Here is a 71,318-nt window from a genome sequence, read left to right as displayed (position 1 = left end):
ACTGGGGGCCTGGCTTGCAACCCAGGTGTGCCCTGACTGGGAATCAAACCAGCGACCCTTTGGTTCACACACCAGTGCTCAACACGCTGAGCCACATCAGCCTGGGCCCTTCTTACCCATTTTTTTAAAAAGATTTTATTTATTTGTCTTTAGAGAGGAAGGAAAGGAGAGAAGGAGAGAAATATCAATGTATGGTTGCTTCTCGTGAGTCCCCTGCTGGGAACTGGCCTGCAACCCAGGCATGTGGCCTGACTGGGAATCGAACCTGTGATCGTGTGGTTCACAGGCCCACACTCAATCCACTGAGCTACACCAGCCAGGGCCCGTCTTACCCAGCTCGACAACTTTTTTTTTTAATGTGAAGAGGTTCAAGCTGCAATAATCCATTCTTTTTTTTAAGATTGAAGGGAAGGAGATGGAGAGAAACATCAATGTATGTTTGCCTTTCGTGGGTCCCCTGCTGGGAGTTGGCCTGCAGGGAACCGGCCTGCAAACCAGGCATGTGCCCTGACTGGGAATCGAACCTCGATCCTCTGGTTCGCAGGCCCACACTTAATCCACTGAACTACACCAGCCAGGGCTCAGCTCGACAACTTTTTATCTTGTAAAACCGACACTCTGTACCCATTAGTCACTCTCCATTGTCTCTGAGCGCTGCCCCCCTCCCCCCCATCGGTGGCATTCTACCTTCCGTCTCTGAATCTGACTACTCTAAGTACCTCCTCTCAGTAGAGTCATTCTGTATTTGTCTTTTGGTGACTGGCTTGTTTCACTCAGCATAACATTCTCAAGGTTCATCCATGTTGTAACATGTGTCAGAATTTCTCTCCCTTTTAAAGCTGAATAATATTTCTAAGTCATTTGAAGACGTATTTGTCAAGGCCAGAGGAGAAACTGTGTGTTTTTTAGCAGCCTACTACTTTGATTTTTGACTTTTAAATATTTACATACCTAATGCATAGGCCTGATTTCTGTTCTTGCCCCAGATGGCGAATGCTAGGGGCAAGCCTGATGGGCACATAAATAAAACGTTGATAAACAATACAAATAAAATAAAAGAGAAAGCCCTTTTTCTTGTCTCACCATTTAGCGAGTAGATTTGGAAAAGCGTGCTTTACTTCAATTGCACTTCTTCTTTCCCTGTTTTGAAGAGAGGCACAAGGATGACGACAGGGTGTTCGCTGCGGACTGAGGTCTGGTCCTGGCGGGGGCTGGTCCAGCTTCCTCTGCCGGCAAGGACTTCCCTTCAAGCTCTCACCTTGCTGAGGATGGCGCTGAAAAAAAGGGCCTCTGATCAGAGAAAATCATGAAGCAAACGGCAGAAAGAGTATTTACTCCTCAGGAAAAGGTGAACATTGTGGAGTTGGCTCCCAGTTGACAGAAGTCTGGAGTTCTTGGCTAGGTCTTCAGGGCCGTGCCTTCTGGGACTCCACGAATCCCGGTGCGGGGAGCAGGACACACCTGGTGACAGCATTCAGAGTGACAACAACAGTCCCTTGTCAGTGTGTTCGGCACAGAACAATTTGAAAACAAAACATCCAAATGTATCATCTCATGTGATTTTGTTCAAAGGGGCTGAAATGTATGTGTAATTATGTCCATTTTATAGATGAGGAAACTGTGACTCAGAGGGTGGGTGTTTTGGCCAAGGACCGTGCCCGTGTTGGGTGACAGGGTGGGAGCTGTGTGCACCTCGCTCCCCCTTTGCCCGGTTCTCCCCTGGCTCTGTGTCCTGGTCCTGGCTGCCCACCAGCACCGTGCACGGGGTCTCTCTTCCTGGGGGACAAAGCCTTTGGTGGAGTTGGCGTCTTGTCCTGCGTTTTATAGGTGGGAATCTTCAGCAGGAGAGCAGACTGATGCCTGTCAGTCTGCTCTGGAGAGAGCAGGGGAGCTGCCTTCCGAAACAGCCCCGGGGGACCTGGCAGCGGTCAGGCTGTGACTATAAAGAACAAACAAACTCTCTCTGCTTCCTTGAGCAAACCGCAGGTGTGCAGCGTCAGGGGGCCCTGGGCAGGCCTGGCACAGTCAACGAGGGATGGGGCTGACCTTCCCTGAGCCGGGGCGTGTGCTGGGGGTTGGTCCCCCGTCCAGGTGCTGAAAGGATGTCAGGAGGAGCATCCGGCAGGCACCACATGGGGTCTCCGTGACCCGATGTCTGGCTCACTCACTCTCAACTACTACAGATAAATATGTAAAAACCAACAAATTGAAGGTGTATTAGAGCGTCAAAGGGGCAGAAACAGCGCGTAGAATGGCGTTGCCAGAGGCTGAGGAGTGGGGAGATAGAGAGAGGTGAGTCAAAGGGCCCAAACTTCCAGATACACTATGAAGGACGGGTGAGAATCTAACGTAAAACGTGATGACTGCCGTTGATAACGCTGCTGCAAAATTTAAATGGCTGAGAGAGCAGAACTTAAATATTCTCACCAAAAAAGAGGTGCATGTGTGAGGTGATGGGTGTGTTAATTAACTAGATGGTGGGAACCCTTTCATAATGTGTGCATGTATCAAATCGTCACAACGTATGTCTTAAATACCGCCCAATTCTGTTTGCCAATTGCACCTCAGTAAAGCTGGAAAAACGTGTCTGAAGTTAAAACAGACATTTCTTCATCCCGTTCGTTGCCCCTGGATTTTCATCCTTCAGAAGCCCCCATGGTTACGTTACACAAGCGATTCTCCGCCTTTACTTCTGCTCTCAGCACTCGCCTTGAGGGAGCTCGTCAGCGTGCACGACTTTGAATATCGCTTACAGTTTGATGTCTTTCAAATCTCTGTCTCTGGAATTCCAGAAACGGTAACTAGTGCCTACTGGAAACTCCCCAGAGAGATCACTCAGGCAACAAAACATGTGTCCCGTACCAGTTTTTCATCTCTCGCAGTCTGCTCAACTCCCACTTGCAGTACCACGGACTATTTGTGGTCTAATTTTATATAAAGCATTTAAAATGTCCAAAGTCAAGTGCGTTGATATTTTCCTTTTGGCTTCTTTCTGAGTCCAGGTGGCTTCTGGGAGGCGATGCGGGGGAAGCCCGCGGGTCTGGAGATGCTTAGGGCTGCGGTCTCGTCGCCCACACCGAGCAGTCCCGGACGAGTCAGGGAGGCATGTTGGGGGCAGTGATTAGGGATGTCTTACTTTGGGTTCCCCCGAAGGCAGAACCAAAGGCAAGGGCTTGGGTGCCCATCGTTGATTCAGGAGGGGGTCTGAGGAGACAGAGGGAAGGAGCATTAAGTGCGACGCAGAGGAAAGAATGTAAATAAACTGAGTTAATAATGCGGGTGACTGTCGGGGACTGAATGTTTGTGTCTCACCCGAAATCCATGTGCTGAAATCCAGTTCCTGAGGTGGTGGGGTTAGGAAGTGGGGCCTCTGGGAGGTGACCCATTCAGGAGACCCCACCGAGCTCCCTCCCTCTTTCTGCCTCGTGGGGACAATAAGAAGTCGGGAGTCTGCAACCTGGAAGAAGCTCTTACTAGAACCTTACCTTACTCGCTCCCTGATCTCAGACTTCCAACCTCCAGGACTGTGAGAAATAAATTTCTGTTGTTTACAAGTCATCCAGTCTATGGTATTTTTGTTCCAGCGGCCGGAACAGACTGAGACAATTGCCATGGGCAATGGGAGCTTAATCNTGAGGAGACAGAGGGAAGGAGCATTAAGTGCGACGCAGAGGAAAGAATGTAAATAAACTGAGTTAATAATGCGGGTGACTGTCGGGGACTGAATGTTTGTGTCTCACCCGAAATCCATGTGCTGAAATCCAGTTCCTGAGGTGGTGGGGTTAGGAAGTGGGGCCTCTGGGAGGTGACCCATTCAGGAGACCCCACCGAGCTCCCTCCCTCTTTCTGCCTCGTGGGGACAATAAGAAGTCGGGAGTCTGCAACCTGGAAGAAGCTCTCACTAGAACCTTACCTTACTTGCTCCCTGATCTCAGACTTCCAACCTCCAGGACTGTGAGAAATAAATTTCTGTTGTTTACAAGTCATCCAGTCTACGGTATTTTGTTCCAGCGGCCAGAACAGACTGAGACAATTGCCATGGGCAATGGGAGCTTAATCCTGCAGGACTCTCTCTGAAGAACTACGTGGGAACACCTTGGGACTGTCCCTCCAAGAGATGGTAGGGCTGATTTCAGTCTCTTCTGGGAGTGGGTTACCCAGAGATGTCCCCCCGCGCACCACCCCCAGGCTTCTGTATGTGAAAGCAGAGCAGACATGTCACGGCACACACTCGCCGTGGGAGCCTGGCAATGGTGCATGGCTCTCTACCGCCCCCCCAACCCCGCCCCTCCGCTGTGCCGAGGGGAAGGCGTGGTCTAGCGCGTGCCTACTGCCAGGGGAAGTTCGGCAAAACTGGCTCCGGGCCCCGGGTCCCATTAGTTGTTTGATTTGAATACTGAGTTTCACAACAGGAATCACTGGAAAGACGCTTCTCTTTACAGGCTGGTGGCAATTCAGCACTAATGTGAAGACTCCGTATGTGCCCCCTGCGCAGTACACGTCTGAGTGTGTATCCTTAATTCCCGAGCCTGTGCGTGAAGTTCCAGCATTGGAATCCCAGTCACTCATTCAGCTCGCACCGGACTTCTGTTCGGTGGCAAGTGCCCCTGAGAATGCTCTCCCTCAGCTACTGTCACCCACACAACTCTCAGTGTTGTTGTGGTTGTGGGGGTCTCCAAAAGTGTCTGTGATGGGGGATGAGGGACCTGCAGACCCCAGGCATCAGGGAAGGGTAAAGGAGGAACCAGAAACCCCCCGTTGGTGGGTGAAGAGGTCAAAGGCAGCGTTCCTGCTTCTCTATGGTGAGATGGTGAGACGGCGGGGGTGAGGGGGGGTGAGGCTGGTGCTGTGGAGAGGCGGGGGGCAGGGGTGACCAGGAGCAGAGGGCCTGCTCCTGCCTGGGCCTCCCTGCGCCTCGGTGATATCCTGCCTTGCTGGGTCTGTTTCCCCCCTCTATGAACTGAGGGTGGGTGGGGACGGTGGAGAAAAGTGTTCGCTTGGTCAAGCACCATGTCTCTTCCGGGTGGGAACCGCGGAGAACTGGACCACCGGCCCATCTAGAAAGGAAGCTGGTTTCCGGCGGAGCCCATGTTTATGCAGCAGAAACGCAGGCCCAGTGTGGCTGGGCTGTCTACGAGAAGCAGCTAGTTTGAGTATCATGTCATCTCCTAATTTTTAATGTAAACAATACATTCAGACACTTTAAAAATAATGTAGGGGCCAAATTTAATCATTCCTGGCCCTACCACACTCACCAAAGTTTCTTAAGCACTAGTGTCCAGGAGAACTTTCTGGAGCGAAAGTTACATGGAGGAATCTCTGGGCTCTGTCTACAGAGATCTGCCCAAGGAACGTTCATGATTTTTTCTCTGGTAAGAACTTTGGTCTTAGAGTCTGTTTTGTCTAGTATTCCCGTGGCCACTTCGGCTCTCTTTTGGTTGCTGTTTGCAAGGCATGTATTTGCCCATCTTTTTACTTTCAACATACTTGTGTCTTTGGATCTGACGTGTGTCTCTTGTAGACAGCATAAACTGGCCATTTCTTGTGTAATTTGTTCTGCCAGCCTCTGCCCTTTAATTGGATGATTTAACCCATTTACATGTAATGCAATTACCATTGATATAGGATCTACCTCTGCCGGTTTGCTATTTTCTTCTGTCTTACGTCATTGTTCCTCTATTATTAACTTCGAGTTAAATAGATACTTTTAAGTGTAACTGTATGGTTTCCTTGTTGTTCTTTCCCTGTAACTTTAGAGCCGTTTTCTCAGTGTTTTCCTGGGATCACAATGAGCACCTTCCCTTGCCACAGTCTAGTTGGAACGAATAGCACCTTGATGTGAGCGGCGCGTGGAAACTTCCCTCCTCCATAGCCCCGCCCCCTCTGTCCCTTGTGTAATTACTGTCTGTCCTACAGGTGACATCTTTACACATTACAAACACATCAACATAGTGTTGTAATGAATGTGTTACGCTGCTGACTCTTAAGATGATTTATTTTGAAAGATTTTGGTAAAACACATATAAACTAGAATTTTTGACCATTTTCACTATTATTAAGTGTAGAGTGCAGTGGATGCCCTTAGCGGGAAAGTCGAAGACAGGGGTGAGTCTAAAGCGGAGATGAGAGGGAAAGTGCTGTCAGAGGCCAGAGTCAGCTCCGTGTGTGGTAGTGACTGGGGTAGGTGACAGGTGAGGCCAAGAGAGTTTGAAGTATCCGATACACGTCTATGTCCTACCCTACCCCTCCTCCTCCTTCCATGCTGGATTATTACTTGCAGTTATAACAAGCTCCTCAGGGGGGCTTTTAATGCACTCTCTAGGGTGCTGGTTGGGTCTTGAGCACCCATTGGGATCACCTGGTTTCCTCCCTCTGGCGTTTGCTTATTGCCAAATTCTGGAGACTGGTTCTGGTCTAGGACGCCCTCTGTTGGTTACCCTGAAGATTGCAGCAGGTTGTCTCCAGCCCTCAGCATCCTTGGGTCTTTTCCTTAATTTCCAGGCTGCACCTCTTGGTGTCTACCACTGTGAATCCCCAGAGTGTGGGCCTCTGCTCCGCTCTGGACAAACCCTCGTGGCTGAGCTGAGCCTCAGTCCCGGTCTCTCCCTGGGGCCGCAGACTCAGCCCCGCTTAACCACTTCTGACCAAAGGGAAAATCAAACCTCACATTTTCCAAAGGCCTCCCAGCGACCTCCCGGCCATGAATGGGAGGAGTGTGCCCCCTGGTCCTCTCAAACCCTGGTGGGGTGAGGTGGGGTGGCAGACCTCTCTGACTAAGACGACGCTTTGAGCAGGGACTGGCCCCGGCAATGGTAATTAACGCTGCCCTTCACTGAACCCGTACCCTCTGCCAGGCACTCACTGTTCCTAGTGCTCAACACGATTAACTCTGATCACCCAACTCTGTGATGTGGGCACTATGATCGTCTGCATTGTACAAATGACGAAACCGAGGCACGGAGAGTGGACACAATCCACCCGTCGGACAGTCAGTTGAGAGGCAGAGCCAGGGCCCCCAGGCCGTCTGGTGCACTAAATAGTGTTATTTAATTAGAGGCTAGAGGACAGACACCATAGTGATTTGGATTCACCTTTCCACACCTTTACTGGATTAGTCATGCTCTGACCCTGGCCTTGGAGTCTTACAGCCCTGTCCTCTCTCCCCTTTGTTGCATAGAAGTTAGTGGTTGATGATAGAAGCCCCAATCAGAGGCGATTTTAAAAATAACTAAATAACTAAATAGTACTAGGGACACTGGTTCTGTGTCCGGGACCAATGTCACTGCTTGACACTGCTGATCTCATTTAGCTCTGCAGATGCGAAGTTGGGACTCAGAGAGGAGAGGGAGGAAAATGGAGCCGACTCGGGTTTCCTCCTCTAAACCGGGCGCTGCGGTGCGGGCAGCGTTCGTTCATCGAAGCACGCCCAGCGGACGGCCGTAAAAAGCCGTGTGCCCCGTGATTCTGAGCCGCCATCTTTGAGGACGGGCTTTGAGATCTGCGTTTGCATAGGCGTCCCCTGATTTGCAACATGGTTTGAGGGACCTTACTGGCCTTCGCTCTCCACCTGCTACAGCACAGTTGCCGTGGAGAAAACTCGCCTGAGCACGTGGCTTTCCCTCCTTAGCGGCTCATGGTGCTTTTGCTGCTTTCACGCTGCAGGCGCACCGTGGCCACATTGTGGGTGTGGTCCCGGAGCACCTCAGTAAAGTGAGTATCACAACAAAGTGAGATGAGATCTTTTTGCCAGTGGAGGGTCCTCCCTTCAATTTGTTAAAAACGAAAACAAGCCGCACAACATCTGTGAAGTGCAGTAAAGCAAGGTACAGTAAAATAAGGTGGGCCCATAGTGGCTAAAATTCCAAAACCCTTTATTGTTTATTTAATGAAATGCCCAGAACTAGACAGTCTCTTGACCGGCAGAGCAGTTCAGCAGTGCCATCCAGGACCTTGTTCACAGGTGGCAAACACAAGGCCCATGGGCCGAATCCAGCCCTCCACCTTGTTTTATCCAGCCTGGCACCTTGTTTCTACCCAGTGGCAGCGCCAAACTCCTTTCCCCTAGTTAAGGAGCAGTTACATTTATACAGTCCTACAATTACATTCTGCCCTTTGAAGGCAACCTTGAGGACGATGTGGCCCCCGGTAAAAATGAGTTTGACACCCTTGACCTAGTGCTGTTAAGCCTTCTGCTCTGCTCTCCTTGGCTGTTGGCTTTTCTTCTTCATGTTTGTTGTTTCACAGCCCCAAGAGGGCTGCTGCAGATCCGGGAATCTTGTCCAAAGTTCCCAGACGTTGCTGCAGCCAGAGCATAGTCACATGACTTAGGCTCAGCCAAAGCACATGTTCTCACATGTTTTTTTTTTTTTTGATGTTGCTGTTCATTCAAAATATTTACTGTGAACTTGATCATTTCTAGGCAATGTTCTAGATGGTGAAGCTAGAAAAGTAAAAAACAAAAACAAAAACAGAGAAGATCTTTACCCTTAATAAGCTCATCTTTCAGTGATTCAGATGAACCGTGAACACGCAGAAATGTCAGTGGAAGTCCATTTAGTTTCCAGCAGGCGGCTCTCTTTCGCCGCAAATACAACAGCCCACTATTCCTGTAGCCTAGAGAATCCTCTTCCTTGGTATGTTGGCCATCGTCCCACCATGTCCCACACACTTCAGTGGATTCAACAGGAAGCTTTTATTTTTTTATTTTTATTTAAAAAATATTTTATTTATTTATTTTTTGAGAGAGAGGAAGGGAGGGAGAAAGAGAGGGAGAGAAACATTGACCTGTGAGAGAAACATCGGTTGGTTCTCTCTTGCACTCCCACAAAGGGGAACCTGTCCTGCAACCCAGGCAAGTGCCCTGACAAGGAATTGAACCAGTGACATCTTGGTCCTCAGGTCGGCACTCCATTCACTGAGCCACACCAGCCAGGGCTTGTTTTTGTTTGTTTTTGAAAACCTTGTTAAATTGAATTTATCGGGGTGGCATTGGTTAATAAAATTATGTAGGTTTCAGAAGTACAATTGTATAATAACATTAGGTGTGTATTATATAGTGTCTTCACCATTACCTAGAATTTTAAATTGGGAGCTGGTGGCAAGAAGAAGCAGGGACATGGGGACTCCTTTTGGGGGGACACTGGTGGTGGTTCTGGTGGTCGTAATAGATTCTGATGCCATGTTATCCCTCAGTCAGACAGTGCCGTGACCTCACTCCATTGGTTTTGCAATGCAATTCTCACTGTGATGCCGGCTGCACAGCCACCCTTTGCTCCTGCCCACTTTCCCAGCCTGATCTTCTAAGTTCTCTACTTAGTCTATGAGTTTCCTGATGTCCTTTTAATATTTTTCCTCTCCTTGGTCCAGCCAGAGTCAGTTTCCATTGCTCACAGATCGGCTGACCGCGCTTGGCTCCTTCAGGTCTCAATGGACAGATACCCCCTCTCCTCCGAGAGGCCTGCCCCGGGCACAGGGAAAGTCAGCCTGTGTTCCCCAGGGCAACACCCGAGCCTGTCCTTCATTGCACTTAGCATAACCTGCTGGTATTTTCTTCGTTTGTTTATCTGTCTGGCTCTTCGTTTGTTTATCTGTCTGGCTCCCGTTTACGGTAGAAACTCCGTGAGGCTGTGAGCCACTGTGTTCTTGCTTGTGCTGAGCACAGCCTGACATGTAGCAGGGGTTCAAGATCATTGTGACGGACTGAATAGATGCAGAGATGACTGGTGGATGCATGGATGGTCAAAAAGGCTGGGCTGGGACAGGGCTAACCTGGCAGTCACCGATGGGCAGATAACCCCTTACCTCCCGTCACATTCCTTCCTCCAGCATCACCTGGAGTCTCCGGTCCTGTCCCTTCAAGATGAGCGGGTGCATCATTGACTATGAGAGAGCATCATGAAGAGAAAACCCAATTCTTAAACAGAATCATGACGCTTGTCCCTGCCCTGGGCGGGGTGTCTGCCTCCCCCCAAAACAGGCACCAGCCAAATACAGTGGGGAACAACAATAAAACAATATTCACATAAGAGGCTATAATTGGCTTTAATGCCTGTGTATAATGCCTACTTAGACATCGATAACCCTGAAAATAATAGGGAGAAATTAATGATGGTAGGACATTATTCACCAGGCTGACATGTGTTGGAGCTTGTTCTAGCTGCCATTGTTTTGCAACAAACTACACACACTGCACTCACTGTTTCTGAGTGAGGATTTCCGACAGGGCGTGGTAGGGTGGCTTGCCTCTGCTCCGCAATTTCTGGGGCCTCAGCTTGAAGGCTTGATGTCACTCAGCGTCTGGGGCTGAAGCTACTGAAGCTCATTTGCTCACGTGGTTTGCGGTTGAACCTGGCTGGTGGCAGGAATCTTGGCTGGACTTTTGGCTGCTCCACCTACACAAGACCTTTCCACATGGCCTGGACCTTCTCATAACACAGAGGCTGCGTCCGAGGTGAGTGTCCTGATTGGGCAAGGCAAGCAGAAGCCACGTTGTCTTTTATGATGTATCGGAAGTCACGCAGCATCGCTGCCGTTGCACTGTGTGCATCAAGGTAGAATCAAAGGGCAACCTGTGGAAAGGGAGGAGATTAGATTTCACCTTTGGATTGAGTCTGGGAGAGCACATGGAATCAGAACTACTGCTGTGGTCATTTTTGGAAAATAGAATCAGCCACAGGGCCCCTGCCCTTGTCCTGTTGTGACATCTTGAAATTCACTCTGGCTACTCGGTGTCTGGCTTTTCCCCAGTCCTCGTCCACCTGCCTCTCCAGCCTCCTGCGCCTCAGGTTTAGTAATGCATCTTCCCTTCTCATGTCTCCCCCTGCCAGGGTCCAAGTCCCCTTCCCTAAAATGAGGACGTCTCAACACCCTTCAAAGCCAACTCATCTGAGAAAGTCTCTCTTTCCTTTGAAATTTGCTCCTTCTCTGTGGGACTGGTGTGGATCCCTGAGAACCTGGGACCTCCCTCAGTGGAGATGCTGCCTGGGCTTAGGCCAGGGTCCCAATGCAGTCGTTAGGGAGTCGGACACAGAGAGGTGGCTGGTGGGGGCCGGAATGGGCCTGGAGGGGGAGATAACGACCTCCCACTTTACAGCCCCCCAGGGCTCACCTGGTGGAGGAAGAATCAAGAGCTGTTGTTCGGTGAGAACTGGAATCACCCAATTGCTCAGGCTAGCAGCTGTTGGGGACGTCTGGTAGGTTCCGCTTTGCCCACCCCTTCTCACGGGACCTGTTGCTCCCCTCCTGGTCTGAGTCACCCTCACGTCCATCTGGGTGGTTACCTCCTCACAGGACTCCCTGCCGGAACCAGATATTTCTTTCTTTAATTTTAATTTGATTTTTTTTCTTTTTTACCTTTTGGACCCCTTCACCCATTTCTCCTACTCACCACCCTCTGCCTCTGGCAACCACCAACCTGTTCTCTGTATCTATGACCTTGTTTTTGTTTGTTTGTTTGTTTGTAGATTCTACAGATGAGAGAGAACAGATGACACGGGTCTCTCTCTGTCTCAAGGGCATTAGCACAGTGCCCTTGAGGCCTGTCCATGTCTCCAATAACAAGATTTTATTTTTTTATGGCTGAACAATATTCTATTGTACCCACACAAGGTCTGACATGAATAATGTCCCTTTTTATTACAAAATCTTTTAGTATAAAATCATAAGCATGTAATACTGTATCATAACAACATCACACTCAAGCACGACATATGACATTTTAAGTGAAATGTTCAAATTAAAACTACAAATGATCATACCCATATTATTACCTTACCAACCACGCTCAAGCAGGCATCACTTCTTCTGGATCTTATATACCTATTTATACCCCAATTTCTTATCCATTTATCCACCTGTAGACACTTAGATTGTTTCCATATGTTGGCAACTCTAAATAGTGCTGCAGTGGACACAGGGGTGCGTACATCTATCCCAGTTAGTGTTTTTGTTTTCTTTGGGCGAATGCTCCGAACTGGAATTGTGGGATAATAGGGTGGCTCTGTTTTTAGTGTTTTAAGGAACTTCTTCCATACTGTTAACCATAGTGACCGCTCCAAGTTCCATTCAGAAGGTTTCTTTTAAAACACAAGACAGATCCAGTCACCTCTCTGCTCGGAACCCCCCCGGGTCCCTATCTCATGCAGAATAGGAGCTAATGTTCTTATGGTAGCCCTGTCAGTGACGTGCCCCCCCCCATCACCCTCGTCTTCGTTTTGATTACCCTCCCCTCCCTGCTTCGCTTCCTTTATGCTCCACACGCACACGGGCGACATCCCCCACCCCAGGCCTTGCTCCGTGTTCCTGGGAATCACTCCTTTAGGTCTTCACACGGCTCGCCCTCATTGTTCATGTTAGGTTTCCACCCAAATATCACCTACCGGAGGGCCTGTCCTACCCGGTCCCTCCCCAACACACACCCCACCCTAACCTATATTTGGTCTTTACTTGATTATTCATTTTACCCTCTCCCTTCCCACATCCAGCCCCACAGCCCTGTTTCCCTCTGATGACAGACATCCAGACGGGTTATCTGGTCACAGAAGAGGCTTATTAATTATGTGTGATTCAGCAAGATCTTGGCCACGGAGTCTGATGGCTCGGTCACCCTGAGCAGTCACATCTTCCAGGACCAGGTGAGTTGCATTGCCCATATCAGACACAAAAACACCACAGTCTTTCTGTAGAGTTATCCCCCAGGCCCTCGCAGGCACAGAAGGCTAGGTCTTCAGTCCAAAGCACGGTCCATCAGATTTTACAAAAGCTTGCAATTCCCATGATGAACAGCAGGAGGCACCTGACTCTCATCCCTCAAGGACCCAGAAATATTGGGAAGGGCACACTGGGTGGCCGTGACAACCTGCGTGTTCTCTGGGGAAAAGAGTGCAAAAAAAAACTGGGAAAGGGGAACTGCCTGTTTTTTCAGTTCTCTTACATTCTAGGTACTTAAAGGATTTTTATACTGTGACTCTATTTGTGTAAAATATTTTCATAAATGTGTCTGCATATATTTAGAAGTTTTTACTTTATAAGAGGGAAAGCTAATGTACTTGCACAGTGTCCATTAAATCAGGGTACAAAGTAATACCGCTTTATTTTGTTCCAGATTGAAGCCCCTTGATTACCTCTTGTGCGGCATGCGGAAAAGGCAGGTTTGCTCCGTGACAGTGGGAGCCAGGGTCACCTGCGGCGGTGCGCAGGGTTAGTGGAATCACTATGTTAGCACACCGGTTTTGCTGCACGTCTGCACAGCACAGCAAGTTGCCGCTGTGCAAGAATTCCAAACACGTGGAACTTATTGGGCAACGCCACTGAAAATATTATGTATTATAATGTGGTATCAATAGATCATTTTTGTGCACATTTGCCTGTTCCTACCTGTAGATTGCCATTCACAGACAGATAAACGAGTGATTGTGGAAGGTGCTGTAGGTTATTACCAAGGTGTGTTAAAGCTGGTATGAAAGTAAAAAATGGAGAAAACCCGCTGTAAGCCTCCGTTTCCCCATTGGTACCGGGTGGGTAAAGAATGTCTGTCTTCAAAGGCTGCTCAAAGGAGAAGTGACATAATGGCAGGAGGAGCCCTTACTACTGAGCGGCCTCCGGGACAGGCTGGTGGGGTGCCGCTGCTGGAGGCTGGTGCCTAGGCAGATGCGATCAAGGTTGGGAGAAGGGGTGGCCTAGAGCCAGAAGCAGGGTGGGTGAAGAGGCTGCTTCTGGGAAGAGGGACTCCCGGTTTCCCTGCCGGTGGCACTTCTCAGTGTGGAACGGAGCGAGCCAATCACTAATTACTGCAGGAGAGCAGGCTGGGCAGCGTGCATAAATGCCTCCGGAGGGCTGGGTGCTGGAGCAGACACGACTTCCTTGAGTTTCTGCATCGTTTACTTCCCTGTCTCTTTGCAAACCTGCGAAGGCGCTTATCCCTGGGTACCTTTTCAGAATTTGTGTGGGCAGCACTGCATAACACGGAGGTTAGGGCCTGGAGTCAGTCCGCCTGGGTACCAGGGCTGCCCTTTGCTAGCTCTCCTGTGACCTAATGAACTCTCTTAAGCTTCAGTTCCCTCACCTGAAAAATTAAGATAATTTTCATCCTTTCCTCCAAGGACTGTGGAAAGGATGAATCAACACTTATAAAATGCATAGAATANGACTTCCTTGAGTTTCTGCATCGTTTACTTCCCTGTCTCTTTGCAAACCTGCGAAGGCGCTTATCCCTGGGTACCTTTTCAGAATTTGTGTGGGCAGCACTGCATAACACGGAGGTTAGGGCCTGGAGTCAGTCCGCCTGGGTACCAGGGCTGCCGTTTGCTAGCTCTCCTGTGACCTAATGAACTCTCTTAAGCCTCAGTTCCCTCACCTGAAAAATTAAGATAATTTTCATCCTTTCCTCCAAGGACTGTGGAAAGGATGAATAAACACTTATAAAATGCATAGAATAGACTTCTGGTTTCCAGGATCTAAGAAGCTTGGAAGTTGCCACTCTCTCCTAACAACAAGTAAAAAGCTAAATGAGTTTAGAAATCAACTTCTTAGAATCGTAGGAGAAGTGAGGCCGTAGAGTAAATGCCTGCCCCCCAGATCGGAGAGACTGAGAAGGTGAATACAGAGAATCCCAACTTACAGGAGCAGTGTCCTGTGAGCTGCAACCTCCATGGGGACCAGTGGCAGGACTGGGAGACCTGAACTGTGACTGATACATTGCTGAAGGCTCGGTGTGGACAAATCCGAGAGTTAAAAACTGCATGGGGACCCAGTCATAGAGGGGGGCCCCATATTCTGAGAGTTCCTACACCCAGGAATCCTATCCAGTTTTCACAGTGAAGATCAGAGAAAAATCTGCTCTTGCTTTAGGCAGGGGTAAGGGGTAAGCAGCTATTTAAAGATTTTATTTATTTATTTTTAGAAAGAGGTGAAGGGAGGGAGAAAGGAAGAGAAACATTGATCAGTTGCCTTCTGTACGCGCCCGACTGGGGATGGAACCTGCGACCCAGGTGTGTGCCCTGACCAGGAATCGAACCGATGACCCTTCAGTTTGCAGGACAAAGGTCAACCAACTGAGCCACCCTGGTCGGGGCATTAGCAGCTATTTTAAAATACTCCAGAGCATTCTTTTTCTCTTACCAAGCCCTATCTTCAGAAGAACTGTTTTACTAGAGCTGAACCTGCTGGGCTTTTGTCAGAGCCTTGCTGATGGTAGGGAGGAAAATAGCCAACTGTAGCCCGCACCAGGCCTCCGTGTAGAAGAGGGAAATACACAGCTAATAAGCTGTTATAGCAAGGTTTCAGGGTTCCAGGTTAATAGACAAAGTCCATCATTTTCCAATATACCAGCAACGAACAAGTAGACTTTGAAATAAAAGACATAACTGTTTACGTTAGCACCCATAAAAACGAAATAGGCATAATTCTAAGAAAATATCTACAAGTTGTACTTAAGGAACACTACAAACTCTCATGGAAAAAATCAAAGAGTAAGTATCGGACAGGTACTCCTTGTTCCTCAAGAGGAGCACTCAATATTGCCCAGACGCCAGTTCTTCCCAGCTCGGGGCTACAGAGTCAATGCAATCCCAGCCGAAATCCCACTGGGTTACTCTGTGGACACCAGCCCACTGCTTCTAACGTGTGCGTGGAGGGGCCAAAGACCCGGAATAGCCAGATGTCGGGGGAGAAGAGGAGCGTCATAGGACTGACATGGTGTGACTTCGATCACACAGACACAGAAAGTAGACTAATACATCAGTGGGACAGAGCAGGGGGCCCAGGAACAGATCCACGTAATTGTCGTCAACTGATCTCTGACGAAGGGGTAAAAGCAACCCAGGGGGGCAAAGACGGTGTTTTCAACAAACGTGCTGGAGCAGCTGGACACTCACACGCAAAAAAATATGAATCTAGACATAGACCTTACACCCTTTACAAACATTGACTCAAAATGAATCACAGACGTACTGTATAAGCAAAACTGTAAAAATTCTGGAAGATAACATAAAAGAAAACCTAGATGACCTTGGGCTTGGCAAAGATTTTTTTTAGATACAACACCCAAAGTATAATCTATGCAAGGATTAATAAACTGTATTTTATCAAAATTAAAAATTTCTCATCTACAAAAGACACTCTCAAGAGAATGGACAGGTAGGTCACAGACTAGCAGAAAATATTTTTGCCAGTGACATACCTGATAGAGACCTGTTATCCAAAATATACAAAGAACTCTTAAAGCTCAGCAAGAAGAGCACAGCCTGATTCAAAAACAGGCCAAAGACGTGACCAAGCACCTCAGCAGAGAAAGATATGGTAGGTAGTGAGTGAGCATGTGAAAAGATGCCCCGCATCATAGGTCTCAGAGAGATGAAAATGAAACCAACAACGAGAGTCCATTGCACGTCGATGAGAATGGCCGCGGTCCCGAACACGGACCCCACCGGGGCTGGGGAGGAGGTGCGGCAGCAAGGCAGAATGGTGGGGAGGCAGAACGTACAGCCACACGGGAAGGTAGTTCGGTGGTTTCTTACAAAATGAAAGCTACTCTTACCATACAATCCAGCAGGCACACTCCTTGGTATTTACCCAAAAGAGTCGAAAACTTATGTCCACAGAAAAAAATATGTTCAGGGATATTTATAGCGACTTACTCATGATGGCCCCAAATTGGAAGCATCCAAGATGTCCTCCAGTGGGTGGACGTATAAACAAATTGTGGCCCATTTAGACAACTGAATAGGATTCAGTGCTAAAAAGAAGTGAGTCACCAAACTGTGAAAAGAGACAGAGAAAACTTTTAAAAAACATTTTATTTTTAGAGAGAGGGGAAGGGAGGGAAATAGAGAGGGAGAGAAACATTGATGTATGTGGTTGCTTCTCACACGCTTCCAACTGGGGACCTGCCACAACCCAGGCATGCTCCCTGACTGGGAATCGAACCAGTGACCTTTATGGTTCTCAGGCTGGCACTCAACCCACTGCGCCACCCCAGCCAGGGCAGACAGAGAAAACTTAAATGTATATTACTAAGTGAAAGAAGCTGGGTTGAAAAGACTATGTACTATAAGGTTCCAATCATATGACATTCTGGAAAAGGCAAAACTGTGGAGACAGTAAGAGGACCAGTGGTTGCCTTGTGTTCGAGGAGAGGAGGGTGATGAATAGGCAGAGCACAGAGGATCCTTAGGGCGGTGAAACTAGTCTGTATGATGCTAAAACGGTGGATACATGTCATTATAAAGCTGTCCAAACTCACAGAATGTACAGCTCCAAGAGTGAAGCCTAAGTTAACAGTGGATTTCGGGGATAATGATGTGTCGGCAGAGGCTCATCAGTGGAGTCAAGTCTGCTGTTCTAACAGGGGCCGTTGATAATGGCGGGGGCAGTGCATGTGTCGGGGCAAACACCGTGTGGGGGAATCTGTGTGCCGTCTGCTCTATTCCTCTGTGAACCTAAAAATACGCTAAAAATGAAGTCTATTTAAAAAAAAGTAGGACAAAAATATGAGTAACGTTGATTGCTACTCAGGAATGTTATACAGAATTCAGTGAAAATGATGAATGTGAAAAATTGAGTACAGTATCTGGCACACAGTAGGCACTCGATAAGTTTTTAAACATACTTAGAACAGCGACTAACATATTATAGACTCTCGATGAATGTCAGATATTATATTTTTTCAGTCCTTCCAATTCGTCACTTCATTCATTTCTCATCTACAACCCCATTCATTGTTTTAAACCTTCGTGGATATTTATGAATGCTTAATCTACACCAGACTCTGTGCTAAGCGTAGAGGGTGACCGGCTAAAGGAAACACGGTTCTTGCCTCCAACAAGCACGTAGTCTAAGAGGGGGAAGGCAATAGGCAGGCCCCGCTGGTTTTAAAAGCCAAATGGTCTGAAAAGACATGTGCACCGTGAGGTGAAGCAGAGAGAGAGGAAGGACCACCTGTGCTTGGAATACAGCATGATGGGAAAAGTTGGGGAAAGTTATTTGTAAGAGAGAATATTTGAACTGGGTGCTAAAGAGTAAATGAATGTTTCCATGGGCACAAAGAATAAAAATAGTTAATAATATTCTTTGCTGCATAAGAAACTGCACAGAAATGTAGCGGCAGAACAACAATTAGTCCTACGGCTTTGCAGTTTGGGTCAGGCTCAAAGTAAAGGCCAAGTTATGTTGGTCTTTACTTCAAATCTAGTTTCTTTAATAGATGTGGGGATATTCTGGATACCTGTATTTCTCTAATGAAATTTTGATAGTTTGTGTCATTCAAGAAATACTTCCATGTCATCTAAGTTGTCTAATTTATTGGCACAACGTTGTTCATGATATCCCTTTATTATTCTCTAAATAGCTGTATGGCGCCTCGTTCTTGAAATTGGTATTGGTGACGTGTGTCTTCTTTCTTGACCAGTCTGGCTAGAGATATATCAACGCCACTCTTCTCAAAGGACATAGTTTCTTTCTTCTTTCTTCTTTTTCCAAAGGACATAGTTTCTTTGTTTCATTTAGTTTCCTTTACTTTCATGGCTGTACTATTTTTGTTTTTCTGGTTTTTATTTTATTGACTTATACTCTTTGTTATTTCTTTTCTTCTGCTTATTTTGGGTTTAATTTCCCTTTTTTTTTTTTAGTTTCCTGAGATGTCCTGAATTCATTGACTTTTTTTCTTTGTTCGTAATGCAGGTGTTTTAATGCTGTGAGTTTCCCTTTAAATATTGCTTTAGCTGCGTTCTACAAGTCTTTGTATGTTGTGTTTTCAGTTTAAAATATTTTATAATTCACCTTTTAACTTCTACGACTCATGAGTTATTCAGAAGGTTTTTCTTTAGTTTCTAAATATTTGAGAATTTTCCGATAGATACAGGTTACTGACTTTTCACTTACTTTCATTGCAGCCCAAGAACATTAAGACTAATTGCCCTTCTTGATGGATCAATCTTTTTATTATTATAAAATACTTTTTTCTAGATGTTATTTTCTGTAACAGTTTTCATCTGCTTTGTTTGATGTTTGTATAGCTACTTTCTTCCAATTGCTATTTGCATGGTATATCATTTCCCACCCTTTTACATTTAACCTATTTTTGACTTTATACTTAAAGCAGTGTTTTACAGCAGAATACATTTGGTTTTTGCTTTTTGAAGTCCAATCTGACAGTATTTGCCTTTTCACTGAGATGTTTAGATCATTTACATTTCATTACTGATTATAATGATTAAATAATTATTAATATGTTGGGTTTTAATCTACCATCTTGCTACTTCTTTTTAAATCTGCCTCATCTGTCATTCTTTCCCCTTTCCTTCTGTTCTGCCTTCTCTTTTAGATGAATTGAGTATTCTTTACTATGTGTTAAATGTACTCAAAAAGAGTCAGGAGGCTTTGATTAGAAATGAATGACAAAGATTTATCCAAGGGTCTTGGAGACGGCAAACTGGAAACACACCGAGGCAACACCCAGAGAGTTCTGGAGGAGAAAGCAAAGCTGAGAGTCCTTGCAATGAAGTCTTAGTCCTGCATTCCTAGCCCTTGGTGCAAGGCAGCTCTCAGTGAGATGCAGGCTGTCTGGGTGATGGATGCCACGTGATCCGGAGGCTGGGTGCCAAGTGCACCTGTGTCCTTTATAGAGTAGCCCAGGGTTCTCTTCAGGTTTGGTATCTCTCCAGGCACTGACGTGCAACAAACTGATGGGTCTCTAGGTATCATCCTGGACGGTTCAGATGTTTGAGTCCTGGGCTAATTAAGACAAGAAGAATTGTTTCCTCAGTTTTCAAACTTCATAATGTTCATCATTTAGCAGGTTGGTTAAAATGACTCCATTTTATATTTTTTTAGCATCTTCACTCTTTCCTCACATTGTATCTACTTTGTTGCTTATTAATCATAAATATTTGGATTTTTGTTTTATTTATTTATTTATTTTTATATTTTATTGATTATACAATTACAGTTGTTCTATTCCCCCCTTCATTCCCCTCCACCCACACACTCCCTCCCCCACCATTCTCCCCCGCTTAGTTTATAACCACGTGTCTCAAGTTCTTTAGATTCTTTATTTCCCCTACTATTCTTGCCCTCTCCCCTATCTATTTTCTACCTACTGTCTATGCTATTTTCTGTGCCTTCTCCCCCCTTCTCCTCCTCCCACTCCCCTGTTGCTAACCCTCCATGTGTTCTTCATTTCTATGGTTCCACTCCTGATCTAGCTGTCCTCTTGGTTTGCTTTTGTTTTAGGTGTGGTTGTTAATAACTGTGTGTTTGCTGTCCTTTCACTGTTCATATTTTTCATCTTCTTTTTCTTATATAAGTCCCTTTAGCATTTCATATAATAAGGGCTTGGTGATGATGAACTCCTTGAACTTGACCTTATCTGAGAAGCACTTTATCTGTCCTTCCATTCTAAATGAAAGTTTTGCTGGATAAAGCAATCTTGGCTGTAGGTCTTTGGATTTCATGACTTGGAATACTTCTTTCCAGCCCCTTCTTGCCTGTAAGGTCTCTTTTGAGAAATCCGCTGACAGTCTGATGGGTACTCCTTTGTAGGTGACTGTCCCCTTATCCCTTGATGCTTCTAGGATTCTCTCCTTCATTTTAATCTTGGCTAATGTAATTATGATGTGCCTTGGTGTGTTCCTTCTTGGGTCCAACTTCTTTGGGACTCTCTGAGCTTCCTGGATTTCCTGGAAGTCTATTTCCTTTGCCAGACTGGGGAAGTTCTCCTTTATTATTTGTTCAGATAAGTTTTCCACTCATGGCTATTTCTTTCCCCCTTCTGGTACCCCTATAATCCAGATGTTGGAATGTTTAAAGATGTCCTGGAGGTTCCTAAGCCTCTCCTCATTTTTTTGAATTCTTGTTTCTTTACTATTTTCTGGTTGCATGTTTTGTTCTTCCTTCTGGTCCATTCCATTGATTTGAGTCCCAGTTTCCTTTCCATCACTATTGGTTTCCTGTGCATTTCCCTTCATTTCAATTAGTTTAGCCTTCATATGTTCCTCTAATTTGTGACTATAATCAACCAGTTTTGTGAGCATCCTGATCACCAGTGTTTTGAACTGTGCATCTGAGAGGCTGGCAATCTCTTGGTTGCTTAGAGTTATGGGCTCTGAGGCTTTGAGTTCTTCTTGTGCCATCTTTTGGGTTGTTTGTACCTGTTACGTATCAGGATTGGAGCCCTAGGTGTTCACCAGAGCAGGGCAACTCAGTCGCTGGGTTGTGACTCTGTATGTGGGGGCGGGGTCAAAGAGGAGCTATGGTGGTCCCGTCTGCCTCCTCTTTCCGCTGCCACAGGTGCCACAGCTGCCACCATCACTGGGGCCCGCGCATTTCGTCCCACTGCAGGCGAGTGTGCCACTGCCGTCAGCCCTCCACCACTGGGTTCTCCCGCTGGGGCCTGCGCGGTCCGTCTCACTGTGCGTGAATGTGCAACTGTGGTCAGTCTGCCCTGCACCCTGACTGTGTCCGGGCTGCTTGTGCGCCTAGGTCGGGGGATCTTTCCTGCCTGACCCTGCTCCGCTGCTGGCTCCGCCCCTCTTACCCTCCCGGTTGAACAGTTCGTTTTTGTTGGACTTCCGTATAATTCAATTTTCTGTTCTTTGGCTGTGTCTTTGTTCTCCAAACCTTTGTTGTATTCAAACTTGGTTGTGGGAGAAGGCACAGTGTTTCCACCTATGCCTCCATCTTGGCGGAAGTCCTCTGTTTGTTTTATTTTTTAATGGTTGCTTTAGGTTTATAGCATACATCTTTAACTTATCAATCTGTCTTCAAATGATGTTTGCTCACTTCATGTATGGCTAAGTAATTTATATCATATAGTTCAACTTCCCCCTCCCAGCCATTGTGCTATTATTTTCATATGTTATACTTATAACATCTACAATGTTATAAGCCCCACAACACATTGCTATTACTTTTGTGTTAAATGTAGAGAAGCCACCACTGAGTTAACAATGTCAACACATCTATCTGACACCAACACATTCCTGCTGGCCTAGTGAGTGGTGGGTGTATCCTTTGCAACCCTCAATGGACCATAATCCCCTGATGAGGTAGGGGAACATCTCCTGGACCCTTATAATATGTCACCTCTAGCATGCTGGTTACCAGACAGCGACCAGCCCAGAGTGGGTCTGCCTCGGACCAGCCTGTAGTGTGTGGGTTCTTGACTTTGTATCAGATTCCACAACACCAGCCCAGGTGATTTTGGGGATGCATTTATTCATTTTATTTTATTTATTTATCTTCAGAGGGGCAGGGAAGGAGAGAGGGAGAGAAACATCATTGTATGGTTGCCTCTGGTGTGTCCCCTGCTAGGAACTGGCCTACAACCCAGGCATGTGCCCTGACTGGGAATCGAACCACAATCCTCTGGTTCGCAGGCCCACACTCAATGCACTGAGCTACTCCAGCCAGGGTGGGGATGCATTTATTAAAGCTGGGGACAGTGAAACAACAGAAGGGCTTAGGGTGGAAGCAGCAATAGCAGAGAGCCCAGGCCATGCTCTGCCTTGGCTCCTTAGAAACGTGATAGCAAAGGAGAGAGCCAAGGCGGGGCTGCTGAGAGCTCACTGGCGAGTCAGAGAAGAGAGAGTCTTGGAGACGGGATCAGGGGGTCAGCCCGGGAGTAGCTGCCGTTGCCCACTGCCCCCCTGGCTGCAAGCCTTGTGGGGACCCTTGGAGTCCAGGAGAAAGTAAACAGTTTCTACCTGGGGAGGGGCCAGGGCGTGCTCCAGAGGGAGCTGCACGAGGTCTTTGTCCTGAGGGTTTTATTCTCTGTCTGCAGGTGAGAACCTTAGGGGAAGGTTTCAGCAGGATATGCACCAGCTTTCCAGGTGCATTTAAATATTGCTGATGCATCAAAATGAGCGTATGGGTGGAGGTTGGGATTATTCCTTGGTCTGCTTTCCTGTGTTAACTATATCTTGGGTCCGTCCGGCTCTAATGGAGTTTTTGTTCTTTGTTCCCCTGACTTCTCTGTCCTCGGGTTTAGCTGGCACAACCGGCATTAATGGGGTCTCCATCCTCTATCCCCCCAACCAGCTGGATTTAAACTGTGTATTCTCTGGTTAGAAAGGAGAGGGAAAAACTATTTGCGCTCAAGTGTCCTTGGTTGGGGAAAATAAGGTCTTGGGATTCACTGGCTGTAAGTTGTTCAGAATGTTTGGCCTTGTTTAATTTTCTTGTTTCTGTTTCCCTATTTCACTTGCCCAGGTCTTTTCCCAGCTTCTTCCTAACCTGTNCTGACTTCTCTGTCCTCGGGTTTAGCTGGCACAACCGGCATTAATGGGGTCTCCATCCTCTATCTCCCCAACCAGCTGGATTTAAACTGTGTATTCTCTGGTTAGAAAGGAGAGGGAAAAACTATTTGCGCTCAAGTGTCCTTGGTTGGGGAAAATAAGGTCTTGGGATTCACTGGCTGTAAGTTGTTCAGAATGTTCGGCCTTGTTTAATTTTCTTGTTTCTGTTTCCGTATTTCACTTGCCCGGGTCTTTTCCCGGCTTCTTCCTAACCTGTCACAAAGTGACGCCCACCCATGGCTGACATGAAGATAGACTAGAATGGTCTTGGGACAGCGTTCTGTTGCAAAAGGGTGAGAGCAGAAGCGCCCGAGGCCCCTTGAGCCTTACCTGTGTGTGTGTGTGTGTGACTTAACTTCACTTTTGCTATTCCTGGCTCAAGGGTCCTCCATACTCGTCTGGACTTTCTCCCACCGTGGAGGATAGTGTCTCCCCAGGCCTGCATGGCTCATGTCTTGTTGGGACAGGGTAATGGAGACTGCTGGCTACCCCAACACCTAGTCCCCTTCTTTCTATAGTAATAGAAACCCTGACTCTTAGCTGGGTGAATGTCCACCGAGCTCATGGCCACATTTCCCAAGTTCCCTAGCAGATGTGGCCTAAGTTCTGTACCACTTGAACTTTCAACCGGCAGACTGTTCCCTTAGCGGGAAAGGAGGTGCCCGTCCGTTTCCCTCTTGTCGGATGGACCGTGGGCATTTCGCCTGAGCTGGAACAGCTGCCTGGGACCACCAGGTGGAAGTGCCAGTGGAGGATGACGGGCTCTTCGGGCAGAGGCGCCGGGGCTCCCGAGCTGCCTGTTGCGGCTCTTACACAAGAAGAAGCAAACGACTGGCTTGTTTAGGAGCCTGGCGTGTTGGGGTTCCCTGCCGTGGTGTCTGAGCACACACACTAACCAAAGCTGCCCACGCTGGGGTTCACCTCACAGGGCCCCTTGCGTCTCTCACCATGCTGCAGCCGCCCACTTCCGTTCTACTAGGAATAAAGGTGGTGTTATGGCCTCTGTCTCTGCTTCTTTGTTTTATTGCTAAAATTTCTCAGAACCCCAGAGCGGCAGAGGAGTGTTGTTAGATAGGAGACTCGTGTGCCTGGGGTTGACTAAAAACTCTACATGGCTTTTTAATGTCACCCCTTCGAGTTGCCCTCGGGGGTAGAAGCCCCACGGCAGGGGTCCTGCTGGTGTTGATTTTTAATCCCTTTGGACCCCGTGCTCAGCCCAGCATCTGGCACCAAGTAAGTGCGCAGGAAATGCCTGCCAACGAGGCTGATGCTTGAGAGAATTAAGGTCTCGGGCGAGGCCTCCCATGGGTGGCAGGCAATGAAACCTCGGGATTTCTTGCTTTCTATCAGAAACCCGAGCAGAAGTCTGTCTATTTCACCCTAACTCTCCTCGCTGGGACTGGTGTAGGGAGTCTGAGGAAGCACGGAACACCCTGTCTTCAGGCCAAGTCCAGGGGCAAGGCCCCAAGAACACAGGCAGGCTCAGCTGTGTCCACACACCAGGGCTGGTGGGAGAGCCTTGACCCCAGCAGCGAGGGTAGACACAGCTTGTTGGGCTGGCTGTCCCTGGGGGCATCCTAGAGATGGGAAGCTGGGGCCAGAGCAGCCTGAGACACAGGAGGAGAGAGGGGGCCCCTGGGGCAGCCTGCTCACCTGTTGTTCGGGGAGGCTAGGAGGTATGAGCTCCCCAGGGCCAGTGGGTGACATGAAAGGGAACTGGGCTTCAGCATCATGAAGGCACCATGCCTTCCAGTGCAGTGAGAGGTATCGGGGTGAACTCTGGGGGCTGACACCGAGGGGCATGTTGCCCACGATAGGGAACGTTTGGTGCAGAGAGCCTGCATTTACATACAGGCCTCACAGAGAGCATTGATGGCCATGCTGCATGAGAAATAGACCTTGGTCGTTCTAATTCCCCCTCTCCCTGCTCCAACTCAGAAGGAAGCCAAGGACTGGACACTGCCCCCTCTGCCCACCTGAGTCAGGCCCCAGCAGAGCACAGGGCAGAGACTTTGAGTGGGATGTGAGGTGGGACTGGTCCCTCACATCCAGAAAGTGAGGTCTGATCGCCAGAATGGGATCTGTCGGCACAGCAACAGGAAAGCCACAGGATCCGCTTGGGGCTACTTCAAGGGGCAAAGGCTGAGGAACCATCAGAGTGCGTATGAAGGCAGAGAAGGTTCCAGTTGAGTTCGCCCGGCTGAGGCCACTGGGAGCAGCACGTTCTCTCCCGGCTGCAGGCGGCAGAGTGTGGGGCAAGGAGGGAAGGGCCCACACGAGCAGAGGCCAGGCCGCCAAAGGCACCCGCTCTGCTGAAGGGTTCCAGTGAAGACTCTGAAGTCCCTTCTCACTGTGACACCTGTAAGGGGCCCTGACAGAAGGCGCTCAGCCACACGGAGGGCTCTGCAAGCCTGCGTGACAGGGAGCTCCCTCCCAAGGTGCCCGAATGATGGCCGAATGGACTTCACATGAGAAAGTCAACCATCTCCCCAGTTCTGCATCTGAGCCGCACAGAACAAGCCCACTCCCCGTAAACACTGGGACATGGAGAACGAGTCTTCCCAAGGACACCTCCCCTCCCTCCGTCTCCACCACCTCCGGCGAAGCAGCAGTCTTGTAGAGTCGGTGCTGTGTGATTGTGCTCTTTTTAACTTTATTTTGAGTGTAAGGACGTGACCACCATGACAGATGGCTAACCCTCCCCTTTTCTGTGGCCCAAGGAAGGAGCAGGAATGTCCCAACTGCAGGCTAGGGATCAGCAAACGGTCTGGACCATCTTCTTCCCCGTGCCCATTCAGAGAGTCGCTGGGTCAGGTGCCACGCATCCTGCTGCACTGATGGGCGCGAGGGCTGGGCAGGGCCATGGGGCTCACGAAGCAGGCAGCCACAGGGAGAAACAGCCAGAGAACGTGCAAAAGTGAGCAAGTTTCAGGCCAGAGTGGAGCCAGCCCAGAGTGGGAGTGAGGGACGGGGTGTGCTGGAGGCTGGGCCTCCCTGTCCAGGCAGCTTTGGGGGATGGAGTGGGTTTCCCAGGCTGGACAGGCGAGCCCTGCTTGCTTCGCGGTACCCAGGTTCTTATGGGGCCATCTGGGCTCTTCACTCTGTCACATCGATGGAGAGCATGGCCTTGATTGCAGGGAACTTGTTGCAGGAGAAGTCGGCCAGCAGCTGCTTGGTGCCACTCCGGGTGGGCAGGATCTCAAAACGTACCCGGGACCGCTCCTTGGGGCGCAGGGTCGGCACACTGGTGGGGAAGGGCAAAAGTCAGTGTTGACGGTGAGATTCACAGACGTCAGGCTGGACAGGCTCTGTGGCCTCAAGTCCTGCTTTGGACAAGGTCACTGCTGCTTTAGCTCCCCTGGATGCTGTCTTGGGTCACCAGGCCCCTCCAGCCCTTTGACCCATCAGCAAGGGTGTGGGGGACCCCTGATCTCCCAAATATGCTAAACCCTGAGGACCAGCTCCAAGCTCTGGTGACTGGCACTTCACAGGAGTTCCCAATCAAGTGCAAATGTGTTTGCCTACTGGCAGAATCTCCAGTTTTAAGACTAGAGAAGTTCTGTCTGCCCTGCTCCTGGACATCCCCCTGCCCCCTCCCGCCACCCCACATGGGCCCCTGAGGCCTGGGACTCACTCTATCTTGAGGCTGCCCCGCAGCAGACCGCTCCCCTCCACCATCAGCACGCAGTCCTTCACCGGCTCATCCAGTGGGTTGGAGAACAGCATCCGCACATTCACGGGTCTCCGCACCTGGGCCTGGTCCAGCAACTGCAGGGAGAGAGGTGGGTGGAGTCAGGACTTGGCTGCCAGTCTTACCTGCCACACAGTGAGAGCTGAGTGGGCAACTTGGCGATGGGGAAGATGTTGCTGGGGGGCGAAGGTAGAGAGGACTGTCTGTTTGGTCCTCCAAAGTGTCAGTAACATATCCATGCAGGGGGTTCCTAGGACATTGCTATGACCCCCATGCTACAGACAGGATACCCGGACTCAGGCAGAGAGGGCTTTAACTTCTCTGCCTAGTTCACAGGTCCCCTTTCCAGTTCATCCTGGGAAGGGCAGCCACTTCTTCCCAGGATAGCCTGGTTCCACTGCGGGCCGCTCTGAGGGCTGGGAAAGCTTTCGTTCTGAACTTAATAACAATCCTTTTCTTGAACCTCCGCTCTCTGGCTCTGATTCCCTTCCAGCCTGGAAGCCCTCTCCCTGGGAGGCTGCAGCTTGCTGGGGTCCACTCCTCTACACACACAGCGTGTTGGGCCCTGACCTCAACCCAAGCCATTCCCCTCTGATGACCCAGTCTAGTGATGCCCTTGGAAGTTTCTGGAGCCTAGAATTTCCCTACACATCCTGCTGTCATCTAGACAGGGCTGCAACATCACACTATCTTTGGTCAGGGGCCAGAGAAGCCTAGGTTTCCCGTCCGAAAAACAACCAGGATGATCTGTTCACTCCCAAAGATGGAGGCTTGTGGTCCTGCCAAGAAGCAGACACAACTGGGCTTCAACTTCCTCATCAGATAAGTAAACTAGTCAGTCCTTCCTGCCTTCCTCCCTGGGCTAGGAGGGAGCAGATGAGATCATGGGTGGGAAGAAAGCACTTTGGAAACAGAAAATGAAATTGCATGGCTGGTGGGCAGATTGAATAGCCAGGGCCTCCGTGGTGCCAGAGCCTTCACTAAACTAGGCCCTGCAGGGCCTACCGAGAATTTGTACACAACAGAAACATTCTGGAGACCACGATCCGTACCATAATTTCTCCCATGGAACTCACTTACGAGTATGACATCACACGAGGGATGAAGCGTATTCTATGCCTTCGGTTCACAACAAGACTGCATAAGTGGTGCCACACTTTTCACAATGATACTCAACTTGGGATCTCCATGTATTTGTTTTGCTTCTCTATCGCTGTTTACCACCCTGTCCTACTGAACCAAATCCGTACATGCCCCCAAGGAGAGGACAAGGGCCACCAGAAACCCGTGTCTGATTGTCAGTGGTTCATGGGTCAATGTTGGAACAATATTCAGTTTTCAGGGTCTGATTCTATATATAGTGTGGGGTCCTCAGGGCTAACTGCCAATCAGCATCAGATAAGACAATGGAGTTTTACCCAAATTATTATCATTTCGTACAGGTCACTCTCACGAGGCTAAAAATCTGCACCTTGCTCTGCATGCACTATGCATTGATTCATTCAGCTGAGACAATGCGGCATTGACTCTCTGAAGGCCAAAGTCAAGGAAAGAATGTGTTTGGTAATTCACACAAAGATGGAAATTCACACAAAGATGCCCCAAAGAAGAGCGAGCAGATGCCTCTTAATGAGATTCAGCAAGAAAGTTCTCGGTGGCACATTTCCAGCCCGTGTGCATTCTGCTTTCTCTTCTAAAGATTTTATAGTCTCTTTAAAGACAAAGCAGACTTGCTCTGGAAATCCCAAAGATGGAGCGCAAAAGTGTTGAATAAAAGATAATGTGAGAAGAAAGGCTGAGGGTATTGAGTACGGGAATATACTGGGGAAAAGCCTAACTTCATTTAAACACTGATGGTTTTTACGCAGAGTGTTTCCATAACTGAACTGGCTGCTACCCAGCCTCGTTTCCCAGCAGCCTCAGGAGTAGGAATCAGCATTCTGCTGCCCATCAGGTCTGCAGGGACACTGGGAAGCAGGAGAGGCCTTAACATGCAGGGGACAGGCATAGACTGTCAATGCAAACTCTGCGGGTGGCAAAGAATGTCAGCCAGGAGCCAAGTGTCTCTGTTGCAGTGGACAGGGGTGTTTCTGGCTTACAAATACTGATTATCTTCCTTCAGATATTGTACCAGGGGAGACAGCAATGGGCCCAGGAGGGTAGAAGACTGCCACCAAGCAGCTGCACAAATAAAGGGATAACTTCAACTAGGACAAATGCTGTGAAGTAAATGGACACAGACGCTGATGGTGTTTAAGGGGGAACAGGCCTAATTCAGGAGGGGTGGAATGTCAGGAAAGTCTTCCCCAAGGAAAGGGTACCCTACAAGGGAAGTATTTTATTATTCCCGTGACAGAGTTGGAGCAACGGAGATGCAGAGAGTAAGGGACTTAGTCAGTGCCAGTGCTGATAAACGGTGGGGTCTGGACAGAAGGTTACAGGTCCATTGTCTGAACAACAACAGGTCCTTGCTCTGCTTTTTCCCAACCTGGCTGTCCAGTCACTGGCTCCCCAGGCCCTGAGGTCGAGGACAACTTCCCTTATTCTGAAGCATCAGATTAACTGGGACGGGGAAAGGGCTCGATTGTACGCCAGCTCATGGGAGTGGGAGCCTTGGGTCCCCTGACTCTTCTGAAGTCAGAAATCCCTGCAGCTAGGGTGTGGCTTAGGGAGGGGTGGGACCAGGGCGCCCACAATCATCTAGCTCCTTCAGAAATCTGGGGCTTGGGAGGCCAATGGCATTGGGATAGAAGAGAAAAAGACACTGTCCAGACAAGTAAGGCAGATGATAGACACAGCAGATACCTGATCCATGAGGCTGTTTATGGGACTCACTGGAAGACCCATCGCCTCTGCCTGTCTTTGCCTGCCAGCCTCTATCCTCAGCTTTGTGTTATCTGACTCTGGTGGCCTCCAGCCAGGGCTAGGGGGCAAGTAGGACCCAGGGGCTGGAGGAAGAGGGACAGGCTTAGAGTCAGCACCAGTATTTCCAGACCTGGCTCTGAGGAAGGGACAGAGTGGCCCCAGGCACCCCCCACAGACCTGCTGCAAGCTCCCACAGCCTGGGCTCGTTGGAGTGAGCCTGGGGGCAGAGCCCGCAACCAGAAGCAGAATCAGAGGCAGCCTCATTGTCAACCACTGTGAAGGTGCTGCTGCTGGCTGCAGATGGGTCTGGAGGCCTGGAAAAGGACCCTGGGCTGGTAGCCCCAGGGCCTGAGGTCTAGCCCTGGCTCTAGTAGTTACTGTCTCTTCCCTCCTCCTCTGGGCTTTGATTTAGTGAGATGGCTGAATATGGGAACATGAGATTAGGCTTCTAAGAGTCCACTATTCTGTAGCTCTGAGGTCTACAGAGTAGAGAGATACACAGGAGTTGTGTCCATTTCTGATCTGCTCCACAAATGTGTCTGGGCGCTGGGCTGTGGGCTCGCTTCAGGCAGGACCCACCCCCCTGCACCCCTCTGTGATCTCTGAGTCTGGCCTGGCCTAGAACACAGCAGATGCACAGAGCTGAGTGGATGTGTGAGTAAGCAAAGAGTCCCACCAGCCACTCCTCAGCTGATACCCCAGTGGGTCTAGAATTGGAACCAAAGAAGCCAAGGAGCAATGTGCCCACTCATCTCACCAGTCAGGGAATGAGAATGTTAGTATGGGCGAGATCTCTTTGATGCATCTGGCAGAGGCTGGACCAGGGTTGGGCCCCATCCTCTGCCCTTCCCAGCAGGGAAGGCCCTTCCTTGTGGTCTTTGAGGGGCTGGGGCTCATGGGGCTTGGCTGGCTGGGGAGGCACCCCTTCATCACCCCTTTACCTCCAGGGTCAGGGTGGGGTTGTCCAGGATGACATCCCTCTCCACCAGCAGCTCGGCCTCGTCAGGGGCCTGGCACACGGCCGTGGTCCGGATCATGTTGTCTGCCTTCAGGTGCTTCTCATACTGAGCGTAGGGGATCTTCACAGGGTACTGTATTTCTGGAAGAAGAAGCCAGGGCAGCCGAGTGAGAGGGAGTGGGGCTGGCTTCTGAAACCTTCAGAGCTGATGCCAAGCCGAGTCAGTGTGAGCTGGCCAGGAATATCTGTAGCCCAGGGCTTGATAGAGCCTGTCTTGAGCTACAGGCCCTGGAGGAAATACCCCACCCTATCCTGTGCAGACTCCAGGGACCAGGCAGGGACCAGGGACAGACCAGGACTCTGGCTGGCTGGGCAGAGTCTGAGCTCGGAGGGGCTGAAGCCTCCTCCACGTCCAGAAAATGACAGAGGATGAGTTCCCTTCTAAGGGGCGGGGTGGGGGGAGATCACAAAGATGAACTCATTGTCTAGTGACAACAATGAGGACACCAACACGATAGTAACTGAGGGGGAAGCCAGGGATTGGCAAAACGGGCGCTCCGGATCCTCCCAGGCCACAAGAGTGTGGGATTCTATTGCAACAGCACCTGAACCGCCTCCCCACCTCCGGTCTCTCCTGCTTCCAAGTTATCCACACACATCAGGCAGACGTGGCTTTAAAAGAACTCCCCTGCCTACTTCATGCTGCTCCTCTGCCAGGTCACCTCAAAAACCCTCCACGGCTCCTCACTGAACGATGCTGAGAGCCCCCGACCTGGCCCTGCGTCCCTGAGTCTAACTCACTTCTCCCTTTTCTTGTGGTTCCTTGGAGGAAACAGGCATATCGTCACCCCCTGCCTAAGCAGGGTTCCCTCGGATGGAAGTGCCTCCCTTAGCTTTTCTCCATTTGCCCGGCTCCTCCCCAAGCTCCAGGGCTCTCTCTGGCACCACAGGACACAGGCACCTCCCCGTCCTCTGCACTGCAGGGCACCCCCACCTCTCCCTCACGTGGGCATGCTTGGGGGTTTGGGGAGGCTCTGTCCCCCACCATGTCCTATACCCTCTGAGGTAAGACTGTGAGGAAGGAGCTGCCCCGCCTTTACCACTAAGGGGATTTGCCCAGTCTGCCCCTTGCACCAACTGGTCCAGCCCTCTCAAAACCCCACACTGAGGCACCCTTCCGAGAGATATGCCACTAACAGCATCACCCGGAAGAGCAGGTGACAGCGGCAGGCTTCCAAGACCACTTCACCCCCTTCCCATTTCACTCTGCTGCCTCCTGCAGAAGCATGTACTTTGGGGAACCATTTCCCTCACGTGAATGATTTGGGGCCTACAAAAACAGCCCTTCCCTTGAGCTCTGAAGGTAAACCACAGCCAGGCCACGGCTTCTGGTGTGGGAAGATTTCTGCTAAAATTCTGTGAGAAGTCAGGTTGCTAGGGGAATGCTGCCCTCTGGTAGGTGTAACAAGTCTCAGATTCTCTGCAGACAGAATTCTTTCAAGATGGGCTGTATAATTAATCAGTTTTTATTAGTTCCTTCTGTGAAGTAAATCGCCACCCCACCCTCGTTAATCTGCCTGGGAAGTTCCAACTCTTGAAGACAGCTGGAGGGATTTTTTGAATGTGGGCACACCTGCATTCTAATCCTTCCACAGAGCCAGGCTTTCTCTGCTCCATCTGCTTCCTTTTTGTCTGGGCTCCCCAGGAGCGAGGAGTCACTACCATATGCCCCATGGTGTATGGCAACCCTTCTCACGTCAAACCTGAAAAGTGATTCGTTGTGGGGCGGGGTGGGGGCGGCATGCGGAGGTGTGTGTGGCCACTGTACATCCTAGGAAACGAGGTTAGCATTGGATTTAGCAGCGGGAAACCTAGGCCCAAGACCCTGGCATTGCCACCTACTAGCTACGACAGTTTCTTAAGCGACTCACAATCCCTCCAAGCATCACTTGTGGCCTCCGTAAAACAGGGATGCTGGAATCCATCACCTTTAGAATGTCAGTGAGGTAGTTTGTAAAGAAGTACTCTGTATGCCGTGGGCAGGGGCACGTACCCACCAGGCAGTGATTGTCAGCCCGTTTTCATCTCATGGCACACCTGATCTAATTACAAAAAATTTTGTGGCGCACCAAAAATATACATAGTATTTTTTTGCTGATCTGACCCAAAAAATAGGTATAATTTCGATTCATTCACATCAGACAGCTATTGTCATGTTTGATCCATTTAACATCAGACAGTTAAAATTTGACAATAAGGAAAAAGTGGTCAGTGTCCTTGACTAAATAGTAAGGCACTGCATGTTTTAAGAACTCTTGCTGCGCACCAGTTGTGCCACACTGGTGAAAATTGCTGCTGTAAGGGAGACTGTGGTATGTCCATTAATTGCCCAAGCCTCCCTCCTTCCTCTCCCAGGGTGTAAAAGAATTTGTGTTGGCAACACCCTAACTTGCACTGTTCACCGTGACAGTAATTTCCAAAACCTCAAAATCCAAGGTTTAACCACGTAAGTCGTGGGCTGCTCCTTCCTCAGACAACTGAGTCAGTTCCAGCAGGAACTCTCCAACCCCGACAGAACACTAGTGACCTTGGGTACCCTGCACCTCAACAACCTGTAGAATGAGTTACCTTCTTCAGGGTCCAGCGTCACTGTGATGGAGTCCTTCCACACCTCGTGGACAAGTGTGCCATTGTAGACAATGGTCCAGGCTGTCATGTTCACCGTCACGGTCTTCATGTCTCCCGTCAGATTTTTGAGCATCAGGGCCAGGTTGACTTCTTTGCCCACCGCCAGCATGCCAGTGACCTTGAACACCCCAGAGATGCTGGGCTCCCGTTCCTCTCTTTCGCCCTCGGATGAAGATGTTGGGCCAAACGTGCTGTTGGGTTTCAGTTTCCCCAGTGCCTTGTTAAACACGGCTCTTTCCTGCTCGGAACCTGTGGGGGAGGGGGAGACAGAGTCATCTCAGGAAAGTGGTGGCAACTTGGACAAAGGACAGGGCCTGCCTGGGAAGCTGGCCTGGGACTGATGCTGGCTCCGTTGCTGCACAGAGTTTCTGATCCAAGCAAATGGCCGGCCTCTCCTGGTCTCCTTTGCATCCTCCTGACGCAAAGCTCACAGACCAGCTCGTCTATGGCGCTTTTCCAATCAGCCTGCATTTCCAGGGGGCTGTAGGAAAAGCTCTATCACAATGGTGTGAAATTACTGTATGACCTGGTATTTTGCTTAGGTCCATTAAGTTAGATTTCTTTCTTTTCTTTTTTCTGATAGAAATTCCCTTGTGAGACTTAAAGAACAAATAGATAATTTAAACATAAATAAAAGCTGAGCTGAAAAGGTTAGAATAAGTTCATACATTTTTAAAAAGTTGTGATTTAGAATGGACTTCATTAGATTTCTTTTCAAATCACTAATCCATGTTATTGTGCTTTGTCTCCAAAGGTGCTTTAATGGCTGAAGAGCGGCGCTTTTGTCCCTGCCAGCTGACAAGGACTTCCCGCGGTTGGTGTGGTTCCAGGTCATAACTAGTTCAAGTTGCCGAGAGAGTTCAGGTTTCAAACACACAAAGGACAGGTTTTCAGGCCCTGAGTCAGACTGCGAGTCCTACTCAGTGTGCCGGTGCGGACAGCCCTGGGAGAATGGCCATGCTGCACACTGAAGACCATGGCTGCCGGAGAATAAGAGCTGAGTAACCCATCCCAAGGGTCTCAGCCAGTGTTGAACACTTAGTTCACATCAGGCTCTTGGCCTTGACCTGTAGACAGACCCACCAGCAGTGAGAAGGTGTTGACCTTCCAGGAACACAGAACACGAATAGAGATACACCAAGAATTAGCATGTCTAGCCCTGGCTGGTGTGGCCCAGAGGACTGAGTGCTGGCCTGAGAACCAAAGGGTTGTGGGTTTGATTCCCAGTCAGGGCTCATGCCTGGGTTGCGGGCCGGGTCCCCAGCTGGGGGCACTTGAGAGGCAACCACACATTGATGCTTCTCTCCCTCTCCTTCTCCCTCTCTTCTCCTCTTTCTAAAAATAAATACAATCTTAAAAAAAAAAAGAATTTCCAGGTTTATACCGGCAGACCATATTTTTGGTCCCCACCTTCCCCAACAAACCTGCGAAATTTTTAAGACACTAGATGACTTAGTATAACCACTTTACAACTTACCGAGTTCTTGCCCGTAAGTTATGTGTAACAACAGCAACAACTGGCTGAGACTTCAGAGCCAACTCATCAAAGCCCACCACGTTAGAATTAAGGCCCTAAGAGGGAAAGCAATTGGCCCAAGCATATAGTCTACTTTGGGGATTAGAGACAGAGAGGGGGCCAGTCCTCAGGATGCATAGTCCAGGGTTCCTCTCACTCATCCTGTTGAAAAGGAGGCAGGCGGCCAGATTACCCAAGCTGATAGCTCCTGGTGGGCTGGGTTCCTTCTGCTGCCTTCCCACTGTTTAGCCAAGCTGTAAGTCCACACCCAGGGCTGATGTCTGCACAGGGAACTGAGCCTTCTGTGCCCAGGACCTCGAAGCAGGCATGTTTGTACAATGAGGCTCAAAGCCTAGATACCTATATAGGTCACCTGCTGGGCTTACTCAAGACTAAGCTTCCTGCTAGTGTTTTCTCCTTTGGTATTGCTATTGCACAAATGCTTAGCAAGTCATTTTATGAGCTTTTCTTCCTCGGGGCCCTCAGGGACAAACTGGCATCATGAGGTAAGGAGAACTGGGCAACAACCGGCAGGATGATGAACTCTGCTGTCACAAAGGGGCTGGGGCGTTGCCAGGAATCCTGCAGGTGTTCCCCCAACCTAGCCACAACCTGGTCCTATTCCATTGCTTAGGAGGCTTGACTGGGACAGCCAGAGCACACAAGGTGTGACAGTAAGATAAGGCGCCCCACTGAATTATATACCCATGTAAGTGAGTAGTGTACTTCAAAAGTCATTATCCCAATGAGGCTGAACATGCTTAAGTTGTAAAAATCACCACTATTTATTAAGTCCTCACTCTGTGCCAGGCACTCTACTTGGTGCGTTATGGACACCAGCTCATTTATACGGAAGACAGGCATCCCTACTCTCATTTCACAAGAGAGGAAAGGAGGGATCGAGGACCCTATGAATCCTGCGCAGTTCTAAGCAATAGGGCTGGGATTTAGTTCCTGCCCTAGGTGATGTGTTCTCTGGCCTCTACGCCTGTTTGGACATCGTGACATTGTTGAAAATGCTCGTCCTACACCGCCTTCCCCCGGCCTGTGAGCTCTGTGAGGGCAGGGCCCCCTCTGGTTGGTCTTCGTTGCCTCGCTAGAGCTGAGCACAGAGCAGGCCCTTGGGGAGCTTTCAGTCAGTCCACGTTTATTAACCGAGAGAAGGGCCGTCTGACACCAACAGGGGGAGTGGCCAGCAGAAACAGATGGGGCCAAATTGAGGCCACCAATCTCATTGCTCTAGACTCATGCCTCCAAATGCCCAGAGGGGTCATCCACTTGAACTTGAAGTCAGACCCTGTCTCCTGTGCTCAGTTTTCCTTTTATGAAAGCTGAAGCTATCACAACAGCCAGCGGTTGCAGAGTTTGAAGGTTGACTTTAGGATGTACTAGGGGCACCTTTACGAGAGCACCTTTCTTGACCCTCAGAGCCAACTGTGGGGATCCATCGAAGCAACTACTTCAAAGCATTTTAGGGAGAGAGCAATGTTGGCTCCATTAAGGAGTGACTGTGGCCTGCTAGAGCAAGCATTAATTTGCTCTTGGCTATTTCTAAAAATGAACATCACTTTCAAATGTAGACCTTTTGGCACTACTGAGAATCCCCAAAGAGATAGGCTGTTGACTCTGACTGCAATTTCCAAAATAGAGCAACAAATGGCATTTGAGTTAAAGGGGGCCTCCTAGCAACTAGTCCTCCCAGTGACTTCGAGGGGACAGCATGCCTGTGGATGCTAAGATTTCAGGGACTCGGGCATTTCCACGTTACAGTCCGACCTCCTCTGACTTCTTGGGGGGCCTCTGAAGTGTACATAGCATAGTCCAATGGCCTTGGGTCTTTGTCCTTTTCTTTGTCCAGATCTTATTTCCTGCCTGTGTGTCTTGGAGGTTAGGGGAGTGGGCTGATTGAACGATCACTCCTAAAGCCCCCGGGGGCCTCCCGTGAGGGTCATGGCTCTCCCCAAGCTGTTCAACCACAGTGTTGTCATCCTGTTTGTGCAATTGGCAAAGAGACACGGCTGGAGATGAGCTGGAATGAGAGCTGCCTGTGCCCTGTGGCAAACTTCTGCTGGCGCCAATCTGCCCACGATGCTTCTGTCCCACTAGAAACAGTCTGGGGAACTGGGCGTTAGGTGCCAGGCAGCAGTCCTACCATTCAGGCCAAACTGGCTGAGAAAGTGGGAGGAGCATGTGGCATTTTCTCTCCCCCACCCTAAAAGCTGCCTTCCCGTCACCAAGCCCTGAGGAGCACAGCCCCACCAGCGCCCCTCCTACCTTCTGGGTACTTGTACTTCTCCGTGACATCCATGCGTGAGTAGCTGCCTACCGCCTTGGTGCTGATGTACCGGCCAACGGTGTGAGTGTCTGAGGAATTCTGCTTCGAGCTGTTACGGTAGGCGTCGTAGATCCAGGTGATGCGGTCGGCATTAACCTCCGCAAAGACGAAGGGCATGTCGAAGTCCAGGTGCACATCACCCTCTCGGAGACCGCTAACTGAAGCGGGGCCGCACTGGTACACCCCTAGTGGCCAGGGTGGAGAGGTTGGATGCAAGCCAAAGGCAACAGCCCACCCCAGGGCCCGCTCCTCTGGGGACCATCCAGAACCACCCAACTCCCCTGCCTCCACCCTGCCGAACTCCTTCAGCCCCGACAACCTGCCCCGCTCATTGGGCACTCAGCACAGACCCTCCTAGGCCATCATTTTATTCTGCGATGGCACCCTGGTCAGACTCCACCAACCCTGCATTCTGTGGGTGCATAATTTGTTTTGACCCACTGCCCTTGATCTTGCTGTCTTGCTCTCAGGGTTGCCTCTTTTCTACATCTGTAAATCGTTCTTCCCAAATCTTTGCCTCTCCGTTCCTGGAAGACTTCCCCGAATGCTCAGCCGACAGGGGTCTCTGGCTCCTCTGAGCTCCCAAGCCCTGACCATCGCCTCCCTTCTCCAGCATTCAGCATAGATAGCTCTGGCTGATGATAGATAGACAATAGACATCCTAGGTAGGGAATAGACAGATGAGTGGGTGCATAGGCAGGTAGGTAGATAGGTAGATGGACAAGTAGGTAGGTAGATAATAAACAGATGAATATAAATTAGATATAGATATATAGTTTCATCCATGATATGCCCACGTGGTAAAAAAGCAAGGTGCAGTAGGATAGGAAGGAGAGTATCATCCCATTTGTGGTTACACAAAACAAATGAAAAAGATACATAACTTTGATGTGCTTAGAACAGTCACCTTAAACTGTTTTTTTGTTTTTAAGTCTAGAGGTTTTAAAAAACTTCTAGAAATAGATTTTAGATCTTGGCATATATATGAGCCTGAAATGAAAGTTTCACGGGACAATACTTGCTGTGTCCAGTGCACCCCGTAATTTTTCCTGCCCTTCCTCCTACCCCTTCCCAGGCCACCCTCTTTCACTTCTGACAATGATGGTCACACCCCATGAACTTGATTTTATAGCCACTCATGGGCTGCAGTGAGAAGTTCCACAACAGTGGTCTAGAAACAATCTGGAGGGTCACTGGTCCCTCCCCTGGCCAAGGCCCCCACATCTAGTCACATTCGCTGCTTCCAGTAGAGAGGGGGCATTGGGGGACTTATTTTTCATCATTAGGACCTTTGAGAGTAGCTTGAAAAATTTTTTGACCACATGAATGTATTACTTCTATAATTAACTATTTTTTAAATTTGAAAGAAACAACTGAAAAAGAAGGTAACAGATAAGCTTGTGCTGAGAGGGACAGACGGCCAGAGGCAGAGCAGACAAATCACTGTTGGCAGAGAGACGGCTTCCTTCCCTTGTTGCCTGGTGGGTGCCAGGGCCTCCGCAGCAGCGATGGCAGCGTGTGGGCACAGGGAAGGCACTCAGTTAAATAGCAGGAGGGGGAAGCTACTTTGAAAATATTTTGTTTTAATCCCATTGTGCCTTCCAGAGATGGAGAGGACTGGGGTGACTCCCCTGTGCCACTATCCACTACTGTAAAGAACTGAGAGGCTGTGACTTAGGGCCAAACCAGAGAAGGGGGTCTTCAGTGGGCCAGTAGGGTGTTACCTTGGCTCTTCTCCTGGGGGGTGGAGTCCAGAACCTGCCATCCACTGTAGGAGGAGCCCAGGTCATTCCGCACAAACCAGGCTTCATTCCAGACGTGGAAGTTCCTGCAGATAAAACCAGAGGCTGCACAGCTTGCCCAAGGCCACACAGCAGGTGGATAGCAAAAACCACATCTCTGATCTGACCGTGCAGGGCTCTGATACTCATCAAGTGAGTTCACCCTGTGCCAGCTGTTGTGGTAAACCTTGGCGAGCATTGTCTCACTTAAATTATCATAGCACTGTGAAATGGGTAGTTTTCATGCCTGTCTCATAAAAGTGGAAACTGAGGCTCAGAGAAGTTAAGTAGCTAACAGTGACAGAATCAGTGTGGACCAGGCATGCCTAATTCCAAAACCTGGGTCCTTGACCACAATGTTCTACTGCCTTTCTGAGGAGCAGAACAGACCTAGGTCTGAGCCAGTGAACCAGCAGGTCAGCCCACACAGCTTACTGTGTATCTTTTTAGGTCACACCATTATAGTCTGTGTTGGCTGAGAAAGAGTGGGACTGCAGGGAGAGTGACACATCTGACTAGGAGCCACAGAGCCTTTGGGTTGAGATCTGGATTGAAGAATGACCAGTCCTGAAATGTTCTTCATCAATGGCATTTCAGTTGTTATGTCTCAGTCACTGGTCCCCTCCCTCAGCAGATACACCCAATTCGCTGAAGTCTTGCTCATTCTTGATTCTTCCCTCTTCTCTCCTTTCCCCAGCAATGACATTGGTGTAGGCTTTGGCAGTCCAAGGTTCAACTAAAAGAAAATGTAAGTCTGACATACATCCAAGTTCTTTCTATCCAACTTGAAGAAACACTTTTTTTTAATGCTCACGTGGTGAAGGAGATAGTTTTAAGCGAAGAACCAATGTCAGAAACCATTAAGGAAAAGTGAATTCACTGGACTAAATAAAAATATTAAACTTGCACATACCAAACAAACAAGCAAATAAGCGAGCTCCAGCCCTCGTTCTAGTAGAGAGGAGTAAGTTCATAACAGATAGTCTCCTCTGCCGATAACAATTAACTGAAAAAATTCAAAAGACAACACTCTGAGAATGAACAAAGTAGGAGGACTTTGGGAGGGAGTCAAAACCTGCAGGAAGTGGATAGCATGGGCTGAGTTGCAATTTTGGTGACTTTGCACTAAAGACAGGCCACAGCCGGGGTAAACGCAGGGCAGTAAAAACTTCAACGGACAGCCCACATCTTGCCGACCTGAAGAAACAGAGGCTGCGCTAACCAAGTTCGCTAGAGAGTGTGGAGGAAGTCCTAGAAAGGCAAGAATCAGAGAAAGGGAACCTCTGATTTGTATATAAACTCTGCCCAAGCTTCTAGGTGGCCTTTTAGCCATGGGTGTATGAGGCTGACTACAAGCAGTCCAGCTGAAGACAAAAGTACACGGAGACTTGAGCACACCCCATCACAGGTGAGACAGAGTTTGCAGTTTGAGTCTGCCCCAGGTGGACTGCTAAGACGAAACATCAGAATCCAGGCATACCCAATGTCCCGGGTACAATCCCAACTTACTCAGCACACAAAGAACTAGAAAAACGTGACTTCTCCTCAAGGGAAAAGACAATCAACAGCGACTAAATCTTGTGTAATCCAGATGTTGGAATTATTGGATGAGGACTTCAAAGAAGCTATTATAAATACACTCACTGAAATAAAGGGAAATAGGCTCATAACAAATGAAGAGAGGAATTCTTAGCAGAAAAATAGAAACTACTATTAAAAAGAACCAAATAGAAAATTTTAACTAGAAAAAAATTAACATTGAAATTAAATAATTCCATGGGTGGGTTTATGAGCAGAATAGAGATGACAGAGGAAAGAGACAGTAAACTTAAAGATAGAGCACTAGAAATTATTCAATGTGAAGAAGAGATAGAAAACAATAACAAAATCAGTAAAATGGGGAAAATACATGCAACATACATGGTAGACAAAGATTTACTATAACTGATGTTATAAAGTGCTTGCAAATTAGCCCTGGCTGGTGTGGCTCAGTGGATTGAGTGTCAGCCTGTGACTTGAAGGGTCGCCAGTTTGATTCCCAGTCAAGACACATGCTTGTGTTGTGGGCCAGGTCTCCAGTTGAAAGGCAACCACACATTGATGTTTCTCTCCCTCTCTTTCTCTCTCCTTTCCCCTCTCTCTAAAAAGAAATAAACACAATCTTTTTTAAAAAGTGCTTACAAATCAAGAAGAAAAATACACAAAATAAAAGGTCAAACATGCCAATGATGGCCAAAGAGTAGGCAATTTTCTTACAAAATATCAGTGATCACTGAATATGTGAAATACTTTTAACCTCACTATCATTAAAAGAAAATTAAAATGACACAGCGATACCATTACACCTATTAGACTAATAAGGATGAAAGCATCCTATGATACTCATTTGTTCTGTGGGAAAACCAGCACAGTCGTTCACTGCTGGTGGGAGTTTAAATTGGTCTGACATTTACGGAGGGCAAGTTGGCAGTGAGTATGAAAAACCTTTAAAAATCTGTAGATGCAATGATCCAGTAATTCCACTTCTAAGAATTTCTCCTATTAAAAAACTCTTGTGAGTGCACATAGATGTACACGGAGAGATGTTCACTGAAGCATTGTGGGTAATAGCAGAAATAATGGAGGAAAAGTTCATCAAGAAAGGGAATGGTCAGGTAAACTTTGGCACAGCCATGCAACCGAAATGTCCCAGAGCTGTCCAAAAGAATGAGCAAAATCAATCTAGCACTTACGAGGAAAGATGCCTAAAATACATAATACATATAAGTTTATAAAAATGTATACAAATATGCTGAACTTATTTGGATTTAGAAAACTGTACATTGAAAAATCAGTCAAAGTTAGTCCTCAATAATTCTGTTACCTTAGATAACCACATTTTAAATTATAGTTGGTGTACATATTATGTATATGAACAGACACTGGTACACATTAAACTATGTTTTCCATTATTTATCCATTATTTATTCCATTATTTATTTTGTAATGTTTTAGTTTCTATAACGAGAATTATTTATTACTTTTATAACCACAAAATAAGTGAATATTTAAAAATGTGTATATTATAGAAACACTAATAGCTAATACAGAACGGGTCAACACATAAAGTTATTAAGTATTCTAATTGCCCTATATATATTAACTCACTCAATCTTCACAATGCTCCTAGAGATAGGGATAATTATTACCCTCATTCAACAGTTCTGAAGACTGAGAGATGGAGTAGTTCAGCGGAGACGGGTTTCCCAGAGAGGAAACAGGGAAAGTGGGATTTGAATCCAGGCAGAAGGGCTGCAGGGTCCATGCTTTTACCTACCACACTATGCTGTCTCTCTAAATGTGTGTTTACTCCTTTTTATTGAATTTATTGGGGTGGCACTGGTTAACAAAATTATACAGTTTCAGGCACACTGTTCCACCACACACCATCTGTACACTTATTGTGTGTCACCACCCAAGTCAAGTCTCCATCCATCACCATTTATCGCCCCCATGCGCTCCTCTGCCTCTCTCCACCCTCCCTGCCCCCGTAATCGCCACACGGCTGTCCATGAGTTTTTTCTCCTTTTTCCTCTTTTGTTCAATCCCTTCATGCCCAGTCCTCTAACCTCCATTTTTATTTATTAACATAGAAAGCTATAAAAAATTCTAAAAGATAAAATAGACAGCTCAACTTGATCCTGTTTGGATAATTAAAACTCAACATATACACATCTCATGTGTGTGAATATAAATAGAACACAATGTCTAGAAGGATCTATCTCAAATATTCTTAGGGTTTTTCTTTGGGTAGTTATATTACTAATGACTCTTCTCATTTGTTTATTTTTATTATTGCATTATCAGGAAAAGTTGTTTTCATTTTGCACGTTACAAGAGGCTTCCTGTGTGGACCAGAGGATTCCCTGTGCACAGGGCGTTCCCTACTGTACAGTTTTCAGAAGGAGTTGGAAGTGCTTCTCATCACTTACCACGTGCAGTGTGACCCTTCTACACCTTTCAGGGAAAGGGGAACCAAAAAAGTCAGCTCCAAAACAAGGCACAAAGGAATAAGGCCATAAGAAGTGAACAAACAGATAATTAAAAATAATACCAACTGATGATACGAGTGGGAAGTAGGAATATCCTTATTCATGATCATAATGAAACATAGGTTATAATAATCTTTCTGGAAGGCAACAGCCATAGATGTCAGAAGCCTTTAAAATGCCCATTCTGAGTCTAAGCACAGACGTGCTCAACCCTTACATATAAGGATGTTCATAACAGCGTTATTTACAATAGTCCAGTGCTGGAAACAGCCTAAGGGCCCATGAGTAAATGAGTGGATCAAAAAACTGTGGTACATTTACACAATGGAATTCTACGCAGCAGAAAGAGTGAAAGAACTCCTACCCTTCCCGACAGCATGGGTGGAACTGGAGAGCATTATGCTGAGTGAAATAAACCAGGCGGTAAAAGAGAAATACTATATGATCTCACCTACTAGTGGAACCTAATCAACAAAACAAACAAGTGAGCAAAATATAATCAGAGATGTGGAAATAAAGAACAAACTGACAGTGACCAGAGGGGAGGAGGGGGTGGTTAATGGGGGAAAGAAGGGGAAGGTTCAAGTCAAGTACCCAGGAACAAAGACAGTGTGGGGGACGATTGAGAGTGGAAGGTGAGGGAAGGGCAGGGAAGGATAATGGGGGTGGGAGGTGGGGACAACTATGACTGAACAACAGTAAAAAATTCTAATTTCTTAAATTAAAAAAAGAATTCTCACTACTGTGTTCTTTATAATAGGAAAAGAGGGAAATAAATAGGTAACATAGAGAATGGGAAATAGGTAACAGTAGGGAAGGTGAAATGGTTCAACCATTCAATGGAATATAATACATTTAAATATTATTTTTGAAGATTACTGGCAGAGGGAACATGCTCATAATACAATGTTTAGTCAAAAACACATGAGCCCTGGCTGGTGTAGCTCAGTGGATTGCGTGCGGGCCTGCAAACCAGAGTATTGCTGTTCGATTCCCAGTCAGGGCACATGCCTGGGTTGCCGGCTAGTTCCCAGCAGGGGACGCACAAGAGGCAACCATACATTGATATTTCTCTCCCTCTCTCCTTCCCTTCCCCTCTAAAGATAAATAAATAAAATCTTAAAAAAAAACACCATGTGATTTAAAACTGTGGCCCTGGCCAGGTGGCTCAGCTGGTTGGAGCGTCATCTGGTGCACAGAAATGTTGCACTGGGTTCAATCCCCAGTCAGGGCACATACTTAGGTTGTGGGTTGATCGCCAGTTGGGGCTCATACAGGAGGCAACTGATCAATATTTCTCTCTCAAATCAGTATTTGTCTCTCCCTCCCTCTCTTCCTCTCTCTCTAAGATCAATGAAAGTATCTTTGGGGGAGGATTAAAAAAATAATGATAATAAAGATGGGAAAAAAGGGTGAAGCGTTGGGTTTCCAACTGTGGGGAAAGTAGAATGCGCCTATCCATGCTTTGTCTGTGCCCATGCAGTGTAGACCATGTAATTCTAATCCACAAACAGCACACAGGGAAAAGATTGGGTAGAAAATGATCAAATAGTAAAAGTATATTAAAAATCAGATTACAGAGGGTTTATATATTCTGAAAGTTCCTGTATTTGTGAAAAAAGTCATCACAAAAAAATGATCTCTAGGGAGACTCACACAGCGTCATTTTGAATGGTCCTTTAAGGTCAGTTAGAATTCACCCGGGACGGACGGAGGAAGCAAGAGAGGGGTGAGAAAACAGTAACAGCGCCCAGTTTCACATTCATTTTCTTCCTGGCAGAGAACCCAACAGGAAGGGCGGGTTGGTAGAAGAATCGCTAAGTAGCAGTTTTAGTACTTATTTGCAAGGTGGGAATTTGAGACAGAGCAGATAACGAACACATCCTGGTTCCTCCCTGGTTCAGAAGCCAGCATTTTACTCCCACTTCTTTGGGATGTGCGTGCCTTTCAAAGGCCCTGGGCGCCACCAGGGAAATCCTGGTTCATTTCTGTGTGGGCCACGCTCCCCGACTTGGCCTCCGTTCCCCTCTTGAGGGGCTTTATTTAGTATCAGGAGCTCAGGACACGGACAGGCAGCGGGTGTCCGAACTACCCGAACTACCCGAGTCACTGATGGAAAGATGCACTCCTGCCCCTTCTCTCTCCCTCCACCCAAGTCAATTCTAATGACATCTTTGGAGTTTATAGACCAGGGTCCTTAGAGACAGAAACTCAATTATGCTCATCTTTGAATTTACAGGGTTAGGAGACCAGGTCTAGAGAGTGACCCCAAACCCCTCCCCTCCCCTCTGGGAAGCGCCTATTTGTCCTTCCAAACACTCCTTTTTGGACATGCCTAGAGAGTGCCAGCCGTACCTCTGTGCTATCTAGAAATCTTACAATAGCTCTGACTTTGTGACTCCAAAATCGCCAGTCTTCTCATGCAGCTATGGATTTTCTGGCATGGTTCCTGGGTCTCACTGCTCTTGGTTCCCAGTGCCCAGTGCAGTGAGGAACCTGGTCTGGCACACAATACGCACTTAGTCACGTTTTCTGAGTTGAATTACTGTGGGGCTGGGGCCACTCTTGCAGCCTAGGTTTCCTTGCGGCCGATCTGAGCGAGGTGCTCTAGGTAGGTTGGGGCTGGTTAAGTGTTAGTGGAAACTAGTGGCCACAGAGAGACTGCATTAGGAGCCAGGGGCTCGGGCTGATGGGAGAGGTGCCAGCTCTTCTCTAGAACTGGCCAACTCCACCTCCCTGATGACACGGCAGGGCAGTCCTACGTGCCTTCCCCCTGGGAGCTCTACACCGTCCACAGACAGAGGAATCAAGTCAAAGAAATTAAGGAAGCAAGTCCAAATTGTCAAAAATAAAGATAACCTTGGCCAGATTGTTCCAAATCTCTTGGTTTCTGAGCAGGCCCCAAAGAGACCCTGTACAGTGGTCCAGAAGGGAACTGTATACAAGAGCATCTCAGACATAACTCCCTACAAAGCATCCATGCTCTCAAGGAGCGGATACTGCAGAACCTGGTGCCTCTTAAGCCAAACCACTGTTATGAGCAGAATGGCTTAGAAGAATACGACTTAAAGAAGGATCTGAGAGGAATTGCTGAGATCCCCTGACTTAGCCCTTCAGTTCACAGATGGGAAGTGAAGGTACAGAAAAGTTAAGGAACTTACATGGAGTCATACACTTATCAAAAGTGCTTACGTGTCTCCAGCTGTTTACCCTTACTTCCCTCCAGGCCTTCATTTTCTCATTTATGAAGTGAGAAGGTCTCTCTCTACGGTCCCTTCCGGTCCTAATGCTCTTTGACTCAGGAGAGTCTTGTCCTGTGCTCCACTCCTAGCTTGGACGCCAATTCACGGTTTGACTTTGGGCGAGTCACTTCTCTACACTGAACCCCTGAGACAGGGTTTAGTCTTTCAGGGAAGTGGTATTTGCTCCCCAAGTACGCCCCGAGAACCCAGCTTTTCCGTCTGCATGGTTCGGACAGACACAACATGACCAGGGCCCCAGCTGGTGCCCTGTCAACCCTTCTGACGTCAGATTTCTCAAACATCAGCCAGGAGTGATAATAAAAATATTGTCTGGGAAAAAAAGCAAGAAGTATTTTCTGTCATGTCTCTGGCACTCCAGAGTTTACACAGCCACCTGGATTCAAAGCCCAGCCTCACCACTTTCTGGTCACCTGCTGCTGGGTGAGTGAGTTTTCTCAAGTGTAAAATGGGGATGGTCGTTACAGTGCCCACCTCCTCGTCTTTGAAGAGTAAACGTAAGCCCCTAGAAGAGCACCTGGCACACAGCAATTGCTCGATGAATTATTACTTACTGCTGTTACTATTATCACTTACTTTTAGATGCGGAATCTCACTTGATTCTTTCACTCGAATACTTTCAGGAAAATTTGGACTAGTTTCTAAAAGCTTTCACCATTTGCAACATACAAAGACTCAGATCAAAGTTTTCCCGTCCAAACCCAAACTGTCCTTATAATAATAGGTTAGTAATTTCACCCCAGGCAGAAAATGGCTGGTGGTTTAACACCCCCACCCTGGGTGGGATCCCTGTAGAGGGGAGAGGAGAGCTCCCCGGGCAGGGACAGCTCTCCTGCAGAAAATGGGGTGAGCTGAAGTGGCAGAGAATCAAAAGATGAAAGCTGGTAGAAACCTGAAGTGAACATCTAGTCTTAGGCCAACCGAGTTCACTGATGGAGAGACTTGGGACCAGAAAGAGGAGGCTGCTTCCGTAAGTGCTAGAGCTGGATGGTGGCGGGGTTGAAACTAGGACTCAGGACTTCCGGTCCTCAGACCCTCCAGCACCGGTTCCCCACCCGCAGCCAATAGGAAAAGGGGTGGGAGGAGCAGCAGCACTCACTGCTTTCTGGGGAGGGTTCAGAAAAGGCTGCTGGGTCTTGGGAAGGGGAGGGATGATGAGACTCCAGGAAAAGTCAGAGCTTTTGTGCCTGATATCCTCCAAAGAAGCAAAAAGGAAGAAGAAGGAGAAGGAAAAGAAGAAGAAGGAGAAGAAGAAGAAGAAAGAGAAAGAAAAAAGTCAGTAGAAACACCCTGGGATGTCTCCATGGGACCACACTTCCCCATGGTGATTGTATTTGGAATGAATTATGAAGCCGATGTGAGGTGGCAGCATCAGTGATCAAGAGATCTGGGTTCCAACTCCAAGTTCAGTTCAGAAGCCCCGCCTTCCCGCTCCCTAGAAGCCTTTTTTGGTGACTCCCTCCCTGAGTTGTTGCACAGTCTGAGTCACTCACCGGGTGCTCCACACACCCTCCGGAGTCGTTAATCAGCCTCTACGAACAGGACTTCCCCACGCCCTGGTCTCTAGCAGTACCAGAAATGCTTTCAGGAGAGGGGCTGAGTCTTAAGCTTTCCAGAACTGCCTTGCCGCAGTTCCTAGTGCGTAGGACAATCATGGAAGGATTATGCCAAAAGGGACCCCCTGTCCTGCCATTAAATGGGTCACCTTCTTGGAGCAGTCATCTCCTTTAGGGAAGGAAACCGGGGCCAGGAATGGCATTGCCCCAGCCATCAGAACAGGTTGCAGTGGGATTTTGGACAAAACGACAAAGAAAAAGCCAAGAAGAAAAGATATTCATTTAAGAGAAGCTGGAGAGCAACCCCTTGCCATAAGTAGCAATGCCATTGGAGAGAAAGCTGCGCACATGCAGATCCAGAGAGAACACGCTAAAAATCCGCTTTGAACTCATGTGACCTTGGGGGGATTACATGAGCCTCCCTTTCCTTCGGAGCAGCTTATAGTATGCACTTCCGTTGTTGGCTCAGGGTTGGTGTTTGTTATAACAGTGTTTCTCATTATTTTTAATTTTTTTGACTATTCCATTACTTACAGTAAGCACGCCTCAGAAAATCTGGACGTACTTCTTCTGGGGATAACAAGTAATAAAGGACATTTTATACAGACTACCTCAAAGTCGAACATGTGGAAATAGGATGACATCTGCCGTCAGGTTACCTACCAGCTCTACGCACGTGATTGTGTGTGTGTGTGTTTCTTTTGAAATGGGTGAAAACAATGGATTTCTGACATATGCATGTTCTTTCTATACAGACATATAGGTATCCAGGTGGAATACAAATAGACATAATTACTTTCAGTTGCCATCTGATAATTGGCATATGGTATAACCTTGAGTAGCTGACACACTTTCATGTGTATATACTGCAATATGAAGTTTTTATATATATGCATATAAGTTTTATGTAACTTCTAGTTCATGTGTATTATACATGATATATGCCTATATGTGTGGAGATACACATGCACATGGTCCATTTATGGTTAGAAATATGTATGTCCATATACATAATAAAGCTTCTCATTTTCAGCTGGATCCAGAATGAATTCACTTTTTATTCTATCAACCAAGGTAATAAAAAGTAGATAAGCATAAAAAATGGGTAGTTTTTTTAGAAAAAGAAAATCTATATGCTGCGTGATTTATTTGAAATAAGGTAAATGTATTACTGGAAAATCAATGGCTTCAGTGTTCATCTTCTAAAGTGGCCTGGGGTCGAATGGATCCTGTCAATTAGGGCAGTTTTGTGAGCCCGTGAGTCACATCTGACATCACCCGGGGTAAGGACCAGTGTCAGACTGTCATCTACCTGTGAGACAGAGCAAACCACCAGAGTCTGCAGAACCCTGGGAAGAGCTGTGTTGGGTTGCACAGGCTGTGTGGTGAGCACCATTGGTAGTGTTATTCCAAACCATGTGTTGGCATGTTACTTGCCTGCCAACTCCTGTTTGGAGCCGGGTCCCAGGGGCTGGGGAGAGCAGGACGCTGCTCAGATTTGGTGCTCAGACAGGGTTGGACACTCACCATACGCTATCGCTGCCTTTGTCCAGGGGATTTCCCATGGGGTCGTAGTACACGTCCACGCTGAGGTTTCTGTCGGTGTCATGAGCTGAGTTGAAGTTCGTGACCACTCGGGCGGGAATCCCCAAACACCGCAGCACTGCAAGTCAAGGGACAGTCTGAGGCCTCATGTGGCAGTGGGGATGACACCTTGGAGCATCCCACTGCTGCCCATCCACCCAGCAGGGGCATGTCACATCCAGAGTACCTGTGTTGAGGGTTCCAGCAAAGACCCAGCACTGGCCATATCGGACTGGCCTGAAGCCAGATTTCTTCCATTCCTTGAGGATCTCCACGCTGCCGTTCCAGTTCCTGGGATCCCGGCCACCTATGTAGTTGCCACTCCAGTTTCCAAGTAGCACACCACCGTCATCATTGCTATTGACCTGGACAAGAAAAAAAAAACTTTAAATAAAACAGCAGAGAGGGTCATGCAGAGTTCAGGGGACTAAGTGGTGAGATGAGGAAGGAAGGAAGGAAGGAAGGAAGGAAGGAAGGAAGGAAGGAAGGAAGGAAGGAACTCTCTAGGTGACTTAGGGATGAAAAATGTATGTTCTCCTAGGGGTATTGACTAGTTCATGAATTTAAAAGTGCTTTGCTTAATGCGCCCTGTTTGACTGCCCCTAACCCCTCATGGAAACCGAGGCTCTGTGGCTTGTCAGTGGCAAAGTAAGTTCAGAAATCCAACCTACAGAGGATTTCTTTTAAAATTTTTCAGTCCTCACTCAAAGATATGATTGTTGATCTCAGAAAGTGAAAGAGAGAGAGAGAGTGGGAGAGAGAGAGAAACATCAATGAGAGAGGGAAACACTGATCAGTTCCTGTATGCACCCTGACTGGGGATTGAACCTGCAACCTAAGTATGTATCCTGATGAGGAATTGAGCACACAACCTTTTGGTGCATGAGACAATGCTCCAACCAAATGAGCCACCTGGCCAGGGCCCTGCACAGGATTTCTCGACACAACTCACAGACTAGTGCACAGGCTATTGCTGGTATCTGACTTGCGGTTCCGAGGTTTGACACTCTCGTTTGGTGTACTGGTCTTCCAGAGGTTTACTTTAGAATTTTAGTGCCTAACTTCTTGGAAAGAATAAAGAGGGTATATTGCTTTTCATTCATTCATTCATTCATTCATTCATTCATTCAGTTTAAGGCATGAATCTCATCCAAGTAACATAACCACAATACAGCATGAGAAGAGCACAGGGCTAGGAATTGAGAGGCCCGAGTTCCATTGTCTTCTAGAGACACACATTGAAATGCTTTTTAATGAAAAGATGTAACATCTGGGGTTAATCAAATGATCTGTGGATGGAGGAGGTGATCAGAGATGAAAGAAGACTGGCGTGGAGTGGGTAATTGCTGAATCTGGTGATAAGCACGTAGGCATTCATTTTACTTTCCCTCTACTTTTGTGAAAGTCTGGACTTTTCCACAGTGCAAAGTTAAAAGAGAGAAAGAGCAAGAGAGCCCAGAGTAGCAAGCCCAGCCGTGGCCCTCTCGGTTCAGGGATTGCAGACAACTTCATTCACCAGCCTAGGACTTTGTTCTTCACCTTCCAACACAGAGAAAGTAGAGACAGGTGAGCTCGCAGATGTTCCCAGCAGCCAAGTTTTCAGGGTTCCTGACACTTTCACCAGCATTTATCCAAACCCTACGGTGAGAGGCCAGATCACAGGATCTGCCAGCCTGTGAGCCCTGCTTCCTCTCTCTGTGGGGGTCTGCCAGAGGCAAGGCATGTGAAACAGGCAGTCTGGGAACAGAAAGACCCTCGTCGTGGACAGGCTCTCCCAGTCTCCCATGGTGCCTCCGAGTGGTGTGTGAGCTCCGCATCTCACTCCAGGAAGGCCTGGGCAGCAATCTCAGGATCAGGCAAGGCAGGGCCTCCTCCCAGGAGGAAGATTGTGCAGCCCAGCCACTGGAGTGGTAATCAGCAGGGTCATCTCTGGCTGAAAGCTGAGCATTTCAAAGACCGGCACAGGCCATAATTAGCTCATGGCCCAGCCCAGCCAGGAGGCCTGGAGAGAGCAGCAGGAGCTGCAGCTGAGGAAATTGGCACTGAGAAAAGTGGTTAGTCCCAAGGGTGAGAGTGAGTCAGCAGCTGCTGGAGCCAGCTAGCCTCTCCCACCCTCTTCTGGGCCAAGGATGCTCAGCTTCATTAGTCACTCTGAAGGCCAGCTCTCCTTAACTTTGGCTTTGGCTTTAAACCCATCCTTCTTGGGCCTCTTGCTTTTCAAGGTTCAGCCCAGGTCCCACTTTCTCTCTGTACCTTTTCCCAGCCACCCTGGTTCCCCCACATCTCAGTGCCTCCATGTTCCCTGGGCCTCCCCACTCCTTTCCTGCAAGGTTCAGTTTAAGCTCTCTTTGATTACACCCAGATATTTATCATCCAGTGAGAAGGTTGTTCAAATTCCTAGCCATGTAATTAGCTTGTTAACTTGGATATTCTCCAGCTCAAAAGCAAAGTGGCTGGGACATGCCTACTCCATTAAAAAAAAGCAGTTAAAGACACCTCTGGGGTAATTACTTAGTTTCAGAGGATTAAAGATCAAGACCTCTTTGACTTTTGGCTTTTTAATATGTTGCCCTTGAGCAGGTTGACCCCACATTTGGATGCTTTCTGATGGAGGTGTTTTCCGAGCATTGAATGCAGAGGGAGAGAGTCCTCCAGGATCTGACATGGTGTGTGTGTGTGTGTGTGTGTGTGTGTGTGTGTGTGTGTTTGGGGAAGGGGGACAAGTGTCTCAGGGGGAGAAACTGGGTGAGTAGAAGGGCCTGGGTGGGCAGCTTGAGGCCTTGTTCTGGTTTGACTTGCACACGAGCTGTGCACTGTGAGCAAGTCATTTCAGCTCCTGGGCTTCAGTTCCCTCCCCCGCCCCACACCATAGATAATAATGGGTGGGTTGGCCTTTTGTCTTTCTAGTCTGACATTCAAGCACTCTGTTGTGGAGGGGATGGATGGCAACAAAGGAGCTTACCTCTCCAGGCTCACTTAGGAACTTACCTCTTTTCCAGGAAGGCCCAGAATGGAGCAAAATCTCAGTTTTGCATCCTCCCATCCCTGATGGACACTACAAGGTCAAGTCCTCTGCCACGCACCGCACCATTGGGCAAGTCCTTTAACTTAGAGGAGCCTCAGGCTCCACGTGTGCAAAATGGGGATGCTTAGGGCCACCAGCTGCACTTTGTGAGGTGACTGTGTAAGAATGCCTGCACCTAACCCATAGTTGGGTTTGCCGTGTGGGAACAACCGGGTATTATGGTCTTCACACTACTCACCATTGCACTCAGCACCCGGCCAATGTATTTGGGGTCACCTCTGCGGGCCACGTCAGTAGCAGGGTCACGGTGGAAATTCAGACTTTTATCCAGGATTGAGAGGCATATGTTCAGGATGTCTCCTTCAAACTGTCCAAAATGGAACCATGTATTACGAAGAAAGAAATGACAAGCCGTGTTGGCTAACCAAGGGTGCGGGGGCTACACTGCTGAGAACCACACCAGCTGCCCAGGTCCTGTCACTCCCTGGCCTCCAGAACTGAGAGCTACTGAGGAACAACCGCCTCACCCATCCTGCAAACTCGTCCAGAGCTCTTGTGACACATGAGACCTTGTGCAGAGGCCCCTAAATGATAGGACTCTCTTAGTGTCGTGAACTAGGGGGCAAATCAGGTAGCCTCTTTGGACCGCGATTGTTCCATCTGTATAGCAGAAGATCGGCCCATCTCATCTTGAAGTTTCCATTTAACTCTGACTGTGATCTTTGGCATATTACTTATACTCTTGGGGAAGTAATGATAAAGATAAAATATCTCACTAAATGAGGTATTTGGAGGTATTTTCATAAAATAAGACTCATTTTTAGCCAGTGTTTCTCAGACGGAGAAGATCAAGCTTTCTCTCGCCTTAGGGTCCTTGAAAGTGTTATTGCCTCTGCCTTCAGTGCTCTTCTCCAAGATATCTATCTGGTTCCCTTGCTTCCTTTAGGTTTTTTATCAAGTGTTCCTTCCTGGGAAAGGATTGCCCAGACCACGCCATCAAAAGTAGCCCCCTTTTCCACCTGTGGCTGCATTCTGTGTCCTCACCTCATTTTTCCCTTCCAGTGAAATTTGACATGGAACTCCAACATGTAAAATGTATCACAGACTAGAATGGGGTCTGGAGGTAGGCAGAACATGCACCTGCCCACCTCCTCCTGCATGTCCAAGGCACCCTCCCCAAGTTTACCCCGATCTAAGGCCTTCATTTGTCTGCTAGAAGAGAAATGGTGGAGGAAATCTCTGAAGGTGTTTTAGGGTGAGCAAACCTGGAATAGGGGGACTACAGTGATGAAGGACCTTTGGAAGGTTGAATGCACACAGCAAGGAAATTCAATGACATCGCCACATGGAATGAATGAATAGAAACTACATTTTTGCCCCAAGTGCCTCTACTGGGCTTTATCCTCATTTGTGCATCGTGGCACCAATACCACTTCATTGCACTAGTTTAATCATATGTCTGTTTCGCCCACTGGATTGTGACTCTCTGAAAGCCAAGAAATCTGTCTTGTCATCTCCTGTGTTCTTACTGGGCAGCCAGGGTCTGGCACATAGTAGGTGGTCAATAAATGGTCTCTGAGTGAATGAATAAATAAATAAACTCATAGAAGGGTGGGCAACTAGACAGATTTGGGAACTTCCACCTGCCTGGGGGGTCAACTGCTGAGCTTCTTGGGCAATAGGGACGCTAACCCCAGCCTCCCCATGACCCTTTTACCTGTCCAAAGTTCCAGCCAACCATGTTAATTCGATTTGTACTTCCCACAAAGACGGCTCCAGAATCTTCCATAACGTACTCCTCTCTCTCAGCCGGGTTACTCATATAGACACCATCCGCTGTTTGACAAAAAAAATCAGTTGTTAGGGATTAGAGTCCTACAGAGGACTACAAAGACCAGTCCTTCTCCCACTCCTGAGTACTGCTCCTAGGAGCTGGAACAGGTCATACCTGCAGCCTTCCCCCCTATTTCCACTGTAGAAGGAAGCCTTGGGCTGTACTGCTTCCAACTCATATTGTGGGAACTATAAGTTTGAAAGAGAAGCTGGGATGATCTGCGAGTATGAAAATGAGACCCAGGAATGAGAAATTGGCTTCTTTCTTTAGGGGAAAAGCTATCTCTATGTCACATAATAGTACTGCAGTCATCGTCCCTTATGATTATGCCGTATTATGCGGTTTGTAAAAGATCCGAGATTCCTGCAATAGCCCCAGAGAAAGTAGCAGGGTGTCCATTTAATGGTGAGGAATTTGAGATTCAAAAAGGTCGAGGGATCGCCCAGACTCACGTAGCCAGTTAAGGGGCAGGGTTGGGACTCAAATCTATGGCTTCTGACTTCTAGCTTCTGTGCTTTTTCAGTATCCAAAGTGAGGAAATCACACCTGAGCCCATGAAAACCACCCATCCCAGCTCCTTTCCCTAGGCATCGCTTAGCTGATGGCTGGGAGTGTGGGTGATGAGGCGCCTACCTTGCAACCAGGGGTTAAAGAGCAGTACGAACGTCCCGAGTTTCAGGGCAGCATTATTGTGCTGGGAAGAGATCTGCATGCTCAACGTGTACCATCCTATGGGTGCGTTGGCAGGACTGGTGATGGAGATGGTCAGAGTGCCGTCCGTCTGGTGCACGAGCTGCGCGTTCCAGCCATTGTCACTTGACTCACTGGACAGCTGAAACACAGCTTTCGTCCTGGCCGATTCTGAGGGGGAGGGCCCTGTAGAAGAAGATGGGGTCAATGGAAGCCAAGGAGTGCTGGCCGGACTGTGGGGAGAGATCAGATTCCGATACAACTGCAGGTGCCCTTTGAGGGACGTCATCTAAGGAAGCACGTTCAAGCACATTATAGCACTGGGAGAACCTGGAGAGACCACGTCGGCCAGATTCCTCTTGATTTGAGGGTTAGGATTCTTGGGTTCAGAGACAGGCAGAAACTTCCCCAAGGTCACACCAAGTCAATGCAAGGTCACATCAAGTCGATGGCAGAGCTGGGGTAGAGCCCAGAGACCGGTGGCCCCAGTGCCACCATCACCACCCCCTGGATGCATAGCTCCTTGGGTTACTCAGGCGTGTGTGTGGTGGGGTGGAGGGGAGCAGTGAGTGGGTACCTGTGGAGGTTATGAACGTCAGACTGTCTTCATGTTTAAAGTGTCGGTTGAAGGTCAGTGAAAATGAGATCGATTGGCCTCTTCGAAAGATGAGCTCCTGGTCGTCGTACTTGTCTGTGTGATGCTCACGCTGGTTGGCAGCCGCATGCCAGTTGATATTCTGGAATCTTAAATCTGTGAGAAAGAAAAGAGAGCAACTTAGTTCTTCGGAGGCAAGCGTTGCCAAAGGGATAGCTCTTAGGCAGGGCTAGTCAGGGCACAGGCAAACTTCTAGAAAAAAATCGCGTTAAAATGCAGAGGTCCTGACTCAGCGGAGCGAGAATTTCACAACTCATTCCCCTCTGTCCTTTCAGGCAGCTGAAGCTCTGCACACACTGTGAGCACTGCTGCCATCAGGCTGCTTCCCCCACTGCCTGGGCGGCTGTCACTCGGCCCTCCTGGAGCAGGCCCTGTGCTCACTGTAGCTTCCCCCAACCAGCCGGGAGAACTGTGTACGCAGAGCACCCACGTTGTGTCCACTTTTAACACCATTACTTGGTGGATGGGGGCTCAAGTACAATTTTGACGAGGCTACTTTTCTCAAATCCACCACCCTGGTCTGGCTTGCTTGCTTTTTCCCTTTGCATCTCCCCAGACACTAAGTGCCTTCTACCGTCCCAACATCCAGCAAATGTTTGCTTGTGCATTCTATGCTTCCTACGTGCAGCCCTCTGGTGTTGGCCCGGGCGTCTGACGCTGGGGAGAGCAGCACGACTCTGAGCAGCATCTGTAGGTCTAGAGACCGAACTTCCAAATGCTCACTGGCAGGAGCAGCATAATGGAGCAGCTCAAAGGCCCATGAGATCTCAGAGGACAAGCCCGAAGGCAAACACCTTGAATTTCACTTCCTGCTCTCACTTCTTCTCATGAGATTGCGGAGGCGCTAGAGCTAAACTGACAGGAATTTATGAGCGATACCACGAGGGCTGAGGCATTTCGCCTATATAGACCTTTAAAGAGTTTTGTTCCTCTGAGTCATGTTTGAGACATTTCACCGTCCAAGCCTCTGCACGGAAAATCTGACTTCTGCCAGGGTGATCAGACCGAAGCTAGGAGAGTACGTGGCCCATCCCAGTGTCAGGCACAACTTCTCTTTGTAAATGAGTCTGTCTCTCTTCCTCAGAACGTGCTGTCCTGACACCTAGCACATTGTTGATTACGTTGGGACAACTAGATAAACAAACGAACAGAGGGATTAGATGGACAAGCCAAAGAAAACCAATGTCACGCAGTGACTGTCGTGACTACAGCCCAAGAGTTAGTCCATTAAACAGGTGAATACGGGGGCTTTGTTCTGTACATATGTAGAGAGCACCTAGTATTTATAGGACCCTAGTGTAGGCACAATGTGGGCAGTATCAAAAGCATGAAAAGAAGTTTTAAGCCTCAAAGAGCTTAAAAGTGTCTTACCCAGCAGTGGGTAAGACAAACACACAATGAATGATGGAAGAAGGTAAATCCAGCCTCCCCGGTAATGGGTATCTAAGAGATGCTGGTGGGGAAGAATCACTTTCAGCTGCAGGGACCTGGAAAAGCTTCATGAAAGTGCTGGACCTTGAAGGAAGAGAGAGTTTTGTCAGGTGCCATGGAACAGCCTGCACTCCAGACAATGGGAAGAGAGGCCAAGACACAGGAGAGCGGGTGTGTTGCTTGGCTAGAGTTAAGAATCTGTCCAGAAGAGAAAGGTGAGGCAAAGAGAGTGTGGCTCCAGGGCAGGCCTGAGGCTGGGGGATCCCTCCCCACGTGCAGCTTTGGACAGGGGCAGAGAGAATCATCACAGATACTCTTTGAAGTGAAATCCAGCCAAATAAAGCTACTGGAGAGGGAGGTTCAGGAGGTGATCTCGCCACCAGCTCAGGGTACTAAAGATTTAAATAAATCGTATCCTCTCATTCATTCATTCTCATTCAACAAATAGTTATTGAAAGGATAAATTAATCCATTTTTGCACAAGCTCAGAGAAACTAAAACATTCCGGCAATTGACAGGTATCTATTGAGTAAAGAGAAAGGCAAAAGGAAGAACGAAGGGGCAGAGGGAGGGAGGGAGGAGAGAGGATGAACATTCCTGTACGTAAATATTGGATGGAGAGAGCCCAGATCTTAGACACTCTCTGACCATCCTGAGCTCTCCATGGCTTGTAGACCCTAGTTCTCTCTGGGACAATAGCCCTGCCTTGCAACCCCCCTAACCCTTTGCATCCTCCCCAGCCTTGCTCACTACCATCTGTGCATTTCTCCAGTTGCCACTTGGTAGATCTTTATTCCTTGTCTTGTTTTAGAAAAAAAGAAGTGCCCTAAGGAACACGTGGGTTCCGATAACACAAGCCCCCTAGAGATTCTTTACCCCACTCCTTAACACGAAAGGAGGTGTGTCTTCTCCCCAGGTGAAGCGCACCATTCCAGACTATGAGCTCTTTGAAAGCAGAAAGAATGTCCCCTGACAACCTTTGCCGAACAAAGCTCCAACACGCCCACATCCTTCTCTGCTCTGCCGAGGGTTATGCACCGTATGTTGTAGCTGTGCCCACAGCAGAGGCTTGGCCCTTTCATCCCAGGGACAGTGGCTCGTCCACAGGGAAAATGATGAAGAAAAGACTGAGCTCCTGGGACTGGGCTGCACGGACATGGAAAAGAGACAAAGGGCACTCTCGGCTAGGTCATCTCTGCTTCTCCCGACACTGAATGTGAGCCCTGGTATTGAGGAGCCTGCTCCCCATCAGCGAGCTTGTGGGATAGGCAAGGCCTCTCTGGGCTGGAGGGTGAGGAAACACAGGACTCAGATTCGCCATCAATCTTTTGCCTGTCAACTGCTACTAACAGTGTACAGAGCACTTTACATGTCATCAATGGAATCCTTACAGAAACTAGAAACTGATGTGCAGAGAGAGAAGCGTCTTACTTGAGGTCAGCACCTAGGGATTGGCAGAGCCAGGGTTCTGAATCCAGGTCTCACAGGCCCTCCCCTGTTGTTGTGGTCCCCATTTATCTCCCTGGAAGGGGGACCCATGCAGGACCTTCAGTCCAGAAGGTACCTAATAAATGGGTGAGAGTCCCTCACTACCCGTTGTCCTCCCCTCAGGCATGGGATCCTGATAGAAAAGGGAGTGAGCACCTGGAAGGGGGAAATGTGCTCCAAGAGGGTGTTCTACATGGGAGGGGGCTGGGAGGGGCACGGCCTCCTTCTGTGTCTGCGAGCGGGGAGGGCAGGGGGAGGGCAGGGCATTTCTGACTCACAAAGCCGCCCCTGTGGTTTCTGAAACTCTCTCCTTCCACTCGCTGCTGCCCTTGGTCATCAGCACCCCTTAAGCTGCAGGACTGGCTTGGCCTGCCCCGAAATCAAGAATCCGATGACCCTGTCTGTGGATTATTTAGGCTCCATAGTTTCCCCTCCTTCCCTCCCTTTGCCGTAGCAGAAATCACAACCCCCCTTTGCCAGAGAGTTTTCTGGAAGGGGAAGGGCAGGCGTGGGAAAGTACACATCTAAGTTTATAGCTTCAGGGATAGTTATAAGACCCAGGGCTGTCTTCTGTATCAGCCTGATGAAGGGAAGTCATAAAACAAGCCTTGCATCAAGGCTACAATTGACTCATTAGCACATATAGTCTTAAAAACATCAGAGGGAAAAAGTCCTTGGAGACAGGTCATATACTCCCACCCTTATCCATATATAAAGACATGGAGGCCGGGAGGAAGGTGATTTGCCCACAGAGGGACATCTCTGAGCTCTCATTCCAGTGTTGTTCGCACAATTGCAGGCCCCCTCCCTGAGAATATCAGTGCCACCAGCGGTCCTAATGTGGCAGGACTGTACGACGTCTATGCCAATGTTCACTTTTTCTTCCTTGGTAATAAAATCCCCCGCATTAACAGGCACTACATTTTCCAGGCTCCCCTGTGCCTGAGAGTCACATGAGTGAGTTCTGGCCAGTAGCTTGCAGGTGGAAGTTACTGTGTTAGTTTTCAGGCAATCTCTTTAAAATAATTTTTTTAATTGAGGTGAAATACGCAGAACATAATGTTCACCACTTTCCAGTGTACAATGGAGTGGCAATTAGTACATTCACAGTGTCGTGCAAACATCGCCACTATCCAGCATTAGAACTTCCTCATCATCTCGTAAAGAACCCCCTACCCATTAGGGGCCCCTCCCCATCGCCCCCTAATTCCAACCCTGGCATACACTAGTCTACTTTCTATTCTCATGGATTTGTCTATTTCGGACATTTCTTAAGGAATGGAATCACATAAGTGTGTGGTCTTTGTATCTGGTTTCTTTCACTTAGCACGGTGATTTTCAACCTGCACGCCACAAGAGTTTCTAAAATGTGCAATACCTGACTGTTTAGTCAGGGCCACTGACATCTTTTCCTTGAGATGGTCAAATAAAAAAACAACAACAGCCAACACAGCAATAGCTGTTCAGTGTGAATAAATCAAAATTGTACCGATATTTTTGTCAGATCGGCAAAAACCATATTTTTTCGTGTGCTACAGAACTTGAGTAATTAGTTTATGTGTGCTGTGAGATGGAAAACGTTGAAAATCATTGACTTAGCGTGCTTTGGTTTCTTCAAGTTTTTAATTTTTCAATTATAGTCAACACTCAATTATTTTCTATTAGTTTCAGGTGTATAGCACAGTGGTTGGATGTTTATATAATTGGTGAAGTAATTTCCCTCGATAAGTCTAGTACCCACCTGGAACCATTGTAGTTATTACAGTATTACTGACTGTATTCCTTATGCTGTACTTTACACCCCCATGACTATTTCGTAATTGCCAATTTGTATGTCTTACTCCCTTCACCTTTCCCACCCAGCCTGCCAAGCGCAAAGTTTTCAAGATTCATCCACGAGGTAGTATCCACCCACCATTGAACAATGTGGGGGTCAAGGGCACCACCCCCCACCCCGTGCTGTTGAAAGTCTGTGTATAACTTCTGACTCCCCTAAACTTAACTACTAATAGCTTCCTATTGCCTGGAAATCTTACTAAAATATAAGGTCAATTAATATATATCTTGTATGTCCCATGTATTATATACTGTATTCTTATCATAAAGCAAGCTAGAGAAAAGAAAAGGCTATTCAGAAAATCGTAAGTGAGAGAAAATACACTTACTGGATTTACTGAAAACAATCCACGTATCAGTGGACCCGGCAGTTCAAACCTGTGTTGTTCGAGGGTCACCTGTGGAGCGATTTGCCGTATTCTGTTTATCCACTCAACCGTGGAGTTGGGTTGTTTCTACCTTTTGGCTCTTAGGACTAGTGCTGCTATGAACATTCTCACACAAGTATTTGCTCGAATACCTGTTCTCAGTTCTTTTGAGGAAACCTCTTTTTCAAAACAGTTGGCCATTCCCCTTAGTCTGCTCACTCTCTTCCTCCACCCTGCTGCCTGGACTGTGGGTGTGACAGGGACGGAGCCCTGGTGGTCATCCCGGACCACGCCTGGCCTGGGGACAGCCCTGTGGGCCCCTGGGGTTGTGCAGCTGCCTCACCTGCCCAGAACTGCCAACATCCAGACCTGCGGTGTTGGAAAAGGTACACTCCCGCCTTGTGTATTTCTCTCAGCCGCTGTTACGTGTAGTCACTGGCATTCACGCCAGGCCCAATCACGTATACCTGGTGACGCAACCTCCCAACGTATTCTGGGGTCCGCTTTGGCAGGAGTAAGGCGAGAAGCACCGAGCAGATTCCAGATGGTGAAAGGGGGTTGCTAGTTGGCTGTCTCGATCTTTATCAGCTTGGCTCTCTGATCGAACCCCCCCCTGCCCCCCACCCCAGCTGACAGGTAAGCAGGGCCTGGCTACGGGTGAGAGAGCGACTGTGGTTTTTTCACCTCCTGTTCCTGGGGGGACCCCGGCACAGAGTTGTAGGCAGGTGGCCCCACCTGATGCGACCGATGCCCCAGGGGCTGTGTCTCCCCGACCCGCCCAGACCTTCTTCCTCGTTTCTCTTCTCCAGGCAAAGACATACTTTTATCTCACAGGTTTCTAGAGTGCAGGGCTGATAAATACATTAAAAAATCATCCAGCCAAGTTGTTTTCAACTATTTTTAGAGACCGCATTATAAATGCATTTTACCCAGTGTTTCCACACAGGGGACTGAACCCGACACAAAGCCTCACAGAACAACACCAACTCCTGCCGATACTTTCCCCTGCTACTTCATTTTAATTGCTGGTCACAACCCACTGAACTGAGTTTTGCAAGCTGCTAAAGGGTGACAAAGGGCAGCTCGAAGAACAGTGCTATGATCCCATATTCCCATTTTACAGGTAAGAAAACGGAGGCCCCAACAGGGGAAACCACCTGCTGAGGTTACAGGGTCCTTGAGAAGCAGAGCTTGGCCCAGAATCCAGGTCTCAGATCCTGGTCACCGTGGGGCCGTGAGTCATTCCCAATGTGCCCCACCGTCCTGCCCCCCGGCCCCAGGAACCAGGTGCCTCCCTCTCAGCTCTCACCTCTCCCTCTTCTCTCTCTAGCCTGTGCCATGTCCTGTCTCTTTCCCCCACATGCACACGTTGGCGATCGCTGGGCAGCATGAGTACCAGGATGGCTTGGTACCCAGTTGGTAGAGAAGCCTGGGGTGTCAGTTGGCGGCTGAGGCGGGGGCTGGTGAGGCTCCCTGAGATGAAGTGAGGAAGCCCTGGACTGGTGGTCGGGGAGGCTGAGGCCTTGGACAAGGTTTCAGTATTTCTGGAATGTGTTTTCTCCCTCCGTAGAAGGAGATACTGAAACCAGCACACCCTGGCCTGTGGGGTTTGTTATTGGGATCCGACGCGCACCCATCACTAGCATCTGGGTCTCCAGAAGTCAGGGCTGCGAATCCCTTGGGATCCCACTCATAGGGGCAGAGGCTACACAGTAGGGGTTGCGGTTTTTTATGAGCTGCCATTGGGGCGGTCCTCTGTGCCAGGCACTGTGCTAAGCCTTTCCCTTGCATTACGTCCTTTAATAGTCGCAAACGCCTTTGATGTTATCATTCTCATTTCACAGGTAAGGGATTTGAACGTCCAGTCTGGTGATGTCACTGGACACACAGCGCACACTCAGGCAGAGCCTGGACCCAAGCCCGGACTGGAAGCCAGTTTTGTCTGACCACAGGGGACTCCAAGCTGCTGACCTGCCGCCATCTAAGGTAGCGGTGGTGATGACTTCGGGTGGTTCCCGGAAGCTGCCACAGAGAAGGGGCCACCCGTACCCTACGGCCTGTCTCGCCGTTACAGGGTCAGGGTAAGAAGAGAGGAAGGAAGAAGGGCTCCTGGACAAGTTCACTTCCAAAGAGAACTTAACTCAGATCAGTGGCTCCCCACGCTGCTTGCTGCATGTGAAGTCACCTGAGAGTTTAGACTGGCCTGGGCCCCACCACAGACCAACTGAATTAGAATTTCCGGGTTAGGGACAACATTGGTTTTTGGTTGATTCTAATAAGCACCCAGGACAATCGCTACCTTAGGCTGAAATGTCATTTTACACTTATCAGAACTCCGTCACGTTAATAATCTCACCTGAGCCACGCTAGCCGCTCTGGGAGGGGGGGCGGGAATCACTGCCTCCTTTCTGCAAAGGAGGAAACTAAGGCTGCGAGTGGGGAAGGCCGACCCCTCCTGAAGCCATCTCTCAGCGCCTACCAGAGACCCCAGGGCCTCATTCCCTCCACTCCTGAGTGACAGGGAAAACACTTTCCTAACTTCGGCTCACACCCCAGGCTGGCATGTGGGCCCTGGGGAGGAGAGTGATTGCCCCACCTGCGGAGCATGGCCCAGCAGGGTGGAGGCAGAACAGGGAGGTCATCTGAGGCGAACAAGAACGTTCACGGGGGACTCGGAGACGTGTGAGCGGGCTGGCAAGGGGCCAGGGGAGGCTTTTAGTGGGAGCGGTTCCTGAGAATCACCCCTGATCAGAAAATGGACATCCTCTCATAACACTTTTCTTTAAGCTCATGAAAAGTTTCCCCCCCCAATCAGTAAGTTGTGTGGATTTAGCACCTATGAAGTGGATTGCACAGTAACCCTTTTTTAGAGATGAGGAAACTGAGGCACTTAGGTTAAATAACCTGCTCAGGATCGCGCAGCTAGTAGGGGATGGAGACGAGATTCAATCCCGAGCTTGTGTCTGGACTCACAGCCCTGGGGCTCCTCAGCCTCTGCATGGGGTCCTAGGCAGAAAGTGGAAACTGGGGCAGCCCTCGCTCCAGGTGGATGCAGCTGCGGGCAGGCCTGTGTCTGATGACCTGGGAGTAGCGGCTGCCCCAGATGAAAGGAAGTGGGAAGCCTGGGGTGGGGCTGGGGGGAGAAGAGGCAGCTCGTCCTTTCACTAACGCTGAGCGCCGGCAGCCATGAGCCCCTGAGCCCAGGGCCCATCCGCTGAAAGCGGACATGTACTCATAGGTATTGCTATGGTCCAGGTGGCTGAACCAAGAAGCTGTTGCCCAGTGTGGGGAGAACCCAGGACGCACCTAGATTTCCAGACCCGAAGGAGGCAGGGACCCAGCAGAAAGAGCCAAGGAAAGACGTTTTGTGGCATACCCACGGCCTAGAATGGGACAGNTAGAGATGAGGAAACTGAGGCACTTAGGTTAAATAACCTGCTCAGGATCGCGCAGCTAGTAGGGGACGGAGACGAGATTCAATCCTGAGCTTGTGTCTGGACTCACAGCCCTGGGGCTCCTCGGCCTCTGCATGGGGTCCTAGGCAGAAAGTGGAAACTGGGGCAGCCCTCGCTCCAGGTGGATGCAGCTGCGGGCAGGCCTGTGTCCGATGACCTGGGAGTAGCGGCTGCCCCAGATGAAAGGAAGTGGGAAGCCTGGGGTGGGGCTGGGGGGAGAAGAGGCAGCTCGTCCTTTCACTAACGCTGAGCGCCGGCAGCCATGAGCCCCTGAGCCCAGGGGCCATCCGCTGAAAGCGGACATGTACTCATAGATATTGCTATGGTCCAGGTGGCTGAACCAAGAAGCTGTTGCCCAGTGTGGGGAGAACCCAGGATGCACCTAGACTTCCAGACCCGAAGGAGGCAGGGACCCAGAAGAAAGAGCCAAGGAAAGACGTTTTGTGGCAGACCCACGGCCTAGAATGGGACGGGTCCTCTGCAGACTGAGAAGTGAGGCCAGAGAAGGTGAGTCTCCCAGCCAAGGCCAGCACTCGGCCGGCAGAGAGCCACCTATTCCCACGGTCAGAGCATTGGCCCCTGGAACACAGGTTCTGGCCTTCCGCAGGCAGAGGTCTGCGGTTCATGTTCAAACCCTAAGGACTCTGCCCCTGACCAAGGGCCTCCGAGTGGATTTGGGGCTGAGAAACAAGGCTTCTACGGTGTGCTGGAAGTCTGTGTTCACAGCCTGTGTTCCAGGCCACCCTGGGGCTCTGAACTCAGTGGGTAGCAGGCAGAGGGTGCCACACGACAGTGGATCCTTGAACAACACAGGGCTGGGGGAGGTGAGGGGTGCGGGGTTGGGTGGTGGTTAGGGGTGCCGGCGGCCCTCACAGTTGAAAATCCACATATACCTTTGCACACATGGATTCCCAGGTCAGGAACTGACCCTTGAACAACTCGGGTTTGAATTGTGCAGGTCACGGAAAACTCCGTGCATAAGTGGACCCAGCTCCAACGCATGTTGTTCAGGGATCAACTGTACTTTGTTCGGATTATTGCCAGGCCCTCCCCCACCCCTCACCCCCACCCCCAGACCAGGCTGCCCCCTCCACCCCGAGGCAGAGTGACTGAACCCCTGCTGGCTCCAACAAGAAGCTTAAACTGGGAGTTGGACACAGCTCTCCCCAACCAACTCACGTTGACCTGATAGCCTCTGGGTCACACCTGCTGACCCAGCCACACTTATTTTCCTGTTCCCTCTGCCTAGAACACTCCTCACCCCACAAAACTACTCCTGACCACACACTGCGCACCCACGTGAGGAGAGGCCATGGCTCACTTATCTCTGCTTTCCCCACTGTGCCCACCGCGGCTCCTTTCCCTCCGCGTCCAGTAAATAAACCCATTCACTCAAGAGACACTGAGCACTTCCCAGCGGGTGACTAGGAGCTGAGCTGGGAACCGCGCTGCATCTGTGGCAAATGGAAGGGAGTTCAGGGATTCACTGGTCTGTTCCCTGCCTGTTTAATAATTCGTTTCCCCCCAACTAGCCATTGTCTGCGTTCGGTGGAGACCTCCGAAGATCTCTGGTTGATTTAGATGTTGAGCTCTTAACACCTCTGGGATGCACAGGCGCTGACACACCGGGCTATTCATGGGCCCACAGCGGCCCGGAGAGTAATAACTGCCCAGGCCCCCGGGGCGGAGCCCTGCTGGGGCCCCTCGGCCTCTGCCCCTGCTTTCCTCTCAAGGACGGGGTCATCAGGACGTCTATTTCAACCCTTCATCTTGCAATTGGGAACCTGAGGCTCAGCGCAGAAGCTGCTGGGGACAGGATCCAAACGAGAAACTGGGTTTGGCGTTGCTCTGCCGCACCCTGAACAGCACACGTTCTCCTGGGTGAGTTCAGCTCTGGTAACAGGACACGGCGGAAAGGGCTCTGCTACCAACCTTCTGGGGGACTTCGTAAGGCTCTAGTTAGACCTTCCTGGAACTCCCCCTCCCCCCGGAAGGAGAGAGGCGGCCTAGGTGACAGCTGACATCCCCTTCTAGCAAAGTCAACAGGGTCCCAAACTCCTCTTTCTAGCGACCTAGCATGTTCAGAGGAGGTAATAGGGGGCGCGGGGTAGGGCAGGGGGATAGGTCCATTTTGCAGCCACCCATCCTGGTTTTTGTGATTCCTGAAAAAACCAGCATTTGCCGTTTGCACATTGCTCAACGATTTCTTTGGCAAGCCTTCCTGGGGCCCTAACCACCATTCATGATATTTTACAGGTTTGATTCATGCTTGTTTGGGTTTGGTGATGCACTAGGCTGAGCATCCAGGACAGGCAGTAACTAGCGTGCAGCTCAGCAGGGGTGCTGTCCAACAAGAGCCTGAATCCGTGACAGTGACCGCAGACCGAAAGAACCCGTGCTTCCTGGCGTTCTTATCCACCCGCCTTCCCTGGAGCTGCCTGTAGGGACAGTCTTTGGCACACCTGCTTCCACTCCGACTGGGAGCTTCCTGCTCAAGTCACTTTCAAAAAGGCTGCCGGTGCTTCTGAATGTGCAGTTTACTCAGACGCATTCCAGCGCTGCTGACAGTTTCTTTGAAGTCAATACACAGGCTGTCACTCACTGCTTGTAGCTCTGAGATGTGCTTTTCTTTGCCTGTGTTACTGACAGCTGGTAAACCTGCCCTGGGAAACGTGGGAAGCAGGGACCAGCTGGCTTGACACGGCAAAGGCAAAGCTTACCCATCTGCCTAAGGGGACGTGACCTCCAGCTGCATTGAATACCCTGCCCATTACTCAGGACTACATCCCAAGGATGTTCTACCCGTGGGACCACGAGAGCCAGTGAGAAAGAACAGAATCGTAAACACTCTAAGATCCCGACTTCAGAGCCTCCAGGTCAGCGGTCCTGAGCTAGACACTCTGGCCTCTCGGGCTGGCCAAGGAGAAGTATGAGCTTCCAGCAAGGACGTGGTAGAGAAGATGCTATGCACTTACCAGTCATGTTTCACCTTCCTCTGCCTTTTCCTCTTCTCCGGGCTCCACGGGGAATGGCAGGAAGCAGTGGGGAGACTGGCTGATGAGGATTGCCTTGCCATTTATAGAAGCCACACACCCCAATTAGAATGGTAATGAGGTGGGCGCGGCACCAGGCCATTCCTGTAGTGCCTGTAAACATTCCCCTTACGACATCTCGCCATCTCGTCACCCAGTGGAAGGGAACTCTCTTGCGCAACATTTGCTTGGGGAGAAGAGGGGAGATAAGAAAGAAAGAGTTGATTTTTGTGACTTTTTTTCCAAGATGACTAACTAGATTGCAGGGTTTAGGAAATTTTGCTGTTGTCTTCTTGTGGTATCTTGTCCAGAGCTGGAGCCGAGAAGTCTCTCAGAAACGCCTCTGCAAAACCTAGAAGCAGAAAGCGGCTTCGTCTTTTCTCATTCCACACACACGTTGGGTTGCTCACCACGGCTGGCCCGTGCGGGGTCACAGTGCGGCCGAAGTGCACGCGCATTGGGGTGGGAGTTAGAAGCGTTCAGTTCCAATTCTGGCTGGGCCAGCACTGACCCTCGAAGCCTCGGCAGCCTCCTCTGTGGCTCCCCTTCTCCACGCGCTAAGTGCAGGAAGCGATCAAATGAGGCGATGCAAGTCAAAAGTGCGTGGATGCGAGCCACAGGGGCTTAACTCCAGATGCTATCTGGAGTCCAAATTGGGGGGAAACTGTTCTTTTTAATGAGACCGCAGGGATAGCCACTGATCTTATAGTGGTGATATGGCTTCTACCTGGTTCTGCCACCTGCTTTCCACAGGGACTGGAGGAGGGTCAGTCACAGACCCTCTCTGGGCCCAGGTTCCACACGGGTGACAAAAAGGAGGAGGGGGACAGATTCTGTTTTTCTCCTTTTTTTTTGTTCGTTTGCATGTTGTTTTAAGGGGATATATTTTCCAAAAGATCCCATTGTGACTATTTACCGGGACCAACATTTTTCAGGATAGACAAGGGAGTTAAAAAAACTGATAATACTTTGAGGATGCACAGCAGAGCAGAAGTTTCTCAAGGCTTCCCCCGCGATGGGGTGGGAAGGAAGACCTGGCGCCGTGATGACGTGGTAGGGCTTTAGGACCACGTGGGAGCACTAGGTCTTGAGAAAGGTGAGACCGAAGAGGCTGCTGGGTTGGAAAAAGAGGAATCTACATCTTCTCTCTCCGCACAACATTTCATGCGTTGCAGGACCTCTGTTACCACCTGTGTCTCTCCGGAGGGCTCTGTTTGTTTCTGCCCCCCACCCCCAGACTGAGCTCCTTGACGGCACAGGCTGAGTATTGTTCGCATCCCAGAACCTAGCAGGGACTGGCCACACGGCAGGAGCACACCTATTTCTGAAAATGCGACTCAATCACTCACCACAAGGATGGAAATAACTGCCATCAGTTCAGTGCTCACCGTGGGCTGGCACTGGGTAGACCCTTCCCATATGTTATCTTTTGCTATCTTCATATCGACCCTACGACACAGGTATCATTATTATTCCTATTTTTCACGGGGAAGAAATGGGTTGAGCTGAATCTCCATGACCAGGAGACTCACGTCCACATGTGAGCAGCTGCAGAGCCTGTCCTAACCCAGAGGTTGAGACCAGGAGAGGTGAGACCTCAGTCTTTCCCAGGCTGCTGGTGGCTCTGGGAGAGGTGGTTCTGCACCCGTGCCAGGCAGAAGGACGGCTGCTGGCTCGGACAGATGACCCAGAAGGGAGAGGGGGTAGACGGGTGTGTGACTCGGACTGGACTGCTGGACCCTGCTGGAAGGCTCGGGTGTGCAGTCTTGGCCCCACGGCACTAGCCAGGATGTGGATAAGCCGCTCACTGTGGCCAGAAACTCCAACAAACGTGGGGACCAAATGGGATGAGTGGGTGTGAGAGCATCCCACACACTCTCAAGTGTGTTACAAAGAAACAGGGGTTTTGCTTATTATTGTTGTTACTGGTGGCCTGGGGGCTGAGAAGAAGTGGATCCTGAGCATTCCTTTCAGTGGCTTGGCAAGGCCACCTGCAGTGGTGACAGGGAGGCAGTGCTGTCCGCAGAGAGGACCCCTGAGATCATACAGACAAGGTTCCCAATTCTGGCTCAGCCAGTCACCTCACATCTTGGGGTCACTGCTTCCTCACCTGTAAAACTGAGGTAGAAATACTGTGAGACTAAAGGAGATGATGAATATCAAGGGCTTAGCACTGCGTCTGGCACTGCCCCGTGTAACGTTAGTCTTGATATTATTGGTATTCTCATTATCCCTCCGGAATTCCACAGTCCTGAGCATGGCAGGTTTTGCAACGGGAGCCACAGGCGTGAGCAGTGGTGCCTGACCACTGACTACATGGTCTTCCCTTGGAAGGTCTGCAGCTGATTGGCCTTGACCCCAGGGGTTGTGGTCAACCCACACTGGTTGATACCCACACTGGTTTCAGGAGACCCCAGCTAAATGCTGAGCTCTATGTCCTGTCCACTGTACCCTGGCAAAATCCTTTTACATCTTGGAGCCTCTATTTTCTCATCAGCCTCCCCACCACACACCTCCTGTGGATGGAGTGAGGCTCAGAACTGTGAAATCGTGGGTGCAATGCTCCTTTGTAGACGAGGTGGGGTCGCACCAATGTCAGGGGGCCACCTTCCAGCCTTTCCCACTGCTTCTCCCAGCCTCGCCGCCCCCTGTAGCTGGTTCGCTGCAGTGGGGCCCTGCCCCCACCCCCCCAGAGCCTGCGCCCGGTCATGTTCATGTTAACTGCTGGAGAACTGCGCCAGCCAGGGCCGTGGCCACAGCCCCAACCTGCAGGCAGGCCATAATTTGCACACTATGTCACAATTTCAGCTAAATGATTTTCAATTCATAGGTGGAGTCACTCAGCTATGCATAGGATGAAATTCTTGCTTGGCCACACTCTGCACCTCAAACTCCAGTTAAGATGGAGCATGCACATACGAGCTTAAAAAAAAAGAGGATGTTAATTGATCTTTGCCTTTTTTTCCCCTGCTAATTAAGGGATTTAGGATTGCTCAAGATTTTGCAACAGGTGAAGAAGCACAGGCTCTCAAGAGACATTATTGACCCCGCCTTTCTCAGAGCACAAGAATCCCCCTTCCTGACCCATTTCTCTGGAAAACTCTGGTGATAGGGAACGCCCACCTGTCCACACAGCCTACAGTCACACTAGAGCCTTCTAGCTGCAACATATTCATTTCTGGGATGATTCTCTTTAAGGTGTATCTTCCCCCACTTCATAGGAGCTCTGTGAGGGCGAGAACTTCGTCCCCACCTAACCCTGTCCATCCCCAGTGCATGCCAGTACCCAGGACATGCCCAGTCCACTGGGGTTAAAGTGCACTAAAGGACCAGGAAGTTCTCCATTTGAATGGAGAATTTGTCTCAGAGAGCTTCTACCTACCGGTCTTCACTGCCTCCCTGCCGATCCCTTATCGAACCCACAGGAAACAAATCTGTTTCTCCCTTCCTCTGACGACGGTCATGTTCTTCCCCAAGTCTGGCAAACACCTCGCACTGTCCCAAGAAGCCTTCTCTTTCCGAAGTTAAATACGACTTTCTTCAACCATTCCTGACGAGTCGAGATTTGGAGGCCTCTCACATCAGGAGATCATGTTATCCCCCACCTCTGAAACCTTCAATGGCTCCCCATGGCCCATTACAACTTCGATTCCTTAGCCTGGTACTGGAGGCCCTCCCGTGCTGGTTCAGCCTTACTTCCATTATTTTATGCCACCCTTCCATGAACTCTGTAGCAAAACATGTCCAGTCATTTTTCTTGGAACCCAACCTGATTGTTCCTGCCTCTACACTTATTTATAAAATGTCCCAGCCTGGAACACTTTTCCAACTTGCGTCCAGGTCTTGTCCTTTATACTAAGGCCGAAGGTAAGCCTCTCCGTTCCACCTGATCATTTCAGTGTATTCTAGAACAAGGGTTTTCCATGAACCAAGAAAACCTAGGTTTGAGTC

The 71,318-nt window shown here is 49.0% G+C and overlaps 1 protein-coding gene across 1 annotated transcript; it reads right to left on the bottom strand.

The window, feature by feature from the left end:
- Nucleotides 1-25,917: 25,917 nt before the first annotated feature.
- On the bottom strand, nucleotides 25,918-67,371 carry TGM3 (transglutaminase 3). Its single transcript, XM_037044302.1, has 13 exons — nucleotides 67,311-67,371; nucleotides 55,680-55,853; nucleotides 55,046-55,288; nucleotides 54,296-54,414; nucleotides 52,817-52,945; nucleotides 49,741-49,918; nucleotides 49,497-49,632; nucleotides 39,066-39,169; nucleotides 37,281-37,526; nucleotides 33,431-33,739; nucleotides 30,786-30,943; nucleotides 26,923-27,056; nucleotides 25,918-26,532 (listed from the first exon to the last, which is right to left on the bottom strand). Exons 1-13 carry the CDS (start codon nucleotides 67,315-67,317, stop codon nucleotides 26,385-26,387), a joined length of 2,085 nt encoding a protein of 694 aa, XP_036900197.1. The 5' UTR covers nucleotides 67,318-67,371; the 3' UTR covers nucleotides 25,918-26,384.
- Between the last annotated feature and the right edge of the window lie 3,947 nt (nucleotides 67,372-71,318).

Source organism: Sturnira hondurensis, unplaced genomic scaffold (genome assembly GCF_014824575.4).
Source record: "Sturnira hondurensis isolate 20B ecotype Veracruz unplaced genomic scaffold, ASM1482457v3 Scaffold0004136, whole genome shotgun sequence".
NCBI lineage: Eukaryota > Metazoa > Chordata > Mammalia > Chiroptera > Phyllostomidae > Sturnira > Sturnira hondurensis.
This window is presented reverse-complemented; position numbering and strand designations above follow the sequence as displayed.

Coding starts and splice junctions, on each gene's coding strand:
- TGM3 (XM_037044302.1), bottom strand. Junction 54,415..55,045: donor CTTTAACCCCTGGTTGCAAG/GTAGGCGCCTCA, acceptor TTTGTCAAACAG/CGGATGGTGTCTATATGAGT. Junction 49,919..52,816: donor GCCGGGTGCTGAGTGCAATG/GTGAGTAGTGTG, acceptor TTTCTTGTCCAG/GTCAATAGCAATGATGACGG.